Raw genomic sequence first — 72,089 nt, 5'->3', positions numbered from 1 at the left:
ACAACTGTATCAATCACACTCAGTTTCTTGAAGAAAAAGGAGTTTTATCATGAGTAGGTTGACATAATTAATTTTATCGAATGAATATTTTACTGATTGTCATAATTAAATTCCTACTACGTTTGTCACTGTTAGATTGTATCCCATTCCTCCCCTATCAGTATTAACTACAGCTTTGCCAGCCGACAATTGTAATTGTCTAGGCCTAATCGTCTCTCTCGCACCTGTGTAGATAGCAAACAGAATGTACATGTACCCGGGATAAACCGATTATCCACATATTGGTACACTCTCGTATGATAATAATGTCGTTTGTGATATATCTTTATTACCTCATACCTAGATTATTTCTACCCTTACCTTTTTTTTATCAATTTTCCTTGAAACTTTATTAACAGGAGCGACTAAGAGCATTATAATCGTTGTCAGATACTCAAAACGCCACGTGAATTGTAAGAATATTTTATTCATCTTCGAAAAAGAAAATGCGGTTTCTCATTTACTCCTGTTTCCGCTAGTGACGTATTACAGAGAAATAATTTTAGGACTACTTCAAGAAAAAGAATATGGTCAAAAATTGTCCAAATTATAGAGTATATTACTTTTATATAACTTTAAAATGTAAACTGAAAATGCTGGGCTTTTTAAAATAAAGTGCATAAAAACCAAACTTCTTCAAATTACTAACCTTGCTTTATAATAATAATAATCTGCTTCTTTGGTCCACTAGTATTTATTATGCATTGAAAGCGAGAGTCAAACAAGAAAATGTTACACATAGAGAGCATTTACATACTATTAAAAGACCAGTAAAAAGTTATGCACACTTAACTATCTAAAGCTTTTACCATTAGAATATTCCGAGAGTTTTGAAATGCAATGATTCTGGCCTGCAAGCTGGTGCATTAACAGCCAACTCGTATTAATATTAACCAATAAAAATTCAGTAGCCCGATAATATCCACTGGATTTTAGGCCGTTTTCACTGGAGGGTCGGTGTGTGTGCAGCGGTGATTGTGACGTCACAAACGATATCACAAATAACTTTGTAAACAATGGTTGCTTTGGCCGGTGTAAGACAAATAATGACTCCCATAAAATAATGCCCGAGGGCCATTTTTCGCCGTCGAATAATGACCCCCCCCCCCAATTATTATCCAACGGCGAAAAATGACCCCTGGTCATTATTCGACGTCAAAAAATGATCCTTTTGCCCGTAGAAAAAATGTTTTCACCCTAAAAATCTGCATACCCTACCTGAAGAAAAATGACCCCCGTCGAATAATGACCCCTTGTGGATTAGAGAGGATTAAAGCTGAAATTTTTATTGGGGCAAAAAAAGATAAATAAAGAGACCTGTTGGCAAAAATGCTCATCTGAGCTTAATTGGGAATAAATCGATGATATGTTGATCTCATTACATTATACAATTATAATTGCTGGGTTTTTTTTAAAGATCTATGCGATGATTCAGACTCTAGAGGAGTACAAGATTTATCGAGCCCAAAGGGTGAGGTGGGCATTGTTTTCCGATGGTGGAAAATCATCGTTCTGACAGATAAATGCAGCAGTAACTGTTTTATTATATGATTAAACGATGAAATTGATACAAACTGATTAAGCAGACATTTCATATTTAAGGTCTTCCGTCTCCAACGGAAGACCTTATTGTTTTCGTTCGGTTTCTTTTTCCCTATTATTAAGGTCTTCCGTCTCCAACGGAAGACCTTATTGTTTTCGTTCGGTTTCTTTTTCCCTATTCTTATTATTATTATTATTATTTTTCTTCCAACCGATTTTGTGCACGCGATTTCTCAGAAACGGCTTGGCCGATTTACATCAAACTTTCAGATGTGAAAGATAGTCAACTGATCTTGATAGGTTTTTTTGTTTTTTGATGACGTCACTTCCGGTCGTGAGATATGGACGATTTTCTGATTTTCAGAGGGTAGGCTTGTCCTGGGGTGTTCTCCTGAACGAATAGAGATAAAGGGATAAGATTTTCAGTGAAGATAGAGGAAAGATTGTAGATGTGCCATTTCGCATCTATATGTGTCCAGCTCAAAAGGCGCTGAAGCTCGCCTGGGCTCGAAAAATAGGCTCACAAACATCTCGCAAAATTTGACACGTTTTCTTTTATATCTTTTTACCTGTAAATGTTTTGTTAAAACATATAACAAAAGATGCACAAAATGACAAGACGTTTCATCTGATATCAAGAAAAAAGGGCTGATCCCTTAAATTAGGGGCTCAGAGGGGCCAAAAGTCTTTCATATATAACTTTTGAACGATCAAAATTTTGTTATAAATTACTGAAGCAAAAATGTTCATCTTAACGATTTGCAACTATATGTTTTAAAATTTTTATCATATATTACATAATAAGGGGCCAGAAGGGGCCAGAATGCTAAATCTTTGACGCTGTCTATCTCGAAAAGAGAGAATATTTTGATAAGCAATACTGAACAAAAGATGGTCAGAATATTGGTTTAAACTTTATGCAACCTTTCATTTTTTGCAGAACAGCCCCATTAAGGACTTGAAGGGCTGGCCCCTAAATATTTCAATTCAGCATATCTCGAAAACGAAAATAAATTTCTGAATAGGTGTTGAACAAAAAGTCTTCAAAATCATAAGACCTTTCATTTGATATCAAGAAAAAAGGGCTGATCCCTCAAATTAGGGGCTCAGTGGGGCCAAAAGTCTTTTATGTATAACTCTTGATCGATCAATATTTTGTTATGAATTACTGAAGCAAAAATGCTCATCTTAACGATTTGCAACTATATATTATAAAATTAAGATCATATGTTGCGTCATAAGGGGCCAAAAGGGGCAAGAATGCTATATATTTGACTCTTTACATCTAAACAAGAAGAGATATTTTTATAAGCAATTTTGAACAAAAGATGTTCAGAATAATGTTCTGAACAATATTCATTCTTTCAATTTTTGCAAAACGGACCCATTAAGGGCTTGAAGGGTTGGCCCCTAAATATTTCTATTCGACATATCTCGAAAACGAGAAGAAACTTTTGAATAGTTGTTGAACAAAAAATGTTTAAAATCACAAGTCTTTTCATTTGATATCAAGAAAAAGGGGCTGACCTTTCAAATTAGGGGCTTAGATGGGCCAAACGACAAAATGTAATTCTTCAATGATCAAGAATTTGTTATAAATTACTGAAGCTAAAATGCTTAACGTAACAATATGCAACAATATGGTGTAGAATTTTGATTCTATTTTGCGAAATTAGGGGCCATAAGTGGCCAGAATGTTAAATCTCTTACGCTTCATATCTCGAAATGGGGATACAATTTGAAAAGCAATATTGAACGAAAGATGTTCAAGATTATGTTATATAACTAAAAAGAATGAAATCTAAGGAGGGAAATCTTTATATCATTATGTAATCAAAATCACATCTCATCTCATCGAAAAATCGGACGGAAGACCTACTCGTTGCTCGCAACGAGATCTCATCTAGTTATTATTATTATTCTTTTTTTTCTTACCGATTTTGTGCACGCGAGTTCTCGGAAACGACTCGATCGATTTTCATGAAACTTTCAGATCTGATAGATATTGATATGAAACTTATTGGAAAATTTTTATATTTATGACGTCACTTCCGGTCGTGAGATATAGACAATTATCTTATTTTCAGAGGGTCGGCTTGTCCGGGTAATCACTCCAAAACGAATAAAGATATCGAGTTGAGGTTCTCAGTGAAGGTAGAGGAGGGATTGTAGATGTGCTTTTTTGCGTCCATATTTTTCCAGCGCAAAAGGCGCCAAAGCTCGCCTGGGCTCGAAAAGTAGGCTCACAAGTATCTCGCAAAATTTGACAAGTTTTCTATCATATCTTTATACCTGTAAATATTTTGTTAAAACATATATAACAAAAGTTGTGCAGAATGATAAGAGCTTTCATTTGATATCAAGAAAAAGGGGCTGACCCCTCAAGTTAGGGGCTCAGAGGGGCCAAAAGTCTTTTATCGTTAACTCTTTAACGATCAATATTTTGTTACACATTACTGAAGCAAAAATGTTTATCTTAACAATTTACAACAATATATGATAAGATTCTGATCATATGTTACGTAATAAGGGGTCACAAGGGGCCAGAATGCTAAATCTTTGACGCTTTATATCTCGAAAAGGGGGAATATTTTGATAAGCAATACTGAACAAAAGATGGTTAGAATAATGTTCTAAACAATATGCACCCTTTCAATTTTTGTCAAAGGGCCCCATTAAGGACTTGGAGGGGTGGCCCCTAAATATTTCCATTCAGCATATCTCCACAACGAAAAGAAATCTCTGAATAGTTGTTGAACAAAAAGTCTTCAAGTTCACAAGACTTTTCATTTGATATCAAGAAAAAGGGGCTAACCCTTCAAATTAGGGGCTTAGAGGGGCTAAAAGTCTTTCATCTTTAACTCTTTAACGAACAATTATCTGTAGCACATTACTGAAGCAAAGATGTTTATCTTAACGATTTACAACAATATATGATAAGATTCTGATCATACGTTAAGTAATAAGGGATCACAAGGGGCCAGAATGCTAAATCTTTGAGGTTTCATATCTCGAAAAGGGGGAATATTTTGATAAGCAATACTGAACAAAAGATGGTCAGAATAATGTTCTAAACAATATGCACCCTTATAATTTTTGTCAAACGGCCCCATTAAGGACTTGGAGGGGTGGCCCCTAAATATTTCCATTCGGCATATCTCCACAATGAAAGGAAATCTCTGAATATTTTTTGAACAAAATATTTCAAAATCACAAGACCTTTCAACTGATATCAAGAAAAAGGGGCTGACCCCTCAAACTAGGGGTCAAAAGCATGTCATCTATAGCTCTTTGATAATGTTATCTAAATCAAAAGAATGAAATCTAATGAGGGAAGTCTATATATTATTATCTTTTAACAAAGATCATAGTCAAAATCATGTCTCATCTTATCGAAAAATCGGACGGAAGACCTACTCGTTGCTCGCAACGAGATCTCATCTAGTTTTGTTTACATTTGCTCAAGTCCTAGCAAAACACAATGAAAGATATGAAGTTACATAAGCATAACTAGTATTAATTTTGCATTTGAAATCTACTTTGGTGCAATGTAGAAAAAATAAATGTCAGGCAGAGCATCTTGCAATGAACATTTTCAATCGAAAGAAGGAAAATTTGCGTTCATGAAAATGGAAGGGGAGGACACCCCACCCCTGATTCTATGAGCCTGAATGTTATGTTCACCTTGTCTACTCAAGTAGAGATTTTTATAACTAAACTGTATAAAAAAAAAAAGAGGGGATGGGTACGAGACCTTCAATGAACATTTTCAAACTAGAAATTGCTAAAAAAAAAAAAAGGGGGGGGGGCAACCCCCTTCTCCGTTTCTTTGTGCCTGAATATTATGTTCAATTGAGTGGAATTCGGATGCAGGTGAAATAACTTTTCAGAAATTGTTTTCAATCTATTTTTAGTTCAATGTAGGAAAAATAAATCCTTATGTTCACCCGGAAGGTAAATAAAATGGTCTGTCTTCAATGATAAATTGAAAACATTAATTTACTTCAATATACACTGTAGTGAAATATTGTCGTCTTGATTTGACAAATGTATCACTGTTTTAAAGTGGATTTAAAAAAAAAAAATTCTTGCATGTATATATCCTATTTTCAGATGACCATGTTAACAGTATACAGGGATTCTTCTTTATTATTTCTATATGTTTGAAAAGAAATGTCCATAGACCACTGTTTATAAATAACATTGAATGCACATTATACGATTGTACATATGTAAATCATATACGCTGCCAATTTTGATGCACCAGATGCGCATTTCGAAAAATTTTGTCTTTTCAGCGATGTGCAAGCCGAAACGATGGACATCCAAAATATTTAAATAAAAAAGAATTTGAAGAGCTGAAAAATATGCCAAAGACTGGAGCCAAATATATGTCGAAGGATTAGAGCTATGCATGAAGGAAATTTTCCTTAATTTTGAAATAAATTTCTAAATTTTACCACATCAATTAAATATATTCTAACAAAAATACTATAGTTAACCATAGTTTACTATAGTTAACTGTAGTGATAATTTTGACACTATGAAAGCTATCGTTAACTATAGTGATAACTTTGATACTTTGAATTACTATAGTGATAACTATGAAAACTTTGATTTACCATAGTGATAACTTTGACACTATGAAAACTTTGAAATACTATAGTGTTCACAATGAAAACTTTGATTTATTAAAGTTATCAATCAAAAATACTCTATATCATTGTATTTAAGATGGTAACTCTATACATCTTGTTAACATGTCTGATAACATTAAATTATGTTCTTTACTGATATAAAAAAAAAGGCCAATTGAAAAAAAAGCAAATAATATTTTATTTAGAAATGCTTCCAGTAGATGTCTTTGAGAACCATATATTTTTTTCAAAAAGTATAAAATTAAAAACAAAATTGAATGCGAAAAATGAATTGAGTGCTAAGTGCATGGAATTATTTTAAATAGAAGGCATCAATAGATAACTTTTGTAAATTGAGATGATCGGCAAAACAATGTTGTGAAACTAATTAACTTCTACACGTATCACAGAACATTATATAATGTGGTAAATTCCTAGAGGCTTCATGTCTAAAACCTTAATAAACTATAATGTTGACATTGAAACTTTGATTTAAAATAGTGTTAACGTTGACACTTTGATTTACCATAGTGATCACTATGAAAACTTTAATTTACTGTAGTGTTCGAACGTTCACTATGAAAACTTTGATTTACTATTGTGTTCACTATAAAAACTTTGATTTACTATAATGATAACTTTGACACTATGAAAACTTTGAAATACTATAGTATTTACTATGAAAACTTTGATTTACCATAGTGATAACTTTGACACTACAGTGATCACTATGAAAACTGATTTACTAAAGTGATTACTTTGAAACTTTGATTTACCATAGTTAATATACATGGTAAATTATATTTAACTTTAGTTAACTATAGTACTTTTTTGTTAGGGTATATCGGTGTTTTCAAGTAAGTACAGAAGTACTTAGCTACTGTAGAGACCTTTGGTGACTAACAGTCCACAAGCAGAGGCCTCGGCATATATTTCAGACATGCAGAAATTTTATGTCTATCTTATGTTTGCCACGTCTTCTACATATTTTGACTTTCTACTGACTATAAACGATAAAGACCAACTAACAACTATATTGTCTGACAAACGGGGTGACCAGCTTTTTCTATCGTCAACTTTTCTTATTTAGTTATATTCCGCTTTCATTTGATGTTTACGTCTACCAATTTCATCGATACCTTAATTATTAAATTAAGGCAGGCTACTGACAGATACATGTAAGGTGATGTTACAGGGGTTTCAAAAACCTCGTTTAAAGTCAGTATTTCGTAAAGTTAATGGTCATATCAATGACCCTTTCAGCAAAGTTAACCTACAATTGGGTGAATTGTTTGGCCTTCGTTTTTATGATAAATTCGGTAATGGAATGTCCCATTTACCTGATTTATTCATAAGGCTCACAGCAGGTGTGACGGGTCAGTTGGGGATGTTTATTCTTTCTAGGCACTTGATGCTACCTCTTCAATTTTCGTTGGATTTTTTTATGCCCTGTTAACAGAATTGTATTGTTTGTGGATATTCAAAAATCATCACTGTTCGTTATCTTGACCTTTTTTTTTCATTAGGAAATATATCCACAGAATGTCGTTCGGACGAGATATTTTGTCATTTACGATACATGCATTTTACCTCATTTTCACGAATATATATATTACATTGCATAATTTTCCGTATTCATTTCCAGAAACTTATCTCATTAATTTTTTTCTTTCACTTTTTTAAATAAAAAGTTGATCGTACTCAAAGCATGCTGATTACTTTGGAAGACATGTTTACCATTGAAAAGCCAGAACATCCCGCTTGTCTGTTATTTAGCTATGAATGTCTATAATCAGTCAAATATCCAAATATGAAACAAATGGTAGACAGTCATACAGGCAGATTACGTAAAGAGTTAAAAACAGTAGTAGCCATTTTGAGATTTTCAATATGTGCTTAAAAGCTATAAATATGATTGTAAATACAATGCTGCTTTATTGCATTTTAATTGCGACTTCGTCCAGTGTTGGTCAAAAACGCATACAGAAGGATTAAGCATTGAGGTTCAAACTGACATCAATCACCTGTTATCGATTTTGTATCACTGTTGGAAGAGGGGTCATTTTCAACAGGGTCAATTTTTTATAGGACGAACCTATTAAAATATGACCCCTGAGGCTCTTTTTCTACAAAAAATCATTTATTGTTGTTGAAAAATGACCCCCAGTCATTTTTATATATGGGTCACTATTCATTATTCGTCTTTACACCGGAACCATACTCCATACAGTGTCTATTCCCAAGGAATACTTTTCCTACGAATGATGGAGTTGTAGCGTAACGTAATACGGTGATGTGTGGAGCTTGGATCAGTGTTGAAAACTGACCCGGGGGTCATGTCAACGTTGAATAATTATTGAGACCAACGATGTTGAATTCAGACTTAGTCCGTTTAAAATTTAGCCGTATCTTTGAATTTTGATCATTAAACTTGATCAGAAATCAACAGCATAAACACAAATATAAAAATGAATTGACGTTCATAAGTATGATTTATTCATGTAAAATAAATCTCTTGCTGTGGCTTTCAATTCAACATCTAGAGATATTGATGACTTATATATGATTTTCATTTATACATTGATTTGATGTATCCAATTACACTCGAAATAACAGATATCGCGAAGTCTTGCAAATCTGATTCATATTTGGATAGTTTAATAGAGAAACACATTGATGGCAAACTACCCACTAAACTTTCTGATAACTAGAAATATGTCCATAGGACATGAATGCCGCACCGAGTGTATATCAGTAATGCAACATGAAAATTTGTATTAGTGTATGACGTTTGATGAGAATATCTTGAATAGTTTCTTTAAAATTGAAATTGAAATCTAAAAAATGGATAGAGATGACAAATCCTTACCAAATTATGCATAAGTGCATGAGCTTATATAAAAATATCTTAAAAGGTTTCTTTAAACTAAGCAAAATGCAGATTATAGAAAAGTGAGGTCAAAGTCACAGGAAAGTGCAAGGTCATTTTTTTATACTGTTGAATAGCTCTCACTAATACGTATCATCATATTAAATTTGATAAAAAATATCTTGAATAGTTTCTATAAAACTTAGCTAAACACTAATTTAAGAAAAGTAAGGTCAAGGTCAAAGGACAGGTCAAAGTCACAAATGTTGATGAACTCGAATAGCTTACATCAGTATGTATTAGCCTATGAAGTTTGATAAAAATATCATGAATGGTTTCCTAAAGATTGAGCAAAATGTAAATTAAAGAAAAGTGAGGTCAAGGTCACAGAAAAGGTCAAGGTCAAAAAATGTTGATGGAGTTGAATAGCTTCCATCAGTATGTATGGGCATATGAAGTTTGACTACCCTATCTTAAATGATTTCGTTAAAACTGAGCTAAACACTAATTTAGGAAAAGTGAGGTCAAGGTCAAAGGAAAGGTCAAGGTAAAAAATGTTGATGCAGTTGAATACCTGTCATCAATATCTATGTGCATAGGAAGTTAGATAAAAATATTTTGAATAGTTTCTTTGAAACTGAGGTTTGAACTGAGCTAGACGCAAAGCGGACGGAAGGACAGATGGACGGAAGACGGACATGACAAACTCTACATGTACCTGATACTACCTGAAACTGCTGTTTTCAGAAGTCGTCGTTTGTTCTAATTGCAATTTGTATTGTTTTATTAAACTTTTCAGCATAATAACTGATCGTTATCTTCACATGTCCTGGAAAATATGAAGTCACATGACTCGTTTGTCATATAGTTTAATTATTAGGTGGTCATCATCTTTAATGGAGAGCAAAACATCCAAATACATGTATTAAACAGATGTAACAGACTCTGTGGTGTCATTTATTTCGAAATCACTGTGATATTCATACATCAAGTAGACAAATGAATGAAAGTAACTATTGATAATTTGATAATATCGCAATGTGGAAATGAAGGCCTAAGCAAGAGATTCTTGTTTTCATATAAAAGTTTTTGAGTAAATTTTGCTTCATAGAAATGTAAAAACGCGTCTACTAATAAAGAACACAACTAGTTCCCATCAGAAGTCCAACATTTTGTTGGATGGCAAGGTCTCAAAAGACTACATAGATGTCAAATAAGAACTCCAGTATACATGTATTTTTAATATTAAACGCCGAAGTACTCGTGTGTAGAATAAGAATTTTAAACAAAGTAATTTTGTAATGATTAATCACGAGATATAAAAAAAAAATCCATTTTTCTTGACGTACAAGGGTTGTAAGATTGATTGATTGTTTATGTTGTTTAACGTCCCATTCGAGAATGTTTCACTCATATAGAGACGTCACCGTATGCCTTTTGAAGGGCTTCAAATTTAGACCTATGTTCGGCACTAAGGGCCATTCAGCAGTGAGGGTTCTTTATCGTGCCAACGCCTACATGTACCGTGACTCGGTTTTTAAGGTTTCATCCAGAAGACTTTCACTTCTAGTGCTGGGCGCTAGGCGAAGGAACATTTACTACCTATGGTTATGTCTTAGGTTTGACGCGGCGCGGCAAACGAGAATCAAACCCGGGCCTCCCGATCACAAACCGAGCGTCCTACCATTAGTCTACTGTGATCGGTACGAAGGTTGTTAGAAAAGTTTGCGAACACATTGAATTACTTAAAATTTATTGTGTTCTAAAAGAGTGTAGTATGTCTGATTAAATTCTTATCTTTTGTTTATAAGTATGCAAAAAATCTGGTCCATTCAATAAAATTTTGAAAATATACAATGATTTTTTACTGTGTGGTCATAGGATTCACGGAGCAATCACTTGACTTTTGGCGACGTGACAACCTGATTCCAAACCTACAGAGTTTTTTTTTCATAGTTCTAAATGTCTTTCAGCTCTATTGACTGTACATGTCTTTTTCGTACTTGAAAATTGAATATCGACATGTTACTATTTTTTGCTAAAATGTTTTTGTGGCTTATCGGATGTTAGTGAGACCTTAAAATTAATAGGAGTGAAACGGTTCACCGCGGTATCGATTCACCGCGGTATTTTTTCTCGGTTTGATACACGGTGCAAAATCTCTAATTTTCGGTTCGGTTCATTTTTCGGTCGGGATCGCTATTCAGTCGGGTTTGGCATAAGGTAAAACACGTTACTCAGTATAAATAAGTATAGAAAACGTAAATTTTTTATGACTGATAGCTTGTAAAATAATTTTTGACAGTCAAATAATTTTAATCAATTTCTTCTAGTCAATTTGCAAATAAAATTTGTAAACATATGTGACTAGATTTAGAAAAAGAAAGCATAAAACAACGTTGAATATGTTTCCTTCTATCAAAATGTATCGTATCGAAAATAACCGAACCGAGACAAAATTATACAATACGTATCGAACCGTGAAGGAGGTGTATCGTTTCACCCCTAAAAATTAATGTCTACGCATTTAAGCAATCAAGCATTGAAACAACGCAAAATTCATAGGCGCGACGTCTGTGCGATATATGGCGATTTGGATATCACAGGGTTGATTATCAAAAGAAATAACAGTTCCTACGCACGTTAGGCAACCTCCAACAGAATCTAAAAACAGTTTAGTCTCTTTTGGGCATTTTCCTGTCTGCACACATTAATTTTTCAATATCTCGGTGCTGTAGGACGTTCAATGACGTTGTCACTCTTGACTTTTTTACGCATTGATCATCTATAATTAGCGAGAAAAAATTTAAAAATCAAAAGCGATATCCACTCCAATTTCATTAAATATTTCGCCAAATGACTTTCCGTGATTATTGCAGCGACAGTTGAAATATCATAAAACTTTATGCTCTACAACGGTGCAATTTTTAATTTTAAAAAATGGCTATGTAAAATGCTAAGTAAAGTGTCTTGCTCCGTAAAGCATGTTTTATCTAAATAGTATAGCTGTTTATTTCTAAGGATCATCGGAAAACATCAAATCTTTGCATATTTATTGGAAAATACGTATAGTTTTTATCTGCCGAGTTTTACTAGTTTCATGCAAATAGCGTGCTCGCAGTAGAACTTTCCTAACAACCATCGTAGTTGTCTATGATATCAAAAAGCCTCCTCTTTAATTTGTCGTCAGAAATAGCTATATTACATGTTGGATAATCATAATGTTCTTATGTTACTGACTTCGAAAAAATGTGATTTTATATTTTTAATAGTTCGTACATTTTGCTGTGATAGCTATCTCGACATGAAGAGATAATCTATCTTGTATCATGACTAAACCTGTCGCGTTGACAAGTACTGCCTCTTCAGATAACTGTATATACATGTACATTTATAGACGACCTTCCACGGGTGCCTCAGTCATTTTCCAATGAAATCTACGAATCTATTTTCAAATAAATATTGCTCTTCTATTAGACAAATATAAAAATTAAATCAAATTAAATCTTTGTATTTGTCTATCGGGGGAACATATTTTATTTGACTCTGTTAAATATGAAATAAAATAACTCATTTACCCAATTCAGAAACTGAGTTAATGGCAATGATACTTTTGAAGAATAATCTCAATAAAAGATATCCACTTATTTTCACTGGAAAATGACCGAGACACCTGTAGAACGTCATCTATAAAATACATATATCGTGACTGCAATTATAAAGAGGTACATGTGGCACTTGTCAACGTTACATTTTTAGTCACGATACAAGATAAATTATCTCGTCATGTCCAGAAGGCTATCACAAAAAAATATGATAATTGATCTTGACTAGATGAGATAGAAGTTGGTGTGTCCCGACAAAACCAGCAAGTTATCTTGACGAGATAGTTATCTATATATAGGATATATATAAGATTGTTTAAAAATTTAATTTATACTTTATACGCTCATTATGTTAACCCCCCCCCCCCCCCCGAATTCATAATTTGCAAATTTACTAATAAGCAATGGCACCATTTTCTTTGAACAACCCAAATCTATCAGCAAAATAACTTGAATGTAAAAATATCCCAATACAATATCACTCGAGTTTTCCTTCAATAAGAGTTGAACAAAAGATAAATTCCCTGGTAATAATATTATTTGTAAAAACTTTGTAGAATTAATCTTATCGATTTCTTTAATTTGTAACAGGACTGTCACGGTAATTCAGTCGGTAGAGCGCTTGCTCCGTGATCGGAAGGACGTGTGTTCGAATCACGGCCGCGACTGATCTAAGATAATTAAAAGTAAGTAGCAACTGATCCTTCGCCAAGCGCTCGTCATTTTGAAGTGAAAGTTACGGGTCCTTCGGATGAGACCTCCGCGTTAAAATCCGTTAGGTGTTGGCACGATAAAGAACCCTCACTGATCCATGGCCCTGAGTGCCAAGTAAAGATCTAAATTTGAGGCCCTTTACTGGTATATGGTGACGTCTCTATATGAATGAAAATTCTTTAATGGGACGTAAAACAACATACAATCAATAAATTTGTAATAAATTATTCATCACTCATTTAAGGCTAGTTAAATCCCACACAGCAAGATATAAAGAAGTCGCTGATAGTCTAATCCACACTTTGCACAAGTTCTGTCCCTTTGCGTGGTCAACCAAAAGGTAAAAAGGGAAAGAAATGACTTCTCCTCTTTATCCTACCAAATATTTGGGCATGCTCCATTGAATCCACTGTGTGTAAATTATTTTCTTTTAGTGTATGGGTAGCCCCATCCTGGGGTATTCAATATACAAGATGCACAGATATTTATCCAGTCAAATGACAAAGTTAAAAACCGAACACTACAAAGTCTACTATGAGGATTCTTTTGGTTTTTCCCAAATATGGCAGCCAAGGGACATAACTTTTGAAAAGTGTGGATTCACGTGTCGACAAGACGTCATCATGGTAAAATTTGACACATTTTATGTGCATTGAGAGGCGGATCAATTAATTTTTTCACAGTGAAAAATGCATATTATTATTATTAAAGAGAATATTATTTGTAAATGTTAGGTAGATCATTAATACAAATCTGAAACCTTTGTTTAGTGACATCATTTAAAAACTATCGAGAGAATGCATTGAAATAATTCTACCGTGTTTTTGTACAGTGTTTGCTGTTTCACGCCGAGGTGCTTCATTTAATCGCCTTTTCGCAAGGGCATACACTTCATAGATCTTGGCCATTCTTTAAGTAAACATACATGTAATGGAAACATTCCTTAACTTGAAAAGTGCTGCTGCTTTCCTGAAATCGAGAGCATTACACAATAAATACATTAAATACTTGGTAAAGGTCACACATTTTTCGACTAGAGCTGAATAACTTGAAATTTGAACAAATAAAATGCGAATTCTATTTAAAGCAGAACACTTTCCATTAACTACAAGATACATGTATATAGAAACAATTTTATTACTAAATTTTTTATTTGAACTAGTGTATGCCCTTGCGATATTGAAATTTGCTCATGACCTACACACAGTACACTTCGTATACATTTATCACGTGACTGTCAAATAACGTGGCAAAACCAAATAATTAATACAGAGAGGGATATACAATGTATTTCAATTAATATTAAAGTCATGAGGTAATATAGTAGCTCTACAAAAATAAATTCAGTTTAAAGAGGTATGTATTTATGCTCATTCATATTCCATTGATTTCTTCGTAGTACGCCTAAACAGTGCTGCGTATTATTCTGCTGTGACAAAGTTTAGATATTGTCACTGAAAATTTAGATTCTCTTGTAACCATCTACTGAGTTAGATGACTTTATAGATACCATGGTAAAACAAACTTTATTTTCTTCTACTTTCCTAGAGCTTGTCATATGAAATTCACATACTTAAAGAAGAATGGTTTTTATTTATTATCAGTTAACCTAGCCTACAGTGCATCAAAAGGAGACTCTGCATTTGACGGACTCATGAGTACAAGTCGTAAGATAGGAATAAATGAAGAACTAACCCTCCCCGGAGTCTTCATCGTGTCAGCTGTGAACATCTTTCTTGGTACATTATTTTTATTTTTCCAAACTTATGCATGCTTTTTCGCTCAGTATGTCTGTGTACATGCTCGTGATTGTTTGAGTAGGCTTTCTTTTCCAAAGTATAATATCATCATTTTTATTTCATTTCTGTGTTACTAGGAACTGGAGCTATTAACTCATTTCTTCAATACAACACAATGCTGTTTTTGTGTGTAAATTTGTTGTAAGCCGTATTGTTGAAATAGGGACGAGAAACTGATCACATCACAATTTCATCCATCTATAATCAATTGTTTCAAATTTGTTAAAATGAAATGACTCTGTTCTAGTCATGTTGTTTTTAATTACACAGAAGTTCAAAACTACCCAAGTACGGTAAGAATAACAGTCTACGAAGGCATAACAGTATATAGTGGACCGTTGCAGATGCATTCAACATTTTACTTTAATCAAGCCGTGAGGACGCATAGATTGTTATTTATATTTTCTTCGCCTTTGATGGTCAAGGAAATCGAGGTTTTTGGTGGTATTTATCTTCTTTAATACTTTGAGTATTAATACTATTTAAAGTAAAATTGTACTGTGACACGATGGAGATATTAGCAATACAGAACAGGACCCATGTAGGCGGAACTATTAGCCCTATACACTTTGTTGTATAATCTAAAATACAAAGGGATCTAAAAATAAATTTGAATATATCAAAAGAACGTACAAATAGTACATGTACTAACTGCTGATTTTTTCTTATTATGAATTTTGGATTAATATTATTTTCATTGCAAATGTAAAATGTCAAATTTTCTCAATCACTTAGAATTTCATTCCGCACAGAATCCACATTACTTCGATCGAAACGAAAAGAAAACTAAACTGATGCTTTGTTGGATATATAATTATAAACATAAACTTAAATTTAGAAACAATTCAAGTTTATCAGGATTTTTTAAAGATGACCTTTCGTTGCCGGCGGATACTACAAATGCTGTACAACTAAAAATGAAAGGGGTTCAATTTGATGAATCGTGTCACAAATCATTTAGAGAAACGTGTTCTCCATCGCAGATACGAATTTGGTGGTGGAGACGAGACTCGTCCACATCAAATTTGTTTCTTCGATAGAAAACACGTTTTGTCAAACCTTAAAAGACATTTTGACTATAGCACTGTAAGCCAACTATTGTTAACTCAATTTCTATTAGCGATTCGTCGGTGGGAAATCTATATCTGCGACCATTACTGTAGATTCCTAAATATACGCGAAGAAGAAATTATCGCGTAATTACGCGAAAAGCACCACTCGCGAAATGAAATTACTCGCTTTTATTTTTATGGTGCTTTGATATGTATGTTAAATCTCTAGATAAATCACCCATTCGCAAATAATTGTTCTCGCGATTTGACGCCCTTGGGCCATTTTGCGATATTAAGTACTCGCGTAAAATAAGGAATCTACAGTACTTTTCACAACTGAGGAACATTCTACATAAGTTAACAATTTTATAAATTTTTCGCAGCGAATAATATTCTCTAGTAAAAAACGGTCCCGAAACTGGCAGATATTTTTTGCATGCGATTAAAAGGTGGTTTTAAGTTGGATATTGATATGCGAGACAAACTTTAAAAGCATGTTTATCTACATATGTTCCAAGTATATATTGCTCACATTTTTGTAATTATAGTAATTTATGCGATAAACACATCTGAATATTTTTAATTTTACCTTTGCAGCATTCTTTATTTGTTAATATTTTATTCGTCCGTAGTTTTCATTAAATAAACTATTTGATAAAGGTAAAAATGTGGCTTTGTGGAGAGAAACCTCACAGTCTAGTACTTATAAAAAAAGTCAAAGTTATACATCAGACAAGGCGGTTGATGGTTGGGATGGCAACCACTATTTCATCGAGAACACTTGTATGCATACACTACCTTATAGAAAGAATCCGTTCTGGAGCGTAAAGCTTGGAGACCTTTATAGGATATTGTCTATTTATATATCAAACAGAGGTGATTCTCGTAAGTACAGTTTGATTACTCACTATATTCAGTATATAGCCAATCAAAAAATAGAAGTTTCTATATTGATTCAAAACAGATTTCTTTTTTGTTTTATTTGACTACATGAAAAGTGTATCAGTATATGGTGGGTTTTTTTAAACATATCAAAGGAGTATTTAGAAGAAAAAATCCGAAGTTCAATACCTTCCATTAGTATGAGCATCTTTGATGCTAGTTAAAAGCATCAGGTAACGCTAATGGTACAATGTACGTTGAATTTGGGGATATATTCACTGGTACCTGCAATATTCGACATGTGACTAACTTTACAGAAATATATGATATTTTTTACAATAATAATTATGTAGCTGATAATTAACGATGGGTAATTATATAAAAGATCATCGTATCGTGTTTTAAAGCAATCCAACACATATAGCAACATTAACAAGAGTAGACAAGAAGTCAAAAGAGACATGATATTTCTTTAAAAAATTATATACATAATTATTTAAAGGAATCAGCAATAAGTAATTGTTGACACCTTACATTAAAATTATATCAAAATACTTTGTGATTCAAATTCATATAATCTTTTCAATCGTTTCGTTTACTTAGCATATGTAAAGGCGCGAATAAACGGATTTACTCTGCATATGAATCTTGCCTCTGGAGAAGAACGTTTGATTTACACTGACAAGCAACAAAACAGTGGAAATGATATCTGGATCGACTCTTCCTACATGCCGAGTGAATTGGTGAAAGAGGTTATTATAAGGGGTGATAATATCAGTCATGAAAGGATAATCAACCTTTGTGAAGTATACGTTTTAGGTATCTACAATTAATGTTATGTTTTAGTTTGCTTTATTTAAAAATATATGCACATCGTTTTTCGACATTGATTTCGTTACTTTTTGTGTTATTTGACTATATATAGATAAGATCATGAGGTATTTAAAAAGCATTGACTTTTTCTAATTTAGTTATTGTAAACTTTGAGTACATTTTTTTAAAAATATTTCTTACTGACACAATAAACCTAAAGAAATCTATGTTTATAATGAAAATAGGTTGCAATCCCATTAATCAACAAATTAACATATTGATATCTACAATAATTGTCAGTTTAAAACTGTCATTTTTTTTAGATGAAAAGTAATAATTTCTATTTAGTCACTACCTCTGTTGAAAGAGAACAAATATAAAGACTTCTAAAAATGCAATACAAACTTACCTTCTTTTATTTAGCATGTATTCCCTCAAAGAATGGTGAGGCAGATTGTAATCATTTGTTTCCCAAGAATTGCCATCCGTCATTTGACAGAGCAAATGACAACCTTAGCTGTCCAATTTGTCTCTCAGGTTGGACTGGCAATTATTGTGATATAGGTAATACTGATGAAATATTATTTTTGAATTATCCCATTTCATGAAAGGTATAATGCAGGAGCATTTTTCTTTTAACTTTCCAAATTAATGTATATTGTGCTTCAGACAAAAGTTGTTCTTAGGTAGCATGTTTGTGCCTTAAGTAAATGTCGTATCTAAATGTCAAGGTCATAGTAACAACTGGTTCATGACATCTCAAAAAAGCTTCTTGGTGCGTGGTTATAATACCTTGGCCCAAAGTCTTAAAAATCAAACTTATTGTACTGTATATTCAGTCGACAGTTGTATCAAAGAGGTTCATTTTTGTAAAATGCTATGCGCTCATCCCATTTCAATCACATACTTACGTGAACTTTTATTTAAATATTTATCATCTAAAGTTGTTTGCTCCACTCCCAAGTGCAACCGATTATGAAAATAATTCTTAATAAGATCAAAGAAAATTTAAATTCTTCAAAATATAATGTGTATTGAAAATATACAATAGTTCTCAAATTTGCAGCAATTTATACAGACATTCTCTATGAGTTTAAATTACTGTTCTTTTATATTTTTATGACTCCCAGAATTTAAATGTACTAAGAAGAAGGTACGGTTTTAGCTGTAGTATTGTACCCTAAAAATTTAATGTTTTCAAAAAGTTTGGAAACTGGCTTAAATAAATAAGTTGTCTTGAGTAAATGACTGTGATAAATCAGGAAAGAATATGGCATGAAGGAATTCTGGAAATATGACATCATTAATTTGATGCATTTCTCTATTTTAAACAGAAAAAGCCTCAAATGACCCATTTCAAGGGTTATTTTCCTTAGAAAATAGTGTCCACAGTGGTCGTCTACTTTAATTTTCGGATATGTGGTGTAAATTTCTTTGCTCAAAATCTTTGTGGCCGATGCCTGTGGACAATATTATCTGAAAGAAAATTCCATTGAAAATTGGTGTCTTCTGTGACTTTTTAAGAAATACGGGAAAATGCACAAGTTTATGAGTTACAATTAGCATTAAGAAGGTCATGTGAGAAAAATGATTTGCATGATCTTTCTGCATGGAATTTCAATTTAATTTCAGGAAGCTTGCGCTCCAATTTTTTTTTTACATCACTTTCATTTTAAAGAAAAACACAGGACAATATTTGTATTGAAATCGTACCTTGTTCTGTAAAAGAAGTTATGGTCAAAAATAGCGAAGAATAATGCCAAACCAAGGCCTATATTAGACTTTCGTTCTGTTAAAAGTTTGATTTATTATCTTCTGACCGACTTCCAGAGAGAAGCTAAAAAACGCTAAACTTTAAAATAAAAGTAATATACTGATGTTCAAAAGTCGTCCAGTCATTTTTTTTTAATCTTTGGTTTATATTGTATTTTTGTGATTCAATCAAACAACATTTTAGTACAAAAGAAAGAGATATAGCAAGGAAAATTTTAACATCAGATTATATACATAATATACAAACATAACGGGCATGACCAACATATGCAATAAAAGATGATTGACAATAATGTTTCATTGATGCATTAGAATTTCTGCCAACATCAGCTGAGGATAGGAATGATCCCACAGTATATTACGAACGATTCTGGAACTAATTTGAGTTTTTTGCTATCCTGGTCCTTGCAATTCCAGCCTCTAACATTGCGCTGATGATACTAGTCCGTGCAACTTATTTAAGAATCAAATTAAGTTTTTGTTAGAGTTACAAAGCATTCATTACAAAGTTTTGCTTGTCTTCAAGCAATAAACTAAAAACTAAAAAAAAATGTATGACAAAAACTAAGGTGTCCAAATACTTCAGCAAATGCACTTGCATCATTTGTCAAAATAGTGCAATAGCTTATACAGGTGACATTTAATCTAAAAAAATTAATGTACAGTTACTTTTTTAATGAAAAAAATCTATATGTAATTATCATATATTTAAGAAATAACATATCAATATCTCTTTTGAAAAGAGACAGAACAAAGATATTGCAAATACCAAAAGGAAAGGACGATAAGCAGTAAAGGAAATTGTACTAGACAGGAGCGCTGCTTTGGAGAATTTCGGGAAACTGATGGACAATGTACATCTCCAAAGAACCAGTGTGAACCAGGATGGATGGGACCGGGCTGTCAATATGGTAAATAAAGGGTATCTAGTGTCTTCTTCATCAGAAAATAAAGAAAAATGTCGGTTTTCTTTTCTGTTCAGGCCTTCCTCATCAATAATTAAACAAAGCTATCATTTTTTTATTCTGTTCAGATAAAGCAAAGAGGGGATTAAGTTTTGACAAGGTCCTTCTAATAGATGCTTCAAGAACGTTTTCCAGATCAAACAGCTGCCAGTAACATACTTTATTTGATTTTACGTAATCACTTTATATACAAAAGGAAAAGGGAACCAACGTTCATACATGTCCAAGATCGAATTAGATGTCGACATCGACGATATCGACAATATTATGTCGATATCGCCTCGATATTGATTCTAATCAGTACTATTAATTGGAAATACTTGATACAATATATGAGACTTGGTGATATGTCGATGTCGTCGAATGCCTTACAGCCAATAAACAACAAGTGGAATCAAACTACAATAATTATTCTTTAATAAATATGTAACCTCATTCTTTATATACCGTTTAAGATGGGTCATATTAACTCGATATCCGAAGAATCAAAGAACTTTTAGACATCCACTAAACGAGGTAAAATTCGCACATTAAATCCAGTTTTCAAGTCTTTCCGAACCCGGAAAAAGCATACTATATATTTAGCCTTTATGGAAAGGAAACCATTCTTCTCAGATTTGAAAAATTACAGTTGCTTTTTTCCTATAAAGCCCAAGCCGAGAGCATACGACATTTTTGGAAACCCCCTGAAAGTTGGCACGCTGAAAGTGATTAGTCAAAAATGTTCTAGAAAAATATAGTTGACAATCGCGTCCCCTGTCAAATCTTGGATGCAGTATTCGGCGAATTAAGTGGATGACTTCATCTACTCTCATACCAGGGTACAGGGTTTGTGAAACACATCTTAAACATTTCGTAAATGCTCTTGATAATATTTTTATATAAGAATAATTATTGCTGAATGTTTTCAGTAGTTATTCTAAAGGCTGAAAGGTTTTTTTTCGAAAATACGGAGTGTTTTTTAGTTTGACCCCATGTAAATTCGGTGTGACATTGATTCCTTTTCTTTTTATATATACACTGTATGTAGTGATCATGTAAAATCGGGAAAAGTATGTTACTGGATCCTGTGATTACATAGTGTCATTATGCACCTCCATTTTATGTTCTGATCGGACATATATATAGGGTTTTCGATAGCAAAAAGATATTACTCATTATACTGATATATCATTTTGTGAGCTCATTGCTCACAGTATCTAGTTTTAAATACAGTTATCTAATATTAATCTTCTTTATGAATTTTCGTATAACAGTCTTCGAAAATTCTGCTAATCTCTAAAACACGGGACTTCTTGTTTTCGTATTACATGTATAATAAGATATTTTTCTGCCGTATTATTTAATTCAAGCAATTACAAGTTCTATTAATTTGGCCAATTTCCCTCAGAGTTGATTCATCAAAGTTCCTATAGTCAGCGATTTTCTAGAACGTCTGTTTGGAATTAAGTGTAAAAGGTAAAGATAACGAACGATGAACACTCTCATCAATCTCCTAGACAAAAACCTTTCGCTAAAGGGGCAAAAACATAAACTCCTCTAATCAGAGGTGGGATCAGGTACCTAGGAGGAGTAAACATTCCCTGTTGACTGTTCACACATGCCGTGAGCACAATGTATTGATCAAGTAAACGGGGTTCTCTGCAGTCAAATCCAATGCAAAAGCAATAATCTAACAAATGGTTTGTAATATATCAGGGGTACCTGTAAAATGCGAAACGAAATAGAAACGAAACGAAATAATACGAGACGAAACCTACCAAAACGAAACGAAATCAAAACGAAACCTACCGAAACGAAACAAAAACTACTGAAACAAAAAATAAAATAAAATGGAGCAAAATGAAATATATATAACAATTATGATTTAAAATATATTATATAGTGTATATTTTAGAAGTAACGAGTCTCTTTTGATACGCAATGAAAGATAAAAAAAAGATTTTGCGCGTTTCTAAACGTGTGCATTTGTAAGTATGGATTACACTTTTAAATAGATAATCTTTTATAGTTGTATAATTCTTAGATACTGTGGTTTCATCATTATTCGTGGAACACCAATTTTCGTGGATTTCGTTGTTGAGTCGATCCACGAAATCAAATGTTCATCGAAGTTTGGTGCCTCCATTTTGATTTATGATAAACCTTTAAAAAGCCTATTACGACTTTCGTTAATATATGTGAATACCCCCCCCCCTTCCTTTCCCCAACAGGTTGGCTTTATAAACGTATTTTATCATTTCAAAGAATTTTTTTTTTTTTTTAAATACTGTTAGATAATTAACTGACAATATTTAGCAAAATATATTTAAATATTCTGCACATAGATAAACAAACAGAATGTACGTAAAACCGCGGTTCATATACTAATCAGTGATATAACACAAAGGATGATAAATAATCAGGTTTGAATGTGTAAATTTGTTATTCTCAAACAATCTAACGGTCCAACACCAATTATCACCTACACAATGAAAACACAAATTACCGGAAAATAAAAATTTCGGTATAAATAATTAATTACTCTCTGTTCATAACTGGCTTAAAAATACAAATTATAAACACAATTTTATGCTAATTTGACTTTGAAACAATTTTTTTTGTTAAACATGAGAAAGAGGGTACATGTATGTATGTTCGGAAGTCCTGTCGTTTCAAAGCCCTTCAAGGCTTGTTTGTCATCCATTTTGCATGTTAAAGCGTTGCATCGTATCCGGCAAGCGTGGATTTGTTTGTTCAGAGATCTACATGTACAAACAAGGGGGTCTGGATGTCACTGTCGAGTCCAAAAACAACACGCTGTGCATGTGAAAAAAGTCTCTAACATCATTTTGTAAATTTAAGTACTTAATTATTTTTGTTACTTTTTTAATACCCTGGTGCCAACTAAATTAACGTCCGTATGTGCGCCTAAAAGATAAAATCCAAATTGTCTTAATATTTTAAGATACTTGCACACCTTTTAACCGAAACGTTGATTAAAATAAAGTCTATTTTAATTAATTGTTTTTAATAAGCTGTTTCAATATCCGATATTTAATTTGCCAGTTGAGATCATAGTCTTACAATGGAGACGGTGTTTGGAATTTCTCACCCTTTATTTTTATACCATGTACACTGCGTTATAAACGCTTGAAGGTTCCGACTTTAAAAATACAGATGAGTGAAATATAAAGAATAAATTAAAGAGTTGTCACCTGTAAGTAATTGTTTTAAAATATTAACATACTCTTAACATTGTAAATGGCTTGAAGATTCCCGCTGAAGCATACAGAGTGAAAAAAAATTAAAAGGTGATTTTTTTATATGATCATTATCCACGAATTTACGTATCCTCGAAACAGTGATTTTTACTAAATCCACGAAAATTGATGCCCACGAATATTAATGAAACCACAGTAATGTTTTTTATAGTTTATAATTAGTTTTGGTAGGCATTAAGTAAGTAAAACAATTTAACTTCTTAGATAGCGTATATTCCTAGCTTTAGACAAAAGTTACATTGATAAGATCTGTGTATTGGTCAGCCGGAGTCTTAGTAAGCAGGCTAAATGGGAAGATGGGACCTCCTGGCGAGCTAAGTCATTTGATTACAGCATCAGCATTTAAAACCGTTACAGAGACCATTAGACTTTGCAGTTCTTCTAAGATCCCGAAGATGTCAGAGGCACAATTAAGAGCTGACCGTGAATTGGTATATTTTCATAATTGGTTAATTTGTTAGTTTAAACTGGTGATTTTATGGTTAATAATTGGATTAGTTTCTTTGGTAAATTTGGGTGAAATCTGGATTATTTGTGGTGTGCTTATAGAATTCTTGAAACTTAAACCTTTATTAAATAGGAATTAGCTCATTCCTACTGGTGATGTTTTTACACCGAGTTACAGGTGTTTACGACCTTTGGATTATAGAAAGCTGTTGGTGGCGTTGATTCACCATAGCTTTACAGCAGCAGGAGTATTGGTGATAAGGAATTGTTGGTGGCGTCGATTCACCACAATTTATTCACCGGAGTTATTCACCCAAAGCTTCACCAGTAGTTTTCTTTAAATAATTAGGGCAACAAATAGTTTCATGGGTGTTTGAATTTATTGTTTTATTTCATTGTTTGATCAACAATCCCACATTATTTTTGTATTTTAATAAGCTTCATAGTGTCTTAGTATTCTGGATTTATTTTCTTGTGAATTCTTCAATTAAGGAGGTTACGCTACATATTACGCTATTGGCTCGTTAAATATCTGAACCCAAACTTTGTTGACGTTTCGAGCCGCGTCACAATATTGCTCATTTTAGTGCAAAACAAACACATTAGACTGAGCCTGTATATATAACCCAAGTTATCACTTCTTGTTCTTGTTAATACAAATCCATTTGTATATATACTTGTATACACAAAATCAGATTATAAGACCTGGCGATTCTTGGTCTGCTTTTGTCCAAACCATATCAGATCACACACTTTTATAAACAGTAAATTAAAAGCTGAGGATAAGCAATTTATGAAGAAATAATACGGTAATTGCAACATCAAATTTAAATTAAATTCAAAGCATATATTTATCGAAATTAAAATTCAATTCTTATCAAATCATTTGAACAATAAAATACCAATAGAAAGGCTCAGTGATAAGACTTTCAGAGCTATTGCATAATTTCACATCTCTCTCTTTCTCTTTCTTTTAATTATTATAATTTCAATGTGAATGAATAAGAGCTATCGACCCCCTAGCCTTCTTTTATTCAAAACCCTTTTACAAAAAAATAAGTAACGAAGCGATAACGTTCTCATCAAATTTTAATATTTTTCCTGCTAAAAAAAACTCCAACTTTACTTTTATCTCTTCCAGTTATAATAAATACCGACTCTTTAGAAATAAATAACAAAGCTTTTTTTAAAATCTGGGAATTTTTGCCCTAAACAGACATTTTGCAAATGAAAATAAGCATGTTGCTATCTTTTCTTTTTTCTCCACAATACACGTACTCCGGCTCGCAATATTTTGTAACAACGAGCTTGTTTTGGGGTACCTGTAAAATTTTATTTTTTTTTTATATAATAAACCAACAAAAACATAGGCATTGAAACCGGCAGGGGAGGGAGTTCCTTCTCGGAACTACCTCTCAAAAAAGCTTGACCCGACAATAATCAAAAGTATAATAATAATAAGGCTTTGTTTATTTGATCACATATGTATAATTAACAGTAATACACTTTTTTTTCATTTAACTCAATGTGTATGGTTTATTTATTTATTTTTATTTTTTATTTTCTTTTTTTTTTTTTTTTTTTTTTTTTTTTTTTTTTTTGGTTTTGTTTTGTTTTTGCAAGTTATGTTTAAAGAGATTCGCAATACAACAGTACAATAACTTTATTTCGATCCGTGAATAAACAAGCCTTTACTTTTAACACATCAATTTTGAGAAATTTGTTGTATTTCGATGATTAAGGGGTAAAATAAGAGTAAGACATAAAAATTAGAAAATACTACGCACATTTTGAAATTAGTATTTTGAAATTATGCTTGAGTTTCTGATTGACAACATCTATGTGGTTTTTGGAAACCAGGTCTTCCAACAATCTATTGGAATTCCTATGGGTACCAATTGCGCCCCGTTATTAGCAGACCTTTTTTTGTATTCATATGAAGCAGAATTTGTCCAAAATCTTGTACGTGAAAAGAAGAAAACACTTGCTGTGGCGTTAACTCGACATTTAGATATATCGACGACGTATTGTCAATTAACAATGGCTATTTTCATTCTTATGTCGATACGATATATCCTGGTGAACTTGAGATAAAAGATACCACAGAGTCTGACACATCTGTTTCATATTTGGATATTTTACTTGAAAAAGACGTTAATGGTAATCTAACAACCAAGCTTTATGATAAACGTGATGACTTTAACTTTTCAATCGTCAACTTCCCTTACTTATGCAGCAATATACCTTCATCACCTGCATTCGGGGTATATATCTCTCAGTTGATTCGATACGCAAGAGCATGCTCTACGTATGTACAATTTCTAAAACGAGGTAAATTATTGACAAATAAGTTGATGAAACAAGAATATCAGCTGTCTCGTTTAAAGTCATCATTTCGTAAGTTCTATGGTCGATACAATGACCTTGTCAGCAAATACAATTTATCATTGAGTCAAATGCTGACTGACGTTTTTCACACTAATTGTTAGGCCATTATTTACACACTGAATTGTCGACGGATTTCTCCGTTATTTCCCGATCATGACAAGGAGCACACGGCGGGTGTGACCGGTCGGCAGGGGATGCTCACCCCTCCATGGCACCTGATCCCACCTCTGATGTTTGGAGGTCCGTGTTTGCTCTGCTCCTATTTTGTATTGTATAATGGACTTTTGAGCTTGAATACTGTTCGTTATCTCCATATATTTCATACTAGTAGTATGCTCGCGCATATTTGTAGCTGGCAGTTGATTTACAATATATCTATCTATCTATCTATCTATCTATCTATCTATCTATCTATCTATCTATATATATATATATATATATATATGCATGTATAAGTAAATACATCACTTGAGAAGGAAGTATTTATCGGTGTTTAAATTTTATATTAACAAGTGCTTGAACTATATAAATTCTATATGAAGTAAAAATAGTCCATATGCAGTTACAGATAATATATAATGATATACCTTGATTTGAAAAACATTCTGATAGTTTTGTTTCGTTTCGTTTCGGTAGATTTCGTTTCGTTTCTATTTCGTTTCGCACTTTACAGGTACCACAATGTCAGACAAATAACTACATAGCGATAGGATGTTTTTACAAACAAGGTCTTTTCAACGACGTTATAAATTGCAAAAAAGAATTATGGAGATAACGAAGAGTATTCAATATCCTAGTTCATTTTAACAATACAAATCGGTAGCAGAGCAAACACGGACCTCCAAAAACAACAGAGGAGGGATTAGGTGTCATGGAGGAGTAAGCATCCTCTACGACCGGTCACACCCGTGGATATCCTTGTTTTATCAACTTGTTGGTTAATAGCCTGCATTGTTTTAAAAGATCATACGTAAATGCTCTTATGTATCGCATAAACTCGGAGAGATAAACCCCATATGCAGGTGATAAGTTTATATTGCTCGATAAGTAAGGGAAATTGACGATCGATAGAAAAGTTTTGTTATTTGGTTACCATAACGACTTTTTCAAGTAAAATATTCAAAAATGAAACAGATGTGTCATACTCTGTAGTGTCTTTTATTTCAAGTTTACTGGGATATATCGAATGGACAAATGAATGGAAGTAACTATTGTTAATTGATAAATACGTCGTCGATATATCTAAATGTCGAGTTGAAGGCCTCAGCAAACGTTTCTTCTTCTCATGTAGAAGTTTTTGAATAAACTCTTCTTCATATGAATACAAAAATAGGTCTGATAATAACTCCTTAAAAAGGGAATTATGGGTATAAGTTGGATTACCACTTACAGAATTAAATCCCAGTTCATCTAAAATACAACATAAATAATGAGCCTTACAAAGTAAGAAAAATATTATTTTGCAAGCCTCTTTTTCCAGTAGGTGAATTGCTTTTTTTTTTTTAATTTCAAAATCTCCATATAATATACCTAACGCTCACGAATATGTAAAGTCTTTACACGTATATGCTTTTTTCTGCACTGAAAAGTATTGAGCGTTTGGTGACAACAACTCGCAAACTTTCCAAATGCATGTACAGGAAAATTATGATCTTTTTCAGCCTTTTCGAAACAGTTATGGCACGATGACTTTCTGAAGTTGTTATAACCAAATCAAACGGTCCAAGAAAATTTATGCATATGCATATATGGTCATTCTAGTAATGTAATTCAACAAAACATTTTAGTACTACTACATCATATTTTTTTTCTTAACAGTTAATTTGGCATACAAACCGCTTAACTCCAGAGCAAGCCGTGATGGAAACTTGAATACGTCTGAACATATTTTAGAAATACAGATTGATTTTAATGGAAGTTTCATAATATCGGCTTTAAATATCTATGGTAATGTACTAGTTCTTTTTACATGGCTTAGAAAGAGAATATCTTTGAAATAACGAAATCAAGTAGTTTGAAACATGGCATATGTATTCTTAGATTTTTTTTTACTTTTTGTAGTTTTTTTTTTCTTTCCAGCTAAACAATCAATCAATGTGGCCATCAAAACTACAAATAACGAAACATGTTTCATCGGTAAAATAACAGAAGCTTCCCCTCTTGTGTTCTGTAATTATATTTTGAGAACAGGAAGTTTAATCATTTCCTTCTCAGAAAACCAAAGTATTTTTGAAATAGAAGTTTTTGGAGGTTTGTATTTATTTTCTATTTATCAATTTTTTGAACACGTTACACAAGCAAAAGTTTGTCTCAACCTTCTGGCATATATCATAAATTTAATGAATAAATCAGAATTCTTTTAAATACTTTTCAAATACTTTTTTTTCAAGCTTAAAGTATTCTTATCGATATGCAAATCAGAATTACTCCTCAAGTGTAACTATTACATTGCGAGCAACTTGAGCGACGCACTATTTTGCTTAAGCTAGCTATTGTCTTTATTTTCTTTGTTTAAAATTCGAGATGATAAAAGTTCTTTTTTTTATTTTGAGATACGCATTGTTATGTATGTATAAGACCAATTTTTTTTTATCCTATTTTAATCAATAATATTAACATATATACATGTACTTCTATTCATACAGAGAATCTACACAATTTTTACTAAAGGTTTTGATTACAGCTGTTACCAATTAAATTCATTTCTTTTTAATTTTTATGTCAAACATATTATTTCTGACTAGTTAATCAATTTTTCTTGGTCTGTTTTTCCGTCTTTTGTACATACATCCCAAATATACATTTGTGAACAAATTAAATGCAAAATTTCGAAATTATTTTTTTTTTTTATTGCTATTAAAATATTAAGGCACTGAAAGCACTGATTAGAGTTTATCTTAATTGCTTTTAAAATAAAATTCAATTTTTGTTTAATCTGCCTGAAACTTGAACCTTGTTCACAACTTTTAAATTATCTACAACATGACAGCTTCTTAACCCTGTATTTGAGTTGTAAATAACTAAAAGGATGTCGTGATTCAAGGTTATTTCCACAGACAGAATCAAAGTGGAAAGGCTTGTTAAAAATTTTGTTAATAACTTTTGAATGAAGACACGCGAAATGTTCAAGGATATAAAGATAGTATTTGACCAGGTAGTTAGTCCCTATTTTAAAGCAGGGATGTTTAAAGAAGACATAAATCATGTGATTATGAATTCAGTTTAGTATACAATGGTGAATGAATGAATACAATTTTTTCTCAGCAAAAACATAGTGTAAATTAATGTATTATATATCAAGTTAACTTAGTGACCCTAAGCTAAATATTTCTCTTGCTTTTCGAAAAGAAAATCAGAGCAATGTTTTTTGAACTATGATAAAATGGTCTGAAATAATTTGCTTGTTCACTTTTAGTCATAAAATTTTCTGAAGCCATTTTTTTCATCCCGAAGATTCTTTCTTTAAATTGAACATCTTAGATTTATTATATAGCACCATTTCTAAATTGTGGTATTATTCTCTCCTTGAATCAATGTTTGTCTTTACTTTTGATATATTATTACATTTCATTTGCTTTAATCTGTTTTCATTTACTTATTTGTTTTTTTTTCTCCAAGGACGCAATGTTGCACTATGGAAAAAGACGTCACAGACATCAGATTACAATAATATTTATACATCTGACAAAGCTGTGGATGGCTGGGATAGCGGAGGCGATATGTCGAATAACTCATGCACACACACATATGAACGAGATGATCCTAATGGTCCTTCTTGGGAGGTTGATCTTGGAATCCCATATTCAATTATGTCAGTCCGCATAGCAAATAGAAAAAATCTTGGTTAGTCATTTCAAAATTGTATGTTCGCATTTTGATAATTTATTTTCTAGTTATTCTAAAAAGGATAAAGGAGAAAATGCTATTTATTATTACACTTCATGTAAGTTTCTCTCTATTTAATCAATACCCTTTTTTGGCATAGTGTTCAAGGGATTTATATACATGTAGCATAAGCATACTATGCAGAAATAGTGCCTAGCTTCTTTTTCTAAAGAACATCCGACAGTAACAGTATCTACGCCAGAGATCAAACTCACGACCCCGAGATTGCCAGTCCGACGCTCTTCCGATTACACCACAGAAACTGTCACCTGATAAACTGTACTTTAAATTATATTTCAAAAAACCCATTTATTTGCCACTTTTAAATTTAAAAAATAAACAAAAATATTTTTCCAAATCAGTGTCATATACACCCCCCCCCCTACTCTACTAAAATTCTGTCAAACTATCTGTATATTAAGCCTAACTGCACGAAAAATCCTCAGAAATATTACGTAGCATAACTTGACGTCATAATAGTGGTGTACTAACATTTTAGAGAACAAAAAAAAATCATTGTAAGGGGTTATGAAACGGTGGTTATGGAAAAAAATATTGACTACAAAATAGGCGTAGTACATGCAAAGCACAACACTACTGTATATTTTGTTTATAGTGATCTTAGTGCTGTGTGTCTGGTGCATTTCCGACCTAACTCATTCTACCTCTTTGGAAATGGTCATGTCACATTTATCTATAAAGATAACTAGACTTTGACCCGTGCGTGCACGGGTTGACATTGTTATGAATGCATCCATGTGCATATCGGACATTTACCAAGGGTATCCCAAGTAGGAAAGTATGAACTTGAAAGTACTTCTTGCTGCAATAATGAAGCCTTTTCATGGGGGTGGGGGTGGGGGGTTACAACTCTTTTTGGATCATACAATATCATTTCCATTTTTTAATTGAAATCATACAACGTAATCAGAAACATTTTAAAATAAATGTTTTTGATGTAATATTATTCAAAGCATTTTTTTTTTCAAAATATTTAGTAAAGTCTGAGTTTACCAAACTTTAAAGTTTAATGACCTTGACCGATTTTATTTTGGGACAGCCAATGAGAATTTGGGAGCGGATCTTGAACTGAATATGGGAATTTTTCTTACTACATACGTAAATAATGCAGCAAAAATAAAATACATACCTCATAAACATTTATATATCTGTTTAGTGATAACAAAAGTTAATCTTCTGCAGTATTAAACGTTTTCAATCAAAAGTCATTTCATCACATGAGAACTGTCATGGCTGCTGAAGAAGACAACTTGTTTTCACGCTGGTGTATTTTTTTCTTTTGGCGATTTAATTAAACGTTAGTTTGTTTGCTACGATTAAATGTAATTCATTTCATCAATGAATAAATATTCTTTATGATCTTAATTTTGTCCTACCTCATAGTTTTGAGATTTACTATGCATGGATTATATTTTACAAAACATAGGCGTCGGAACCGGGGGGGGGGGGCTAGGGGGGCTTAGCCCCCCCTTTTTTTTTTGCAAAGATAGACATAGTATAGGTATTGAAAATTGGGGCTTACCTTTTTTCGTTGGTTCAGCCCCTCCACTTTCATTTAGCCACCCCACTTTCAATTTGCTTCCGACGCCTATGCAAATGATCGATATTTTAGCAGCATAGATAGAATGAACTGTACGGGCCGCAAGGGCTGACTTCAGACTACCTATTAAGCGTAGTTACCCCGACAATCTTTACATATTTAGAAGAACAGGCTGTCCCTTCTATATAACGTCAGGGTCAGAGGTCATGTATTTACATAACAGAGCTATAAGCCTACAATAATGCTATTAATTTCACTACACTCTCGTAAGAAATATAATGTGAACTTTTTTGCATGGAATCAAATATTTCTTTGCCCTTAGTTTATGTTTCATATTTACCGCGTTATAAATCTCAGCAGTGAAGGTAATCAGGTAATCATGGTAATAGTAAACATGGCGAACAAATTCAAGTTGCAATCATTTAGACACATTTCAAATTGAAAATATTGGTTATATTGACGTTATTTGATTATTTCGATTTATTTCAAAGTTAAGAAATGAAAACAATGTTATTGTAATTTTTGGCGGAAAAAGAATGCCTACTTCACCATTCACTAAAATGTGATTCTAGCTGGAGTTGTACAGTACCCGCATCGTTATTCTTTACAGGATACACGATACGATAGGATACACGCACGATACGATAGGATAAACGCAAGATACGATAGGATACACGCACGATAGGACAGGATACACGCACGATAGGATAAACGCAAAACACGATAAACGCAAAACACGATAAACGCAAAATACGATAAACGCAAAACACGATAGACCTGATAAACGATCTTCACGATAGGATAAACGCAAAACCTGATAGGATTGTTTCAAAATGCGAAACGTTTTTTGACAAGACGAAAAGTTTTCTTTTTGATATACTATAGTATGATAATTTTAATTACTTACAAAGCCGCAAATCGAAATGATAAAACATTTTAAATTTATCATGATAAAACATTTGAAGTAATTATGCTTTGTAAAAGATATGGTGTTTTTGTCAATAAAATTGATCGTCATCAAGATCAAACTGTAATTATTTTAAGAATAATTCTACTCTATGATGGAAATTAGGCGATTTTTTTGTGTAATTATACAAATGTCGAAATTCCTTCGAATCGTTAAATTTGAATTTTGAGTCCGTAGACAAGCGAAGTTTTACACCCAAGTGCAATAAATTCACGAAACGCTACAATTATATTCATTATTTTAACAAATAAAACCTTATGAAATTCATAACAAACATTGATTATTTTTACGGAAAAACGTGTAAAAAAAAAATGAAATATTTGGATTCAATATCTTTTGCTAGAAGTCTGCGAAGTATATCCAAAATCGCCTTTAATAGTTTGTATTTAATAATTCAAATCTTACAAAAAAAAAAAAATACTAGTCATAATTTAGGGGGGGGGGGGGTTGAAAAATTATTGTTATAATTATTTTAAGGTTAATGCTTTCTCCTCCAAGTTTTTACGAATTTGATTTATATTTTATATAAATTAATTATTTTTTTTTTTACGTTTTTAAATTGCTGAAATTGCAAGTTGAATTGAGACAGACCGTGCACTGGACTGTGAGTAATTAATCTCTCCTATATATAAATATATATGTCACACATATCCCGTGCACATAGAAATTATTTACATATTCCAAGTACATTCCAAGTACATACATTGTATATGTATACATGAGGAAGGAGACCTGCGAAAAAAATCGAATTTAATAAAATTAATAAACGTCACTAGATCTGTCATCATCTATTATCCGAAAAAATATCGCATTTCCATTCTTTTGTATTTATTTTGGTATTTTTATAGGCCTGTAAGATTAAGCTAGAAGGGAGCATGCAGTCGTATAAATGAAAAAAATGTTACAGTGTACCAGCATGTGTAGTATACAGTAGTAATATAATGCTTATATAATATTGCCCATCGACAATAATAATGTCTTTAGTCATTTTTGTTTGCTTTTCAAAACATTTCTTTTTAGACACCACCCCCCTCCCCCCGGTCGCCCCCCAAAGAATTGATATTGCTTTCTTAGCGTGCTTGTGTTATAAGTATTTACAATAACAGAATTTGTATCTACTATAGATACGTGTAAACTAAGCTTACAATGTATATGAATATATTTATTGGGTACTTAAACTTTGTATTAAATAACATTGAATGGTTACGTACACTTGTGTACAACATATTAGAACACACACAAAAATAAATAATAAAACAATTTCCACAATTTGACAAGTGAATTTTCGGATTGAATAATTGTCAATTATTGCTATTAGACTTTGTAATAATTGTTACAAAACTTATCTTATATAGGACGACATCGGCAAACTTAGACAAAACTTTGTAAATTATGAAAGTCTTAACCCCATTTGAGGCACAGTCAGCGGGGAAGGGGGAGTCCATAACCCCCCCCCCCCCAAAAAAAATCCGATTCAAAAAGCAAAAAAAAATAAATAAATAAATAAATAAAATAAAAAAAATAAAAAAATGAAAATAAAAATAAAATAAAATAAAAATATATATTGACTTCTTCAATATAGTCACGTATTATATGTAATCGATAAACACGGATAAAATTAAATACAAGGTATTTACCAGTCTTGTGTATCACCGCAGAACCGGGCGATTTTTTTTTCATGTGTCTTTGAGACGCCTTTACATTTAACAACGACAGACAACACAGAAAACCCCAAGATCCAGAAGTACCGCAAGCGCATTTTTTTTATTTGATCACACCAGTCATGTTTATGACTGTAAACGTATAAAAATTACATAAAAATATACAAAGAACTAAATCAACGGAGTTTGGAGGACAAACCTCGCCTATATTTTATTTGATTCAATTATTTAATCGATTTCTTAATCTGTAACAGAAGTGTACATTTACCAATTTTCTTAGTATAAAATCTTTAATTGTTAAGTGTTGTTCATAAAAATTATGAACAATATACAGAAAATAAGTAGATGCATTTCATTGAAACCCAGTAGGGTTCAAGGTAAATACTTGACACCAGGTGAGAGCTAGAGTTCAGGTATGTCTACGTTGAATACACACGGGCCGGTCATGTAGGGGAAAGGGGGAAGGGGGGGGGGGGGTCTTGACTTGACAAGAAGACAGTGTACTGATTAGGCAGGTAGGTGTCAGTTCTCTCGTCACCGGAGCGCTTCCACCTGTCACTAAGTTACGGTATATATTACTTCATCTCCGCGCCGAAGTAGGTAAGATGTATAATAAAAATTTGTGTGGTTTTGTTTATTTATTTATTTATTTTTTACATCTTCTAAATGCAGTAGTTAAATATGAATGACAAACATCTATATTATAATATATACTTATCAGAGAAAAATAATAATACAAAGGAACAACAAAACTTGCGCGCATAGAATTTATGTTTCCGTTACTGATAAAAAGGAAAGCCTCACTAAAGATACTGATATTTTTTTATTCATAATTTATTTTTTGCACACATACCTAATGTTGTATGTTTCTATAATTATCAAAACAAAGTTAATAAAGGTGTCGCTTTTGTGACTCTGACTGTGTAAAGGGATTATAATATTTCTATCTTTGACAAAAATATTTCTTACATATCGACAAATTTGAAAAAAAAAAAAAAAAAAAGAATGACTCGAATAGAAGATCGATTATTTCATGTACAAAAATAGAATTTGACTTCCGATTTATGTTCTCTGCTTGGTGACGGTACTTGACATTTATTTATTTATTTATTTATTTATTTATTTATTTTCTTTAAAAAATATACCAGAGTAAGAGTATTAATTTCTCTTTTTGTTTAACAGTTAGATTAATCCTAAATAAATTAACAAAACGAAAGATGAACTCGAGATATCTCGGGTGTTTCTTTTCAAGGTAAAGATAAAAAGCGAGGGTTTCCGAATGCACACGATAAACGCAAAACACGATACACGATAGAACCTGATAAACGATCTTCACGATAAACGCAAAACCTGATAAACGGAAAACACGATAGAAAACGCAAAACCTGATAAACGGAAAACACGATACGATAGGATACGATAGGATACACGCACGATACGACAGGATACACGCACGATACGATAGGATAAACGCACGATAGGACACGATAGAATTGTAAAGAATAACGATGCGGGTACTGTAACACCCCCCCCCTTCCCCTCAAAAAAGCATAAAAGAAAGGAAGGATCAAATAAAATAGGGTAGTTACATTAATATTGCTCCTACGATCATGAGGTTTTTGCCTCCGTTGAGATGGCCAGAGACGTAAATAACATATAATATCACATTTGCATGGATGAACTCAGAAACGATTATACAAATACGTGTAAATTTTCATTGGAAATTTGCTATATATTCTGTTCATATATATTTATGATTTCTTATTAGAGAAATTATAAAATAACAAATATATATATATCTACTTAGTACTTTTGTCTTCTCTGATTTGAACACCGTGATTTAGCGTGAATGTAATGCGCACGCGCAAGATTGTAAAATCCAAAAAATCCAGATGATTTCCGGAATTTTTTGAGGAATTTTCGTTGATTATTAATTAGCGAAGCTTAATTGAGAAAAAATAAAAACAAATTGGTAATCTTCAAGTACCAATGATGTTTAAAATATATAAAACAATAGACAGTACTCTTCCGATTTATGGGTATTAAAGGCCAAAAATTCGAGTCTATTATTTTAATATAGTAGTATAGATGTGCACGTATTTTGTAGCTCTTTTAAGTTCATGAAAATATTCGCTGGAAAAAATGATTCAACACTATTTTAGTTATCCCGAATTGATATACATGTACAATTTTATCTAATCTCCATTGAAAATATTTTAAGATCAATCATACAGAAGATTTAATCAATTGAAGCATATTCATCCACTATAACCTACACCATAAAGATCAGGGTTCTCCATAAGCTGTTTTACTGTGTCGGCCCCGACAGGGTAAAAATTTCCCCGACACAGTTATGATTCAAATTTTATACGTGTGACCAGAAACGTGTCTCTGGTGCGACACAGTAAAAATTTTGCGACATAGTAAGATCTGTGATAATCAGAAAATCAGAACATAAATTTCTTTCTAACTGAAATTTTAATCAAACAAATCTACCCTATTTCAATTTTTAAGGCAGAGCATTCACTTAATTACTGTATGTGTACTTAAAAGAGGAGGGCTTCATATTTTAGCGGCTTTGGCGCAGACAACAATGCGCTAATTCATGAAATCATTTATGAATACAAAATACGGCACGGACATGTATATTGCTAAGTCATGATTTCGCCAACAACTCCATACCCAGTGATTGTGCTAAATTTTGAATACGCTAAGTACACGTACATATCTATTTAATTAAGGCACTTTGTCTTGCTTCAACTTGCATAATCAATTATCTTCTAGGGCCTCGCTGGACTTTACGCATGAAGGAACAAAGACAAATAATTTGTTATCACACTTCCATGTAACCGTATAACTGCTACATGTAGTTACATCTTTAAATATTATTAAAAATTACAAATTTCTTATAAATATTTGTCTTTATACTTCATGATCAGAACCACGTCTCTAGAATTATGTTGGCATTATGAGTCAAACATCGTTACGGTACCGTAATCATTTCATTGATGTAAATGTATCGTTGAAGAATTAAAGACACCCCTTAAAAGTATTTTACTATTCTAAAGTTTCTTTTTTTAAATTCGTAAATTCGATAAACTGACAAAAATCATAGCAAATTGACTTTTAAAGTGGGGAAGTAGATCGATTTTATCGATCAGAATTTCCTCTGCTCTTCAGAGCATGTGTAAAATATAATTAAATATTCATTGTACATACAACAAGAGCCACATCGCTCACCTGAGCACTTTGGCTAGGAAAAAGCAGAAATCAGTTCAGTATTGAAAAGTTTAAATATAACGGGAGGGGTATGAACAAACTTGAATCTACACTTCCTAAGGATGCTTTTGAAGGCTTTGCTGTTCTTCAGATGAAAATTTTTATTGAATGGATATATCCGTTATATTCCTTTGTATAACTATGATCCCCTGTTATGGCCCCTCTATTCTCCTGGGGTCATGATTTCAACAAATTTAAATCTACATTACCTGAGGATGCTTTCATATTATTATGACCAATCATGGCTTTGCTGTTTTTGAGAAGAAGAATTTTAAAGATTTTTATTCCTGTGTATTCCTATGTAAATATTTGATCAACCTTTGTGGCACCACCCTACCCCAGAAGGTCATGATTTGAACAAAATTGAATTTACAGTACCTGAGGATGCTTCCTTATAAATATATCTAATCATGGCTTTGCTGTTCTTGAGAAGAAGATTTTTAAAGATTTTTTCTGTGTATTCCTATGTAAATATTTGATCAACCCTTGTGGCACCACCCTACCCCCGAAGGTCATGATTTGAACAAAATTGAATCTACAGTACCTGAGGATGCTTCCTTATAAATATATCTAATCATTGCTTAGCTGTTCTTGAGAAGAAGATTCTTAAAGATTTTTCCTATGTTTTTCTATGTAAAACTTTGATCCCCCTTTGTAGCCCCACCCTTCCCCAGGGGGTCATGATTTAAAAAAAATGAATCTTAACTACCTTACAATGATTCCACATATGTTTCATGTTTTCTAGCACAGTGGTTCTTGAGAAGAAGATTTTTAAATGATGCCATTAATCTTTCACGAAATCATAATTATCCCCCCTTGGAAGTAGGCGTGGCCATTCATTTGAACAAAATGAATCCCCCTTTACCCAAGAGTACTTTGTGGCAAGTTTGGTTGAAATTGACCCAGTTATTTCATATTAACTATGTTGCAGAAAAGAGGTTGAATGGATTTCAGTTATTTGGAATAAGCTTAACAAACCTTAAGCAGTTGATGTATACAGAACCAGTAAATGCTACTCCAAGAAATCCAGTTTGGGTGGATTCGTCAATTATGAGAACATCTTTGTACCACACAATAATCATTGATGGAAAAAACCTAGTTCTGTACAAAGGCGGCTACAAGATTCTCACTCTCTGTGAAGTAGAAGTGTTTGGTAAATATGTGTTCATTCCTATTCTAAATATTTCCTTAATCAACAATTCTAAAAGGGTAAGAAACACAAAATTAATATGTTAACAGTTGTAAACATAGTTTTTACGTGGTTTTTCTGATAGCATTCAGGAAGAGTTCATGTTTTTGTTGTTTTTTATTCTTGTGTATATCTATCGGTCTGCTTCCGCGTCTTTAATGATTAAATCCGACACCTCTTGTCCGAGATTGAGATTTGTATTTACTAGAAGGAAAATTGAAATATAATAATGCATTAAAATGAATAACACCGTAATCTGCAAACCGTGAAAAAATTCATCTTAATTATAACATTAACATTCTAACGTTAAGGACACATAAACACATTTTAAATTGTTTTTAAAGGCTTTTCACTTCATTTTTGCAATATATCTGCTTTTCATCTTAATTTATAACAAGTATAAGGTGAGATAAAAATAATTCAATGAATTGACTTCTAATTTTTTCGAAGGTTTTGACAGTTTTTACCAATATGGCATTTTAGCAAACTGTTGTTGGTAAAGAATTCAAATAAAGAAAAGAGGACCACTTAACCTCTTCACTTTCAAATAAGTCGAGGGTTGTAAATTATAAAATTGATCAAATCAATTTCTCCTAAGGATATGTTAAGGATAGAGAGTCTTGTCAGCATTACAAAAATTAAAAAAGTACGAGCTCAAGATGCAAAGGATATTCTGTTTGTGAGTGACTCATACTTAATGAGCACATTTTACACCCTTTTACATGTGCTATTTTATTATTTGCCATAGGACATGCATGAAACAATGTCGAATGACTTAAAATCGAACTATTCGTGTATTTTTATTGAGATATCAGTACATAATCTGTTAGGATAGTATACGTTTTTCTCTAAATCTTTAAAATCCATATATATTTTAAATCAACTTTGAGTTTAAAATTAAGTTTTAATCTTTATGTATTTCTTGAAAACAGTTAAAAAGAAATACGCAGATAACACTGTTTCTATTTTTAAATGTATAGTTTATTTTCCTTGAAACACAGTTACGAGCGATTAAAGTTTACGATACCAAATTTTCACTACCTTCTGTGGAAAATAAATGAAAAGTATAGTGATCTTGGGGTGGCCAGGACCAAAATATACAGATGACATTCATTTTTCTTTTATTTTCATATTTTACATACATTATATACCACCGTCTGACAGTCTTTGGCCATTATATATGTCTTTACCACCTTAAACATGTCTCGAAAACCAGATCTAGACAGCCTGTGAAAAAAGTCTTGTGGACAAGCACTTTTTTAACCTTTATCCTAACAACTCATCTAAGAAAGACAGCATTTTAAAAATAACAGCATTATAAGACTCTAGAATTATCCGATAATATAACAGACTTTGATAACAATATTTAAAGAGATTTTTTAAAACTCTTTTTTGAGAAGGGAGGGGGGGGGGGGCTTTCTGAGGGGTAGTGAGCAGCGTTTGTGTAAATGAATAAAGTTTAATGATTATATAAAGGATATTTAGCTCTCCTGGTTAAAAACAATTTTTTGCAGAGAAAAAAAATACAAAGTATGTTTTTTTTTAATCATTAACATTTAAACTCACATTTCAGCTTGCAGATTAACTGAAAATGCCGGAGAAGACTGCATTGGTTTTTGTCCAAAACATTGCCAGCAAACAGAAAAGTGTTTGAATGAAAATTTTACATGTCCTAAGTGTACTCCTGGATGGAAGGGTCCTCATTGCACTCAAGGTGATTTTTATTCATTTTAATTTTCAGTTATTCATTATTCATGCACTGCATTCTTATTTAACTTTTTTAAGTAATTCTCTCCCAATATTTTATTTTCATATTTCAGTTGTTTCTTGTGGAAGACCAAATGTAGCCAAAAGAAATATGTCTCTTTCTCCTGATTATTCTTCTTATAAATTTAATACAACAGTAACTTTTACGTGCCTCAAAGGATTTATCATACGAGGATCTACACAAGCTGTTTGTGGACCAAAAGGGATTTTCATTAATCATGATGATTCTAGATCTCCGTCATGTGAAGGTAACATGTAAAGCATTGCGCGGTAAATGGAAGTGAAATATGCAATAAATAATTATTATTACACTAATTGCTTTTACTGTATGTACTTGTTTGCATTTAGTAGATATTTTTTTATCGAAAAAAATTCATTACAAAAATTATCTTTTGTATGATTTTGTTCGTTTCTTTTTACAGACATTACTGATAAGTTATTCATAGAAATGTTCCTTGTTTAAATGTAAAAGAAACATGGTGATTTATGTATGAATGTTAAAATCAAATAAAAGATTCTTTACAGCTGTGACTTGTTCCAATCCTGTCAATCTATCGAATATAATAAAGATTCCTTCAAAAGCGAATTATAACTACCATGAGAGGGTAAACTTTTCTTGTGTGAGAGGATACTTTCTTCAAAAACCGACAACAGCTGTGTGCGAAACAACGGGTTTCCGGTATACAAATGAATATCCACATTGTACAGGTAAACCTTGCAATGCAAATCTTTAAAGTCTTTTTATCACATTTTATCGAGATTACTCACAATTTATCTTACCTTTATTATTTATAGAAATACGGTGTAACAGCTCAGCTTTAACTTTAACAAGCAGCAATTTGGTCCTAGATCCGCCTGAACAAATATACGCATATAATGTGACCATAACCTTTTCATGCAAAGAGGGGTACAACCTAAGGGGCTCTAAGTCAGGAACGTGTTTACAAAACAACGTCATTGATTTTATGCCTGGCCATGAAAAGCCACGCTGTGAAGGTAAAACTGTTCTGCATTATGCACATACTATGGTACAGCAAAGAAATCTTACTGAAGATATTTGATAAATCAAAAATCAATGAAATTAAAGTAATAACTTATTTACAGATTATATTCCTATTATATTTAACTATAATCTCATACAAACACATCGTGTTGTATTTAACAATGTATTCAAGAATATAACAAAACTTAATGCACATATAAAACTAAAAGAAAATTAATGTGTAATGTTTATAAAATAATGCATTTTTTAATCAATTCCTTGAGCACTTTTTTGCAAATATTGAAAGTTAAATTCGAAGTCTATAAAGCTACGCAGCCAGATGCAGTTGTTTGTATAAGATAAAGTTACATGTTTAAATTTAGTGGATGGGTGCATATTGATTAAGAAACTACATGTAGAAAGATTATCTTGCATTGGATTAATACCTTCGCTATCTGTAATCATAATTTCTTCAATATTAACTCCATGTTAGAATTTAGAAATATAGCATGAAGTTTAGGGTGATGGTCGCATAAGTACTGAGAAGGACATTGCTTGTACAAAGCTGTTCTTCATGAATATCCTCATTATCTATAATAAGACTGCTTCTTGATTACCCAGATTCTGACTTGAACTTTCATATTTTAGCAACATTGTAGGGCTCATTATTACGGCTACATTTTAGAAGAACTCGGTTTTAATTCTACATCTGAAAATCCAATTTTTGGTTCAAATTCTGTTAAAGATGAAGTACTTCAAAACCACATTTCAGTCTTTACATTTCAGTCAAGGATAGTGAGTTTGATCTACCCTACCTATTCTGGATTCATTAACTTCCTTAGAAAGATACAGCACATTCTCTACCACTCCCCTATCTTTACTTCTCACAAAAATAACTTCTGATTGATTGATTATATTTTGTTTTACGTCCCATTCGAGAATTTTTCACTCATATAGAGACGTCACCATATACCGGTGAAGGGCTTCAAATTTGGACCTATACTGGGCACTCAAGGCCATTGAGCAGTGGAGGTTCTTTATCGTGCCAACTCCCACCGCGACACGGGACTTCGCTTTTTAAGGTCTGATCTGAAACCCCGGCCTCCCGATCACGAAGCGAAGAAACTTTAGACGCACTGTGCTACAGTAGATTCAAGATTGGTGTTAATAAAAGTGGAATCTCAAAAATTCCAAAGAACCTATAGAAAATATCAAATCACAAATCTTTTCAAAAGTCAATATATACATTCAGTGTAATTTCCTATATGAAATCCATAGAAATCTACAACATTCAGACCACTAAAACACAAATGGAACCTTGTCACTACGCGGTAGAATACACAATAGGAACTACATACAGTTTAAATACACTGGATATATCAAAATATATATTTTTTTGGCTCAATTTGATCAAAAACATTTACCCTATTAATATGTTATAGAAATATACCAATTGAACGTTTAAAATAAATTTAAGGACCCTCTATACACTAGAGGAAACTATTTTTTGGATATTGAGAAAATTATAATTATGTAAAGGTGTAAGCATTGAGCTTATCTATCACATTCTCAGCATGGGGTGCCTTGCATTTACCCCCAGGAAAATGTTCAAAGACAATGAAGTACTGATGAACATAAATCACTGTTGTTTACTTAAGTGGGCAAAATACCTGCAAATGAAGTGTTCTATTTATTCATCTCGGCCATTAAAGTGTTATGAATGCTTGATTTGATCGCAAATTAAGTAATAAAGTGTACATTTCAATTTATTTTATTCTTGATCAAAGGGCAGATCAGTCTATCTGCATAAAAGTACCACAAACTCAGAACTCTCTAGTGTGCAGTGTATAGAGGGCTCTTAATATATGGAAATAACGAACAGTATTTAGGCTCAAAAGTCCATTCAAACAAGACAAATCAGGAGCAGAGCAAACACTGACCTCCAAAACATCAGAGGTGGGATCAGGTGCCATGGAGGAATGAGCATCCCTGCCGACCGATCACATCCGCCGTGTGTTCCTTGTCATGATCAGGAAATATCGATAATTCAGTGTGTAAATAGTGGCCAAAAAATGAATATGAAAAACGTTAGTCAGCATTTGACTTAGTGATAGATTGTATTTGCTGACAAGGTCATTGTATCGACCATAGAACTTACGAAAGGATGACTTTAAACGAGACTGTTGATATTCTGTTTCATTAACTTGTTTGTCAGTAACTTACCTCGTTATAGAAATTGTCAATAATTACAGCATGCTCTGTCGTATCGAATCAACTCAGAGATTTAAACCCCATATGCAGGTGATGAAGGTATATTGCTGCATAAGTAAGGAAAGCTGACAATTGAAAAGTAAAAGTCATCACGTTTATCATAAAGCTTTGTTGTTAGATTACCATTAACCTCTTTTTCTAGTAAAATATCCAATTATGAAACAGTTGTGTCAGACTCCGTGGTATCTTTAATTTTAAACTCACTGGGATATATCGTGTCGACATATGAATAGAAATAACTATTGTTTATTGATAAAACGTCGTTGGTATATCAAAATGTCGAGTTGAAGACCATAGCAAGAGTTTTCTTTTTCTCATGCATAAGATTTTGAATAAATTCTGCTTCATATGAATACAAAAATAGGTCTGCTAACAAAACGAGGCACAATTGATACCCATGGGATTTCCAACAGATTGTTGGAAGACCTGGTCTTCAAAAACCACATGGATTTAGTCAATTAGAAACTGAAGCATCTTTTTAATATCAACTTCAGTGTACTTGTGTGTACAATCAAAATGTTTTTTTTAACTAAATAATTTTGCAAATGACCAATGACAAGGTAAGTAAATTTATGAGTTCCATTTTTAGCTCACCTGATCGGAGGCTCAAGTGAACTTTTCTGATCAAAGAGTGTCCGGCGTCCGTCTGTCGTCCGTCGTCTGTAAACTTTTCACATTTTCGACTTCTTCTCAAAAACCATTGGGACAATTGCAACCAAACTTGCCACAAAGCATCCTTGGGTGAAGGGAATTCAAGTTTGTTCACAGGAAGTGCTGCGCCCTCTTTCAAGGGGAGATAATTAAGAATTCGTGCAAATTTGGTGGCATCTTTTAAAAAATCTTCTCAAGAATCACTGGGCAAGAAAAGATGAAACTTATGTGAAAGCTTTATTGCATACTCTAAATTCAAATTTGTTCATATCATAACCCCCTGGGGGTAGGGCGGGTCCACAAGAGGGGGTCAAAGTTTTACATAGGAATATTTAAGAAATGTCTTTAAAAATCTTCTTCTAGAGAACAGCAAAGCCATAATTAGTCATATTATTACAGAAGTATCCTCAGGTAGTGTAGATTCAAGCTTCTTTCAATCCTGACCCCTAAGGGTAGGGCAGGGCCACAACAGGGGGGGGGGGGTCAAAGTTTACCATAGGAATATACAGAAAATATCTTTAAAAAAATCTTCTTCACAAGAACAGCTAAGCCATTATAAGACATATTAATACAGAAGCATCCCCAGGTAGTATAGATTTAAGTGTGTTCAAATCATGACCCCTGGGGTAGGGCGGGGCCACAAAGTGGGTTAAGGTTTACATAGGAATATATAGATGTAATGGTTAAGGGGCATTTGAGTAAAACACATTGAAGACTTCAAATAGTGGAATGATCTGACAACCCTTGGAGTGGACTAAGCTAAGGGTATATAAGGCAAAGCTTTGGGAAAGTCAGGCATTCAGAAGGTAGCTGTAGAAGTTGGATGATGAATCAGCAATAAAGAAGTTAAGGTATTCCATCCTAATAGCAAAAGATTCAATGAAATTGAATGCATAAAAGATATCAGGTGTTGAATACTCAGTATATTTAGACAATTCCCATTTATTACTATTAGCATTTAAGGATGGGATGTGTCCTAATTTATGACCTTGAATTTTGGTAAGAGTTATCTCCCTCTGTTTTTAATTAATAAAAAAATCAATTTTAAGAAATTCTGGTAAAAAATCGTTTTCAATTATCATTCTATTTCTAATGTGTTTAAGTGCATTTTTCCACTACAGTATTTATAGAATTCTTATTATTTGAATTTTTATTTTTTAAAACATTGCTCCATAGACTTCAATGAAATCTTTGTTAAGTACTTACTGCTTAGTTAATTACATTTTTTTGGTAAATCCTTTTCTACTGTAAAATGCTTTAAATTAATATCAGAGTATTATGTATGTGATGGACATTTAAAGATAGAGGATGGAAAAACTTAAGGGTAAGAGCAAAATAAAAGTATAAAATTCATAAACACCAGTGGCAAGTGTCCTAGGGAATTGATGTTAAGTTTTTGGTGTAGTAAATCTGAAGAAGATTGAGAAAACTGGTTCTTATCTAGCAATGGGAACCTAGGGAGAAACACGGTGCAAGTAGTACCTTACCCAGTCCCCATCTCTAGATAAGAGAAATTTTAAGTACTGTGTGATATACCCTCATGTAGAGCTGTCTTAGTAATCATTCCATTCATTAACTCAGACAGAGTAAAAGGAAAACCTATATATCTCTTATAAGAATCTGATCATACCATTACTTAGGAAATATCTTTGAAATCTTCTTCTCAAGAACAACTAAGCCATTATTAGTCATATTTATACAGAAGCATCCTTAGGTATTGTAGATTCAAGTTTGTTCTAATAATGACCCCTCAGGGGTTTGGGGCACAACAGAGGATCAGAGTTTTGCAAATGAATATATGGAAATCATTTTGAAAAAAATCTTTTGCTCAAGAAGAGCAAAGCCATGATTAGTCATATTATGATAGAAGCATCCTCAGGTAGTGTAGATTCAAATTTGTTCAAATTTACGGCGGGTAGGGTGGGGCCACAATAAGCAATCAGAGTTTTACATAGGAATACATAGGGAAAAAAATCTTTAAAATTCTTCTGTTTAAAAACAGCAAAGCCATGATTAGTAATATTGATATAGAAGCATCCTGAGGTAGTTTAAATTTAAGTTTGCCCACCAACCCCCTTTAAAACTTTTTAATACTGAACTGCTTTCTGCTTCTTCCTAGCCAGTGTGCTCAGGTGAGCGATGTGGCCCATGGGCCTCTTGTCATTGAAAAAGTAGCTGTCAATGATGTCAAAAAGCTTGGACTTTACTTTATCATGGGGAATGGTTGTATATAAAGTTGAAAAGTCGTAAGTTTTCATGTTATTGATTTTGGAAAAATTTTGTCATTTCAAACTTTCCTAAAGTTCCTTGAAATTTTTAAGTATCCACATCTGATTTACACCACTTCTAGAATATATTGTTGCACGTACTCCTGAAGTTTCTCCTTCATTGCTGTTAATATTTTAGTGAGGAGTAAAGAAAGAGGCTTGGTAGAACATTTACTGGAACCCGCTATGTATCTTTGTTTGTAAGGGTGTTAATGAATTTTCGGAATCCAATATAAAGTAATTCAAATTGACATATGATTTTGAAAATTCTTTTTTTTTTTGGGGGGGGGGGGGGGGGGGGCTATTCCTTTGAAGAAAAAAATTATTCTAAAACCTCCACATGAGAAGAAGAAAACACTTACTGCTGCCTTCAACTCGTCAATCAGTTAAATCGACTAGTTAAATCAGTTTTATCAATTAACAATTGTTACTTACATTCATATGTCGACTCGATATATCCCAGTGAACTCAAAATAAATGACACCACGGAGTCACAATTGTTACATATTTTAATGTTTTACTGACTATAGACGATAAGGGACAACTACACTGTGTGACACACGAAATGACTTCAGCTTCAATCGTCCACTTTTCTTTATTTATGTAGTAAAATTCCGTTATCAGTTTGACACCTACATATGGTTTTTATGTCTCCAAACTTGGTCGATACTCAATAGCATGCTGAGTACGATCAATTTTTAAACCGAGGCAGGCTAATGACAATAACTTGATGTTAAAGGGATTTTAACAACCTGGTTCAAAGTCAATACGTCGTTAATTCTATGGTCGTTTCGAAGAAATTAATAGATAATACAACCTGCCAATGGGTCGTTGTCTTGACTGACATATTTCATTCCAATTCTTGGGCCTATGTTTTTATATCAAATTTGACTAAGGATTATTCTATTTACCTGATCAATACATAGGGCTTAGATGGCAAGTGTGACCGGTCCACAGAGGGTGCTTACGCCTCCTAACGCATCTGATCCTGCCTCTGGAATTTCCGGAGGTCCGTGTTTTATGAACTGTTCACAGATTTGTTTTGTTTGTAGTTTGTTTTTCTTCTTTTCTTTTCTTTTAGATCGATCACTGTTCGTTATCTTCAATTATTTCATTTTTCAGCCGTGAAATGTAAGAAGTCGTCTCTTTCGCTGGCAAACTCAGTCTTTACGCCAAATAATCCGATATACAACTATTTGGACATTATAGAGATTTCATGTAGGGAAGGCTATAATCGACACGGCTCATTTCAACTTTACTGTGGACAAGGAAACTCGCTTTTATACAATGGTACCCCAACCTACTGTGAAGGCAAGCATTTTGAACGGTGGATTAAACACCAATTTAAATATCCTCTCTATATCTGATTTTCTAAGAGTTTAAAAGCCTCTTCTGAACATCATTGTGTATAATACGTTAATTGAAAATTAAATAGATTTGGAGGACCTTAGCACTTGAAACATTCTTATATAGGTTATGATTTCCGATCTAATTTCAGAAGGTCCATCTGTTACTGAAACTATTTCAACTATTTTTATATCACAACAAAGTTTTATTGTCAGATATTGAAATTGATTAATCGAATGATATAACCTATACATTAATCATCTATCTATCTATCGATCGATCGATCGACTCACAATGATGGGAGGAGGTATTTCCATTCGATTCATACTGTAGTAATATATGTTTTATTTTCTTTACAGCTATACAGTGTAATGAAACGGCTATTGTAATTTCTCACATAATCATAGACGAGAGGAAATCATACAACTACAACGAAACAAAAACATTTGACTGTTCAGAGGGCTTCATCAGATATGGATCAGCAACAGGAACATGTAAAGACACAAACAAATTTCTCTTTTCCTCCGAGTATGGCGTCCCATCATGTAAAGGTTGGATTTACATAATAAAAACTTGTGAAAAATAACTGCACAGGGGTATACATTTATTGATAAAACGGACCTAGGTCTTTATATTTTATCATTATTATGTTGTATATAGGGTATTTTTTACGTCAATACCTTATACTTACAAGAAGAAAAAAGGAAATCTTGATATAGCAAGCCAAGATATTGATACCACACAAGACGTTCAAAGACGTTCAAATACATATTTACCGAGTGTTTACACTTCGCACATTTTACCGGGTGTGACCAGTCGACCGGGATGCTTACTCCTCTTAGGAACCTTATCTTAGGTGTTTTTAGGAGACTTTGTTTTTTTTTTTTTTTTTGCCCTATTCACGATTTGTTTCATTTACTTGATTTGTGAGATTGATCAATGTTCGTTATATCCTTATTGTCTGGTTGTAACAAAAAATCGCTTATTTCATTGAATATGTAATAATTGAAATGTTTATTCGTTACATACAAAAATATGTATATATGAAAATAAGATAGAAAATGAAAGCTCGAAAGCTTAATTTTAATGGAGTCCTTTATTGTTCGGATGTTGGCACAAAGGGATCAATTCCGTGGGAGGAATCTGGAGAAAACCACGAGTCCAAGCGAGCGACCTTACCCTCTCACAAACAAGCACTGCCGATCACTGGGATCGAACTCGATACCCTGATGCCCATAAGTAGAACAAATATTTTGAAGTTATTACTGTGTATATTTCTCCAAAAATTTCAATTTAGAAATGTTTGACGAATTTAGTGAGGAGAAGGGAGTGTATTTATTTTTCCCCTTTCTCTTAAAACATAATGAGCACCCTTGCCATTTGTGTATTTGCTATCTTTTCACAGCCATAACGTGCAACGAATCAGCTATTAGAATTGAAAATCTCTTGAGGAATGCAACGGCTATCTACAGTTACAATCAATCAAAAGAATTTAAGTGCAAAGAAGGTTACGTTAACACTGGATCAAACGAGGGGACGTGCAAAAATCAAGATGGTTTTGAATATTCATCAAAACTTGGTGAACCATTTTGCAAAGGTATGTAGCTTGCTCTATTATTAGATCACCTGAGTCACTAAGGTGACCTATTGCAATCCGTTTTCGTCCGTCGTCATGCGTCGTCCGTACGCGTCTTTCGTCGGTTGCTAACTTTTGAACATTTTCAGCTTCATCTCTGGAACCGTTGAACCAATTTCAACAAATTTTAATAAAGAGTATCTTTGGGCAAAAGGGGGTAAAAATTGTGAATGTGATGGTCCCTGCGCCCGAGGGGTGGGGCCAAATTTATCAAAATTAATGCAAATTTGAAAAATCTTCTTCTCTATTCCTTGACATCAAGCAGTCAAACTGTTTTCATGATTATAACATATATTGTACAATCAGTCCTTTACCAAAATTGTGAAATTCATAACTCAGGGTAAGGGGTTGTGCAGTTAGGATGGGACTCTATTGATCATATAGTGAAACTGCATAAATTCTTTAAAAAGCTTCTTCTTTCTCCCTGTAAATAAAACAAAGAAACTAAGTGCATGGTTATGATGAGCAGGGGTGCCTCTTCCAAAATTGTGTATATCATGGTCCCTCTAGTATTAGGGTGGGGCTCTATTGATTATATAGTGAAAATGCATTATTTCTTTAAAATCTTCTTTTCTACTCCTGAGTATTAAGCAAACAAACTTTATGCATGGTTATGATGAGCAAGGTTACCTCTTCCAAGATTATGAATAACATGGCCCTGGCTAAAGGGTTCTAGTGTTTGGGGGGGGGGGGCTATTGATTATATAGTGAAAATGCATTAATTCTTAAAATCTTATTTTTTGCTCCTGTGAATTTGGAAGACATACTAGGTGCATGATAATTATGAGTAGGGGTGCCTCTTCCAAAATTTTGAATTTCATGGCCCCTGGTTCGGAGTTCTGGTGTTGTGGGGGGGGGGGGGGTATTGATTATATACGCAAGTGAGTTAAGGCTAGGTATAGGCATTTCTATGCAAATAAACTAATTAAGATGCCTAAGGACTATGCCTCTTATGCAGAGAAAGTAAAAACTTTTTTGTATAATGCATACTTTGTATCCGCGACATGAAATAGCCATTACACATTAGGAAGTCATATTATGATGTCATTTCTCTTTATTATACAAGATTTAAAGGGCATCAACAAAAAAAAGCTTATGCGCAAGGGCATTCTCTATTTTATCTAACTGAAACAAAGCATATTTAGAAGCAAATTATTACAAGGATTGCTGATGCTGCTGCTGCTGCACAAATATCAACAGCTCATTTGTTTAAATATCATTTGTAAAGTTTTAAGTTGAAACAGGGTAAAAATGTACAGTCCGGTATAAATTTCCTCAGATCCTGATCAAATGAGAAAATGCCTAGGATTTGTCCAGCAGTTTTTAAGTCTATAGAATATTATTCTTAACATTTTACAATTTTTATGTAAAATTAAATAGGATAATCCCTTGGACCGAAGCTGTTTTATTGATGTGTTATATTACCACCAGTAAGAAAGATCAATTACGTCATAATATGACGTCATAATGGGTACTGAATATAACATGTCATGGGTACTATAGTCTGTCCCACCAAGCTACTGTCACCACTTTTTGCAACATATCTCAAAATATATGAATACCTTGGCCTTCAACCTAGGTCCGATCGATAAATCATTTTTTTTCCAATTTTCCTCCATTTATCCGAACCCTCGAGTTCAACCGGTGTATTGACACGGCGGCAAATTCAAAGTCTACGGGGATTTAACATTGCCAAAATGGCCGTCACTTCGGAAGGGGATCCATCATTATTCGTGGATTTCCGTACTTTACCGTCATTGACGTAATGACGTAACACACTTTCGGAAATTCTCTGTACTTACGGACGTCCGGAAAAGCATACCGCCCGAGAGTTACCAAGCACCTAGGCTAATACACATGTGTATTTTAAAATTAGTGATAAAATACGGAGTTTTAAGCATACATTGCATATCAATTGACAGAAGAAGTTTAAAAGAGCTAAACACTGCGACCCATTTGAATTCATATACTCAAGGAATCGTAAGTTTGAATTTTAAAAACATTCGAGGCTGCAAAATTCCAACCAAGCAAGAGTGCCATGACTGCTTTGCCAAAACATGTAAGCGAATACGTTCTATAGAGTGTAAATGTAAACAAAATCTACAACTTTACCTTGCACTGAGTAAATCCCAAACACAATATATATATAGTTCAATGTAAACACGATTAAACATCTTGTCACTTCTATACATGTCCCGAAAATGCACTTCCTGGATTTATATACTTATAACACTTATCACACCATATATCCACCTTTGTTAATACTTTTTGAATCTTTGTGCAAAACAAGACTTGTAGTCTGCATCAAACTACGTCACCAGTGGATTTTGACCTTGCCCTTCGAAAACTTCCTGTATCGGCATTAGGTAAATCCGGGCCCTGAGATTTTAAACATTTTATATCAAGTCTTTCCATTAATAAACGCCAGAATACCAAAGATCAAGGACACACTCAAACATGTACTCATGGAATACATTTTATTTTTTTTTATTATGTCTGTAGATTTTGCATGAATATGAACTTTAAAAATATAACCAGGGATCTCTACTAACTATTAGAGTATATAGGTCCCTGATATATAACACACACTTTTTTAAAAAAAAAATGTATATTTGCAGGAAATATAAATTCTTGTCGAATCCCTCTCATATCATTTTTTCCACCAGTGGATTTTGACCTTGCCCTTCGAAAACTTCCTGTATCGGCATTAGGTAAATCCGGGCCCTGAGATTTTAAACATTTTATATCAAGTCTTTCCATTAATAAACGCCAGAATACCAAAGATCAAGGACACACTCAAACATGTACTCATGGAATACATTTTATTTTTTTTTATTATGTCTGTAGATTTTGCATGAATATGAACTTTAAAAATATAACCAGGGATCTCTACTAACTATTAGAGTATATAGGTCCCTGATATATAACACACACTTTTTAAAAAAAAAAAAATGTATATTTGCAGGAAATATAAATTCTTGTCGAATCCCTCTCATATCATTTTTTCCAAACATCAAGAAAAAAAATAATTAAAAACTATAGACAAAATTAAATAAGCATAAATAATACAAAGCATTTTACAGCTGTTTTATTTGGAAACAAGAATTTAATTGTAGAATACAGAATAGCTAGCTGATGAAGACATCAGACAGACCAGCACAAGCAAAGATGATTAAACCACCCAAGGTACCTGCAGATACATGTATATGGCCTTCTATATTTTTTGAAAATTGAAAATTTGTGGAATCATTTTATTGGGGGGGGGGGGGGGGCATTAATCAGCTGTTAGTGGGCAGGCATTAATTCAACTGGTTTGTGCAGAGTCTGACATAATTCATAAGGTTAACTTTAAAATACATAGTTAAACATGTTAAAGATTCAATGAATTGACAAGTTGAAAAAATAAGTATTTGTGGGAATATAAATTAGTGGATATGTTTGACCCACCTATCCTCCCCCAAGAACAATGATGATTCCACAGTAAATGCTGCCAATTATTTTTTTTTAAAATACCAAATAATTGAGTTATGTGTCTGAAACCGACAAAGTAAATACTTGTTGAAGTTATGCTAATTTACATCTTCTTCTGTGCAAAGTAAATTCACACTGTAATAATTAAGGGTATAACATACAAATTCAGAAGAAGAAATGAAAGTCAACTGCTCTGTGGTGGTGTTGTTTATGGTTTGAAAGTCCCTTCAGCCTTGGTACAATAGAAAAGTCTTGACTCATATTCAACACAATGAAGCCAAGAATGAAGCTATGAATGAGTTGGAGAGTGGGTATCTTGTTTTTTTTTTATTTACACTCTTAACAGTTCTGTTGAAAATGGTTTCTGCCTTATCCAGTGTCCAGATCACTAAGTAGACTACCAGTTAATATTTGTTTCAGCCATCACTTTTGGTCTGAAATAGATAATAAAACACATCTTAAATGTTATTAAAATTCTTGAGAATGAAAATTTATGGTTAAGTAATTGAAGTGAAATTAGAGAATGAATTTCAATTCTACATGTACCAAGATACATGTAGTATGAATTATATACATATGGAAACTACAATTTTTATTTTCAGATTCCAGCCTGAAGTATGCAATTCAGACAGAGTAAAGACATTTTAATATTTTATATATACATGTGCATGTATAACTTACTAGTCCAGAAGATTCCTGAGACTCTTTGATTCACCCAATTACATGAATGCCTTCGAGTCTGGTCATCATAACAATGTACTCCAATTTTTTTAACCTTCAAAACAAAAAAATTATGTAAATAAATATAAAGGCATAATCAAGTATACTTTACTTCTTTATTACAATGTGCTCATGCACTGTATACAATATGCATGATCTCAGTTTTCTGGCCTTTTATTTAGTACATGTATGCTAGAATACTGTACATAACTTTAATTTTACAAATGAATGTTTTGCTAAATTTTTCTTTTGGACATAAAGAATTGAGGCATTACAAGGTGAAGATAATCCCCCACTCTGAGAAAAGACATTTCTTAATTCTTAAGTTCATGATGTTATATTTCACAAAAATTGTATTGTCAATATCATCTTTTACACATTTGCTTCTTTTATTTAATTGAATAACTTATTGATTAGTATTTTTTATTTTCAATTACGAAGGTATGTGGAAAGAAAAAAAAAAGAGCCGAAGGCTCAAGTGAGCTTTTCTGATCAAAGGGTGTCCGGCGTCTGCCATCTATAAACTTTTTCGACTTCTTCTCAAGAACCGCTGGGCCAATTTAAAACAAACTTGCAAATGTGACAAAGCATCCTTGGGTGAAGGGGATTTAAGTTTGTTCACAGGAAGTGCCATGCCTTCTTTCAAGGAGAGATAATGAAGAGTTCATGAAAATTTAGTGGCATCTTTAAAAATCTTCTCAAGAACCACTAGCTAGGCAAGAAAAGATGAAAATTATGTAAAAGCTTCATTACAAATTACATTACATGTACAATCAAGTTTATTCATATCATAACCCCGGAGGGGGGGGGGGCACAAGAGGGGGGTGAAGTTTTATGTAGGAATATATGGGAAATGTCTTTAAAAATCTTCTTCTCGAGAACAGCTTTGCCACTATTAGTCATATTAATTCAGAAGCAACCTTGGGTAATGTAGAATCAAGTTATCCTCAGGTAGTGTAGATTCAAGTTTGTTCAAATTAGGGGGTGGGGACACAACAGAGGGTCAAAATTTCGCATAAGAATATATAGGAATCATCTTGAAAAAAAATCTTCTGTTCAAGAACAGCAAAGCCAAGATTAGTCATATTATTATAGAAGCATCCTCAGGTAGTGTAGATTCAAATTTGTTCAATTTTAGGATGGGTAGGGTGGGGCCAGCCGCCACAATGAGCGATGAGCATTTTACATAGGAATACATGGGGGGGGGGGGGGGATCTTTAAAATTCTTCTGTTAAAGAACAGCAAAGCCATGATTAGTAATATTGATATGGAAGCATCCTGAGGTAGTGAAAATTTAAGTTTCCCATTGACATTACTAACAACTTTTTTTTTTAGAAATGTAACTCTTCCTTGAACTTTGAAAATTGTAATATATCTCACAGCAGGGGATTGTCCTGTATGCTCTCTTTCTTTATTGTTTGAACAAAATGGGTTAACTATGGGGTAGATGTAAGTCAATGAATTTCAAATTATGAACTTTAAAGAAATACCAACCCCCCCCCCCCCCAAAAAAAAAATAATAAAGATTTCTTTTTACAATACTGGTGAAAGAAAAAAAAGAAATCTCAAGGGTTGTATACCAGGGAAACTTGCAGCATTACCATATTATGAATTCCAACTTAACAAAAAATTGTTAGTGAAAAAGAGAGGGGACTGAGGAACAATCAAAAAAAAAATCACACTGCCTTTCACATGAAGGGATGAAATGTAACTGCAAAGTTAGTACTGGAAGTGTGAATATTTCAAAATGGGAGTATTTGGGGCATGCCCCCTCCTCTGGAAATTTTAGGATTAACGTAATAATTTGCATTCTGAGAGCTAATCTAAGTTCATTTATTTTATAATAAAATGCAGCATGCTTACTTTATCCTCAACTTAATGTATATTTAATTGAGAATTTTCTGTAACTAAAAGGGGGAAATTTGACATTTTATTCATCAGGTGAAAGGATTGTTTACAGTTATAATGAATTCTGTGGACCAACTGTTGCGTTTTAGATATGTTCCCTGTGACTGAAAGAGAAAGTAGACCTATCATATAAAATATTAAAAATCTTAAGCTTCTTACAAAAAAAAAGTCATTACCATTATAGATCTACTGAAAGTTTTCGTTTTCCCCCACTAGGCCTACTGTGCAGATATGCATTGGGCGCTTTCGCCGAATAATGCTTGATTTTGACAAATCATTAGCACTTGAAAACACTTCTTTTGTGGGTGTACTTTCAGAAGTAAAAAAAAAAACAACTTACGTTTTCATGGGAGGAAGCTGTAATTTACACATCATGTCAACATCTCGTTTCTAGAGCATGAGCAGTGCGTTATCCACAACTTGTACTGCATTGAATTCGGATTATTTTCTCTCAGTTTATGAGAAAACTCGTCAAAATATATTTGAATGCAAAACAATACTTATATTTTTTACCAAAACACACTGAATTGCTTTTGTTGAATTTTTAGGATTTTTTGTAATTTTAATTTGGAAAGAACGACTACTCCCTCGATAAACTGGTTTCCTGCCCCGTGATCTTGACGCTAATGGACGAGTTTACCATGTTAAATCCCCGTAGACTTTGAATTTGCCGCCGTGTCAATACACCGGTTGAACTCGAGGGTTCGGATAAATGCAGGAAGTTTGGAAAAAAAATGATCTATCTCTCGAACCTAGGTTGAAGGCCAAGGTATTTATATATTTTGAGATATGTTGCAAAAAGTGGTGACAGTAGCTTGGTGGGACAGACTATAAGTATGTAGAAGAAAATAAATCAAAACTCTCTATAAATAATAATTGTACCTCAAAATTATGAATTTTGTGACCCCTTGGTCAAGGATTCTGGTATTGAGAGGGGAGGGAGCTCTATAAGTGTCAATGCACACATTCTTTCAAAAATTTTCTCTTCTGCTCCTGGATATGTAGCAGATAACTTACTGCATAATTTTGATGTGCAAGGATGCATCCTCCAGTATTTTGAACTTTGTGTCCCCAGAGTCAGGGGTCAAGTTGACCACTTGGTCAATTATTCTGATGCTGGGTAGGGCTAGATTAATTTGTATTCTACTGAGAGAAGTTATTCCTCTTTGCTATTCACATATGATAATTAATCACTATGAATAATGTAATAAGGTCAAATTTAATAAGATATTTATACAAGGATTTTTTATGATATATCATACAAAAAGTTCTTTCATAGTTCTTAATGGTCAAGTAGACTTGTTAAGTATACATGTAGATAAATAAAAATGAGACAAAAGTTCCTTCTCTTTGTATATTTCTTTAGGCCAAATAAAAAAAATATGTATGGTTCCGATTACCCGACCGTCCCTATTTTATACCCCTGTCCCTAAACTTTTTTTGGCAATTTTCATATTTTTTCCGGAATTTCCCCAATTTCCATCAATGACTCCGGTTTAAGTTTTAATTTCAGCAATGACGGCCTCCTTGCACAACATAGTGCAAGTGTATAATAGTGTTAAATCCAAAGAAAGCTAGCATGTAGTTGTCCCCCTACCAATATTGACTAGTATATTATCACATCACATCTAAATGTCATTTGCAAAGCAGTGATAGGTATTATTTAGAAAAATTAAGAAAATCATTTTGTTAAAAAAAAAAGAAAAAAAAAAGATCCCTACCTACCTACCCTAATTTTTTTGGAGGTGTAACCGGAATCACACATATTTTTTTGTTTGGCCTTATAGACCAAGAAAAGCCAATTTGAGACGGAATGAGATGGGTTTATCAATTGTGCTCAAGCATTATTGTTTTCTTTAGTTTACAAAATAATATTGACATATAGGGACAGGTACAGATAAGTAAGTAGATGTAGTTTAAGATTTATTAAGGAGTCCTATACTAATTATTTTGTTGATCCCTAATCATTATATTTTTCTTTCTTTTGAGCAACATAACTTAATCTATCAGTTTGTTGTATTTCATACTTCAATGGATTATACTCAGGTGACTGTTAAGGCCCTTGGGCCCGTTGTTCAAGACATATTGCAACTTGAATTAAATTATTTATATAGAAATGAAGCTGAAAACTATTTGTAAAATACTGGCCGTAAGAATCTTTATTGAAATTATATTACCGATTTGTTCTAAACTCACCTAGAGAGAAAAACGTATTTAGTTCCATGGGAGAGGGAGAGGGCTGAATTTTAAAATGAAAGGATCTTCTAAATTTCCCTCTCTGACTTACACTGATTTCAGATACTAATACTAATTGTATTGTGAATAAGAGCATAGTTGTTTCCCTTTCCTGGTGGTTGTGAAGTTCTAGAACAAAATTATTTGTTCATAAGGCTAATAAAAAAATTAAATTAATTTTTTTTCTTTCTTGCTGGCATTTACTGGAAGATTCCCGATAAAACTAGAATTAGATATCAGTAAAAAGCCCCCTTGAAAGACTGACATGTTTTCATTTGGACAATATATTTCGTTGTGGATATATCTCGATAAATTATGAGAGTCTATGCTGGAACTGTTTCTTTTCTTTTAAAAGGTTTTACAATTTGTTTTCCTCTTGGCAGAAAAAGATCATTTTCAATCAATTATCGGAGCATTGTCTGGAGGGATACTCGGTGGAATTGGTACATTAGTATTTATTATTATTGCACTGGTACTCCTCAGGTATGCTGTTTCAGGTTACATTATTGTTTCATTTTAAGTGTATTTCATCTGTTTAACTATTTTCTTTTTAATTCGTGAGATAATATTTTCTTGATAACAAATGCTACTTTTTCCAAGAACCCCCATTCTGCTCATCATAACCATGTACTTAATTCATCAGCTTAATATTCATGAGCAGAGGAGAAAATTTTCGAAGAATTAATGCATTTTCAATGTAAAGGTTACATGTTAATGTTGATCTTAAAATTTATTTCACATAAATTATAATAAACACACTTTCTTAACACTAAGTCTAAAAATATTTTTAAAAAATATGTACTAATTTATTACTTCTGTAATGTTGTTTATACTGTATATATCATAATTACAGAAGGAAATCTTCAAATGTAAAAGCAATTGCTGCACCCTGTCCCCCAGACAATGAGCAAATGCTAAGCAACTTAGATAATCAATATGCAGAGGTCAAGAAGCCATCGAGAAAGAAAAAAGGAACTACAGCCTCAAAACTTAAAACAGGTAAGTCAGTTGTAATACACATACATAAATCATCATTCTATGTACTATTTATTCTTCTTGAAATAAACATTCATTGCATCTTGACCTTTTTGCTTCTAAAGAATTAATGTATTAGGTCTCAATCAAATGATAAGTACAGTCAAGAAGATTAATAACTAGAGTGTTACAAGTGTTCCATGGAAGGCAGATGTCGCCTGCTTTATAGCATCATTAAAGATGTAAATAAGGTCAGATACGTATTTATTTGATATTAGCTTTATAGTTCTTGTATCAACCTGCAAAGAAAAAATAAATCATTGATAGTTAAACTGCGAAATAATTTGATAATCGAAAATAAATGATTTTTCAACCTTCAAAGCTAAAATGAATAATGAAATTGAAATTATTAATTATTAATCACATGTTTCAAACAATCCTCCAAAAGAGATGTCTGTCTTTACTTCTATTGTCCGTCTAAACAACGATTCGTTTTGGAGTACCGATACTAATGTGTTTTCATAGTATTTAATTTTTTAGCTTGTGTGGTAATTGTACATGATGCAGTTTCAAAGTACAGTGTCATGGTCTCATTCACATGTGATATAATAATCTAAATATCAAAACACTGCCTCTCAAAATACAAAAAACGCAAGTTAAATTGAACCGTCTGGAGTATTTTTTGCAAAGTAGTTGAAATGTCAAGTGGACTGTACATAACGCTATTATTTTTTTACGTATGACAAACAGTGCACATGCTTAATAGCATAGCCTTACCTCTTAAGGGGGCCGACTGGGGTTTTCATTGCGCAATACTTCGCGCAGCATAGTAAAATAAAGCGTATTTACCCTTTTAAATCAACTATTTTTACATAATTTATAAAAATTAACAAATTTAGGAAATCTCAGGTTAAAATATCTAATTAAGTTTTTAAATTACTGATTTTTTAAACGATTTTTCAAATGACTGGTAGATAGACGTCGTAATAGTGTGTTTTTGACGTTATGAATAACCGAAGTTCTTGAAGCGGGGTCATTAATTATGCCATAAAATAAAAAGTATAAAATACATGCTCTTGAAATTTTTAACATAGGAAATTGAGAATCTAACAATCATTTTTATCATTTTTTATGTCAATCTGTGGTATCTGTCATGTTTTGTTATACTCCATAAAAACAGGAAAATATCATGAATTTTGACATTTTGAGATGCCCCCTCTGGAAACCAGACGGTAGAATTTTGTGTTTCTTGCACAAAATGTACAATATAGTATTACCCATCAAATAACATAATTTGAGCAAAAAGTCTATAGTAGCATTTGTATAATCTGCTCAGAAGTGCGAAAAAATGATATTTTCCTATATAATCCTATAGTAAATGTACATGTACATGTATTCTGAAATGGTCCCTAAAAATAACCAGACGGTAGATTTTCACTAAACTTGGTATGTATACTGAAGTCAATGTAAGGTACATATGAGTTTCTCTATAGTAGTTTTCACACAATAAAACCCCAGTCGGCTCCCTTAAATGTCAAAATATGCTCTATATCGGAACTATGAACTATTTTAAAAAGAAGATTAAAGGTTAAGTTCAAGGGTCACGAGGTGGTAGCCTTTGAATTTTACACAATCCATATTGCCAAGCAATATATATGAAAAATAATAAATCCGTACCTCTTATAGTCCTCGAGGAATACGGTTTGACAGTCGGACTGACAGACAGACGCCGGCTAAAGTGATCCCTTCGTGTTGCTCTGCTCTGCAGGCGACACAAAAATGCCTTTTAAGAAACAGTTTCTATATAGCTAAAACTAATTAATGATTTTTTCAATCAATATTTTATGCAATATTAAATGAAATCATTTGAATTTCATTGTAGAGAGTAACGATGGATCACAAACCTATTGTAACGTGAACGCCATAAATGAGGATAACTGGAATATGCCAGATCAGAACGTTTACTATGATTTTTCACCAGCGTCAAATCCATCGGAAACTGCGATCAAATTATTCCTGTTCAAGGACTATGTGGAGAACAAGAAAAGAGAAATCAATTTTTTCAGCGATCAGTTTAAGGTTACGTATACATGTACATGTATAATGATAAGCCATCTAATCCTATAATGATCACTTTCATTCCTTTGAAGAATACTGGTATATCAAGTAAAGGCAATAATTACTCCATTGAAGCAAGAATTACCTGTGCTCAATGTTCACAACATAGTTCTGTGGTTGATGATTTATCTTCAAATGAATTTTCTTATATCATGCTTCTTATTATTATTGAAAGATGTGTCTGTGAAACACTGATGCTCCCATATGGCAACTTAGCAAAGGTTAAACTTACTCAAATGCAAATCAAATATGTTGGTACCTAAAGTAAGGTCTTGTCTCGAGGAATATACCTGTGAAATATGAAAGCCCTAGCAGCAACCATTGAATAGATATGGAAAAGTTTAAAGTTTTTCAAAAGTAAGTCAAACATCAAGGTCAAAGTCAAATGGTCAAAATTAATTGTGCCTTCTCACAAGAAATATACAGGTGAAATATGAAAGCTGAAGCACCAATCATTCAAAAGTTATGATAAAGGTTGAAGTTTTTTCAAAAGTAGGTCAAATCCAAGATCAAGGTCAATGGATTACAATTGTTGGTATCCAAAGGAAGGTCTTGTCACAAGGATTACATATGTGAAGTATGAAAGTCTTAGCATCAGCGATTCAAAAGTTAGAACCAAGGTTAAAGTTTTTCAAAAGTAGGTCAAATTCCAAGGTCAAAGGGTCAAAGTTGTTGGAATTCAAAGGAAGATCTAGTCACCAGGATTACATATATGAAGTATGAAAGCCCTAGCACCAATGGCCAAGGTTTATTTTTCAAAAGTAGGTCAAACTCCAAGGTCAAGGTCAAAGGGTCTTAGTTGTTAGAATCCAAAGGAAAGTCTTGTCACGAGGATTACATCTGTGAAGTATGAAAGCCCTAGCACCAGCCGTTCAAAAGTTGTAGCCCATGTTAAAATTTTTCAAAAGTAGGTCAATCTCCAAGGTCAAGGGGTCAAAGTTGTTGGTATCCAAAGGAAGTTCTTGTCACAAGGATTACATATGCTAAGTATGAAAGCCTTAGCAATAACCGTTCAAAAGTTATGGCCAATGTTAAAGTTTTTCAAAAGAAGATCAAACTCCAAGGTCAAGGTCAAAAGGTAAAAGTTGTTGGTATCCAAAGGAATGCCTTGTCACAAGAATTATACCTGTGAAGTATGAAAGCCCTAGCACCAATTGTTCAAAAGTTATGACCAATGATAATGTTGGAAAAAAATTTGCAAAACTGGGTCATTTTTTTCTTTTCATGAGAGAGAGAGAGAGAGAGAGAGAGAGAGAATTTATTTAACCCTATCAAATTCCAAAAGCTATAAAATCTTCTATTATTTTTTTAAAGCCTAAAATCGGTATTTTTCTTTTCAGAAATTTCATAGAGGTCTTCAGTTTTCGGCTACGGCTGCTGTAGCGTCTGGCAATAAGTCAAAAAACAAATACAAAAATATCTATCCATGTAAGAGTTCATTCAGAATTGTATCTTTATTATATATACGTTGATACTTCATTTCATGACATATGTCTTTTACAAATGTTCATAAAAACATTTCAGTAAACAAACTTCAGCATCGTTTTTTGCTGCAACTAACTCGCTTTCAATTATTTTTGTGACAATGCTTACATGTACAATTATATACATTTTTTAATCAATTGTTTATATTGATTTAATACTATAGACGATGAAACACGTGTTAAACTGAACACGGAAAATGAACATGCAAAACCAGATTTCATCAATGCATCTTTTATACACGTATGTATAGTATTACAAATATATTTCAAAATGATATCAAAGTATTGTCTAAAAACTTACTTGTGTGTAATTCTTTGGCGAAACTTCTTCGAAGTTATTTGTTGTAATTAATAATGAAATTTGAACATTCATTATAGGGATATGGAAAAGTAAAGGCATATATTGCTGCACAAGGTATACATTGCAATTAATTAATGATTAATTAAATAATGCTATAATGCATTAGATTTAAATCCATATAGCTTTAATAAGAAAATATACACTGTATTAAAAAAAACAAATCGAGCAATATGTATAATTTGTTTTTAATGCAACTTTTTCAATGTGTAAAAATAATATATTACTTTATGGAATTCTAATTTTAATACCAAAATATATATAATTGAATTCAATTTCCTACATTATTTTTCTACCCAAGGACCTTTGGTGGATACCATTGATGACTTTTGGTCAATGATTTGGAATGAAAATTGTGAGAAAATTGTGATGCTAACAAACTTAACGGAGAATAACAAGGTAATAATAAGATATGGGGGAAAATGTACGGGATATTTGAAAAAAAAAGTTTTCGTGTAATTGCTGCTTATGCATAGCTATTTTTGTGGGATATTCGTTGTGTGTGAGAGGGTGTGTGTGTGTGTGTGTGTGTGTACTTACAAGTTTCCATGGTTATTGTTTTCTTTGTTTTGATAAACTAGTTTCCTTGAAAGTTAACTTGGGGAAAAACTATGATTTTCTTATGAAAAATGCAAAGACCAGGAGAGCTTATGTGAAGGTAAGGTGTCTGCCTGTCCGTCTGTGAGTGAATTTTTCAAAATCCTTCTACAGTTTTGTTCTGATTCAATATAATTTGGCACACAAGTTGACTATACTAGCTATAGGATACATTATTTTGTGTATTTCTTATGTCGATCAATGGTGTTGCCATGGTTACTAAAAATAAAAAATTCTGTGAAAGACTTTCAAAACGCTACTCCTCCTACATTTTTGGTCTGATATCAATACAATTTGGCCCAGAAGTAGACTACACTACAGTACATAGATAATATAAAATTTGGAACCCAAGTAGACTACAATAAGATACACAATTCTGTGTGTCGCTTTTTGATTTTGGTAAACGGTGTTGCCATGCTTTCTAAAGAAAAGGGAAAATTCTGTGAAATACATTCAAAACACTTTTCATCCTACAGTTTTAGTCTGATTTCAATTTAACTTGGCACGCAAGTAGACTACACTGAGGTTGATATAATTCTCTCTATCTTTATCTGTTTTGATTTTAATGAATGGTGTTGCCATGGATATAAAAATAGAAATGTCTGTACAATTCTTTTAAAAGGCTACTTCTACAGTTTTAGTCTGATTGCAATGAATCTTGCCAAAAAAAAAGATATTAAACAAAGGATCATCATTCTATTTATTGGCTATTGCTGTTGCAAAGTTTCAAGTTCAAGTGCTACTTTTGTCTTTGTTATTAGTACAAATCAGTAAAGCTTCAGTCACACCAGGGACTATTGGTTTAGATTTAATCAGCATTGATTAAAATTACGATACATTGATTGATCTGGAAAATATACTTCTGCTTGAATTGAGCCATAGTAATTTTTTTCCCATTGAGGTAATTCTAAGCGCGGATTTAAGACTATTTGTCAGAAAAAAGTCATATAAAGTTAAAAAGGGATCTAGAAAAAAATCATGAATTGAGAAGATACTTGTACTTAAGTATAGAGTGTATCCTTTACATGATGGAGGGGCCACAAAAGTCAAATGCAGTTGTGTATAACTTCTAGAACTGAAATCGTAGAACTACAGTCATATCCGAAGCTTCTGATTGTTGAATAATTTCATTTTGCACACGTATTTTAGGTAAAATGCATCCAGTACTGGCCTGAGAAAGACTTAATGAAGAAAGGACATCTTATCGTAGAATTTGTAGATATGGAAGAGTTTTCAGACTTCACAATTCGAACATTTTGCATTAAAAAGGTATTTTGTATTTCAATCCCTCTTTAGTTGATTTCTTGGCACAATATTGTATTTACAGTGATGATAGATTGAACTGATTTTACCTGTGTTTTACCAGGAAAATGAACAGAGAATCATTCGACATTTTCACTTTACGGCATGGCCAGATAAAGGAGTACCAATTTATGCCTCTTCTCTAGTTCATTTTCACTCAAAAGTGAGAAACACCACAGCCCAGGGCAAGGGACCTTTGGTTGTACATTGCAGGTTTGTCTTTATTAGCCCATTAATTTCATACTGAAATGTCTACGATTTTTTCCGTTTACCCGATAATGACAAGAAATGTGCGGCGGATGTGACCTGTCGACGAGGAATGCATACGCCTCCATGGTACCTGATCACACCTCTAATGTTTATAGAGGTCCTTGTTTGCCCTGCTCCCAATCCATATTGTTCCAATGGACTCTTGAGCTTAATTACTGTTCGTTATCTTCATATTTCATCTTTTCATTGTTTAAAGATTTTTTAAAGAAAGAATTTTGCTTTACAAGCGTATTTTACACTTGAGTTACCCAACTTTAACATCTTTGTTGGCCATTTAGTGCTGGGATTGGTAGAACAGGCACTTTTATTGCGTTAGACTTCCTGATTCAGGAGGCCAAAGAATCTGGCTTTATAGATGTGTTTAGGTGTGTGGAAACATTAAGACGACAACGGGTAAACATGGTCCAAACTTTGGTACGTATGTTGGAATAGTTTGAAAATATTTTCTCATTTCTTTCTACTTTGTTTCGCTCTTTATACTCGTAGTGATAAATCCTTGTATCTTAGTTAGACATTTGTTGAGAACTAATTTATTTCTTTCACAATTTCCTTTGAATTGATTCAAAAGTTTATTTTTTTTTATTTTTCTGTAAAAAGGAGCAGTATATATTTCTTCACGATGCCTTAGTGGAAGCATTAATGTGTACATCCTCTGATCCTTCCACAACCGAATTTACTCAGATTTATGCAGATCTGATGAAAGTAGACCCAGAGAGTGGCAAAAGAAATCTTGACAAATATTTTGAGGTAAAACATTAATATTTTTATTTAAGAAAACTTCTTTACTTCATAGATGAAATTCATAGGTATCAATATGTGTTACTTAATTAAATTTTGTAGAACCTTTGTACTGGCTGTGCTGAAATCCCTCAAGCCGCCTACGACTTCGCTAAAAAACAAGAAAACAGAAGAAAAAACAGATACAGCAATATTTTACCAAGTATTTTTAAATAAAGTTTTTATCATAAGTTCAAGTAAGCTTCTTTGAAAAGAGATTGTCTAGAGTCAGTCTCTACGTACTTTTTTAATTTCATTTTTGTGATATGGCAGTCTTGACCAAGAGAAGTATGGATATAGATCATGCAATAGCTGCTTTAACAACTTACAGAAATAAGGCCTAGGTTGTCGTCATTTTTTTTTTCTCCTAATATATAAGAAAATATTAAGTGTCTTCTCAGGAACAGCTGTAATATATAACATTAAAAAAGTTTTGCATCTGTCGAACACTACATCTAGTATTTGCATTGTTCATTAATTGGTGTCTAATCTACGTTTATGGTAACAAGTCTCGGAATATACTTTATGTAATGAATACTGTTTCAGTACACACCGCAATGCCGAAGATTTGGGATGAAAAATACAAGACGATCTACATCAACGCCGTTTTCCTGCCGGTAATGCATGCATTTTCTTCTCTCAAATACATTTCTGTACAAAATGTTAGTGTACTTTGCCGAATTATAAACGAAATTAAACATCAATAAGAAACAGGACACTCAGAGCAAGTACCTCTTTACGCTTGAAAAAATATTGGATACGCAAATATTTTATTATTATTTTGAAACAATGTACCTGTTTACTTACGATTTGTTTTATAATTTAACCTAATCATTTTTCTCACAGAATTATTTAATCACATGATAGTGAGCTTTATTTATCTATTTGAAAAGACGCTTGAAAGACAGACGACTACAAATATGAAGTGAAAATTTAAGCATTGATTTGTTTGTAGTCAGTAAAAAGACTTAAATGTTTTGTTTGTTCGAGAGCAAATCCTGATTTAAGTATTGTATCATTTAACATGTCAAATGTCATGTCAAATATCATGTCAAATGTATTGCAGAGAATAGAAATTAAGCACATTTTGTATATACATAGTCTGTATGTGACGTAGACCTTTCTAAAATTAATATAGTACTAGAGTGTAATCTACGAATATTTTGAATATATATTTCAGGCCTACAAAAACAGGCAATCATTTATAGTCACACAGATGCCTCTCAGAGAAACTGTTGTTGACTTTTGGAGGCTGGTTTACCAATATCGTGTTTCTACCATCGTCCTCCTCAGTGAAGTAGAAGAAAATTCGTCCGATTTGAAACAGGTTTTCTATTTACAGTAGTTTGCTTTTTTAAAATTACATTTTCTAGTAATGAAACGTATTAAAAATAAAATTTTCAAAATGACATTAATTTAAGATAAGGCATTGAATTTCAAAAGCTGCAATATCCTCCATTTGTCTTAAAGTTGAACACACATAAAGTCTATCCTGTGCGATCAAAGTTTTATTAATAGTCTATGTTATACACCCAGGTTTCCAAAATTTTATTTCAAGTAAACAGTAAGAATATATTAATACAGAAAGTACACCTATATTTGTTTTAAAGTTTCAAATCGATGTTTTACTAAAAATCATTTAGATGTCAACATAAACACATTATTAAATAATACGTATTTTAGATCCTAATAACAGCTTTCGATTTTTCTCATTTAACATTTTGCAGTTTCTCATATTCATATAGCAGTCAATTTAATGGCATATTGTAGAACATTGGAAAATATTGGCCAGAAGGCACTGATAGTATTCAGTATGGACCTGTTACCGTAACCAAGGAAATCTCAAGTTCAACAGATGGAGATGAGAATTACAGTGTTATTAAGCTTGTCTGCAGTTTAGAGAAAGGGGTAAAATACTTTACAGTTTTTACATGTACATTATTTTTCAATTATAAAAATTCCTTTTTGTCTTCAATCACAGTTAATTTAATTAGAGAAAAAAACTTGGATCAACTATTTAAAAATCATCCATTAATAAAATAGATTTCTGCTAAAGGTAATTGTCATTGTAAACGTTAAAAACGCACATTTTATTTTTCTCAGCAAGCTTACTATACATCAACCATTTTTTATCAGGAAGAAAGGCAGATCAAAATATTCAAATGCAATTTCTGGAGAGATTCCGAGACAATTCCTTCGTCAATCTCACCAATTTTGAAGTTAATAAATGACGTAGAAATGCATCATAATAAGAACAACACAGGCCCTATCATTGTTCAGTGCAGGTAAGATAAAAAGACGTTTTTGGACAAAAAATCCTACAGTATTTTATATCTGACATAAGCCTTAAGCATTTTACAGATTTAATATGAAGAAATATCTTTCTTAGAGGCTGAATAATAAAATTTCACATGAGATATTGAAAAGAATTGCAAATACATTTAACATATGTATTTGAAAATCTGAGAAGTCCTCTTAAACTTGGAAAAGAGTGCGGTTAATTTTGTCAAATATTCGGTATTTTCAAAGCAAGTAGTAGCTAGTGATTAAATGGTTTATTCTATAGAAATGGGGCTGAGAAAAGCGGCTTGTTTTGTGTCTTGCAAGTCGTGTTGGAAAGAATGAAAATAGAACAAGATGTAGCCATCCATCAAGTTATTCAGCACATGCGAAGCGTGAGACCCAGCATAATTTCAAATGTGGTAATGTATGAATAATAGTTCGTCGCTTTATGAGATTGAAAATATATCATTTAGACTGAGATGTTTGAGATATTTCGTTTACTTCTTTTAATAGCGGATGTTACATCAGATACTGATAAATTACATAGAATATTTTAATGAATATGTGATATGTTTATTTCCTAACTATTGAGCTTTTGAAATTATTTATATAAAAACTACTTTGGTAATCCAAGGCCAAGACGTTCTGTTTGTTACCCAAAAATTATTTTTGTATTTTCAGGAGCAGTTCAAGTTTTGCTATGATGTTGTTATGGAATTCATGAAGCAATATGACGCCTATTCCAATTTCCAATGAGACAACTTTCCTTATCTTTTCTAAGAAGTAAAATATCACATTGTTAAAGTGCTGCTTTGTTAAAATTTAGGTTATCTGTATTAAATTCCATTTTTATTATCTAGCTTGTAATTAAGATTTTGTATCTATTTAATGTATATTAGAAGTTATATCTCTTTGAATGTAGTCAATAACTTAGCAATGTATTATGTCTAAACAACTTTAAGTCCAGTGTTCTTTTTATTTATTTATTTATTTATTTATCTATCTATCTATCTATCTATTTATTTATTTATTTATTTATTTATTTATTTATTTATTATTATTATTATTATTATTATAAAATTTATTTATAACTATTTTTCCCATTTTTGAAAGACATTTTCTTTCTTCCAGAAATACTTTGAATTATATTAACAGAAACACTGTAGCGAAATTTGTTTATTAATGAAAAGCAATAGTCTTTTATTTCTATTTTCGAGATACAAATTTTCAGGGATGCACAAGAGTATAAGAGTTTGCAAAATTAAATCATGCACAATTGACCATAGTTATGCAATGATTTGCAGGATATTTTGGTGATTTCCAGTCTTTTAGGATAAAATGAATATAGCATGAACTAAGACTTTCTGTTATATTTTTGACATATATGTATCTTGTAATCGTCCTAAACGAAATATATCTTTAAAAATGGATAGACTATGCATATTATCTGAAACGGATGGTATATTCTCTATTTTCCTTTAGTATTTCTTTCTTTTTTATATGTTCCAGTGATGCCACAATAGAAGTTTTAGTATTCAAAGCTGGAGTTAAGGTCAAGACTTAGTAAATGGAAGGTGCTTTCAAATTTCTCAAATCTGAGAAACAAGGTCTTTTAATGATCCTGTACAAATATAGCTGATGAAATTAGATGCATCGGGACATAATTTTTATGTAAACTCAACGAAAATAGATACTTTAAACTGTCATTTTCAATGAACAATGAAGGAAGTTAGGAATAAATATGGGAAATTTTTCCATCGCAGTACAGTCAAGGTGCCAAATGGAAATATCTGCGATTTTTTTAGATAGAAAATACATTCTATACAAGAATGGGTGATTATTTTTAGGACTTTACTATTATAGGACAAATGTTATGTGATTAAAAACTACATGTTGAGATCGATTAGATTTCTTATTTAGACTTATCATGCAATATGGCAGTTAAGTGATTTTAGCAAATATACCTGTAGTATTGAGGTCATCTATAAATTCAAAATTTGAATGGGCATAATCAAGCTAAAATTCTAAGTTTCATTTATAATTATTTTCAACACTCTTTGTAGTTTGTGAAAAGTGCTGCGAACCTATATACGAGGGGTGATCAACAAGATCTCGAACTAATTGAATTACTTCCTTAAAAGAAATAAAATGAGGTTTCAGTGCTCGTCATTTTTTCCTCTTCGATTATAATGCACATCTGCCATTCTTCTGACTATGCGCGAATCACGTGATCAAGGCGGTCACGTGACATGCTCTGTAGCGTTCTGTTCACAGAAGCTAAAAGATTTTTCCGAGTCTTATATTTCTTACAATGCAAGTTATTTTTTATAATAAGAACAGTCCATCTGTCAGAAATGGCCAAATCTTGGCAATAGGATGGGTAGATAAGGACATCCCTTCCCAGAATTAGCATGGTGATCATCAAAAGTCCTCTGTCTCGGGAGCGTCGTTTATCCAATGTGGATAAAGTATGGACGACCTCTTTTTATCATATCTCATATATGTTTAAGTCTAAAGTAAACGATATTTTAGGGATTCAATAATTACATTATTGTCAAGATATTCAACTATTTTTCTAATTGTAACATGGCGTTCTTTCATAACAAATTGCTCAACTAAGGACACATCTTTTCCCCGGCTTGCTTTTGCTGGGCAACGGAACAAACATCATTTTTAACCATCTCCCTGCCTTCACTAAAACAATCAATCCAATTAATGATTGAACTTCTGGTAAGTCTTTTGTCTTCATAAACCTTGTACAAATTATCATCTTCTACTGCAAAGAAATTTCCTAGATATACGTTAAACTTTATAGCAGTTCGTTGCTGGAGTACGACTGAGTCAACCATTTTTTGTCACAAGTCACCTACATACTGACGTCATTTTCACATTGTGACGTCACAAACACGGAGCAAAACATTATATAATACATGCTATTTATAGAATATGTGTATGACTATATGTGTGCCAAATTTCATTCTAATCTGAATTGTGGTTTTGTAAATATAGAGATAGTTCGCGAACTTTTTGATCACCCCTCGTAGATTCTACTATCTAATTGCTAAAATTACATTTGTTAGACCGTATGTTGAATACGGTATTTTGCTGGTAAAGTACATTATATATAGATATAATTAATTCATTTGCGAGATTTCATCAGGTTCGCAGAACTTTTCGAATATCTTCATACCTCTTGAGTTTATGTGTAAAAGCTTGTCATAATTCATTGAGGGTATGCCCTTGCAATATTAGCATCTATTTGTGTATACAAAATAGATGCCTTTAACTTACGAGAAAAGTATATTTGCAGGGATCTATATATTAGTATATAGGTACCTTG

General features: G+C 32.6%; 1 protein-coding gene and 2 long non-coding RNA genes across 3 annotated transcripts; 2 read left to right on the top strand and 1 right to left on the bottom strand.

Annotated features, from left to right (window-relative positions):
- The first annotated feature begins 17,762 nt into the window (after nucleotides 1-17,762).
- Nucleotides 17,763-18,515, top strand: LOC133190226 (uncharacterized). Its single transcript, XR_009721580.1, has 2 exons — nucleotides 17,763-17,958; nucleotides 18,376-18,515. It is a non-coding gene; the product is annotated as an uncharacterized LOC133190226 (long non-coding RNA).
- A 10,363-nt stretch (nucleotides 18,516-28,878) lies between these two features.
- LOC133190631 (receptor-type tyrosine-protein phosphatase kappa-like) lies at nucleotides 28,879-69,710 on the top strand (the record flags this gene model as incomplete). The annotated part of the gene is made up of 26 exons (XM_061326322.1): nucleotides 28,879-29,038; nucleotides 30,407-30,631; nucleotides 39,073-39,294; nucleotides 40,904-41,044; nucleotides 41,151-41,345; nucleotides 41,623-41,805; nucleotides 48,975-49,166; nucleotides 49,913-50,212; nucleotides 58,969-59,068; nucleotides 59,439-59,584; nucleotides 61,443-61,639; nucleotides 63,019-63,106; nucleotides 63,327-63,403; nucleotides 63,541-63,577; nucleotides 63,822-63,919; nucleotides 65,267-65,386; nucleotides 65,484-65,632; nucleotides 65,968-66,103; nucleotides 66,287-66,436; nucleotides 66,530-66,629; nucleotides 67,013-67,083; nucleotides 67,647-67,793; nucleotides 68,237-68,374; nucleotides 68,603-68,751; nucleotides 69,033-69,168; nucleotides 69,431-69,710. Coding segments are annotated over 26 exons (3,732 nt in total), but the record flags the coding sequence as incomplete, so codon positions are not given.
- LOC133190224 (uncharacterized) lies at nucleotides 53,511-56,752 on the bottom strand. Its single transcript, XR_009721579.1, has 3 exons — nucleotides 56,691-56,752; nucleotides 54,404-54,497; nucleotides 53,511-54,156 (listed from the first exon to the last, which is right to left on the bottom strand). It is a non-coding gene; the product is annotated as an uncharacterized LOC133190224 (long non-coding RNA).
- Nucleotides 69,711-72,089: the final 2,379 nt, after the last annotated feature.

This window comes from Saccostrea echinata, unplaced genomic scaffold (genome assembly GCF_033153115.1).
Source record: "Saccostrea echinata isolate AGI-Se365-2 ecotype Australia unplaced genomic scaffold, CSIRO_AGI_Sech_v1 ptg000022l, whole genome shotgun sequence".
Taxonomy (NCBI): domain Eukaryota; kingdom Metazoa; phylum Mollusca; class Bivalvia; order Ostreida; family Ostreidae; genus Saccostrea; species Saccostrea echinata.
The sequence above is the reverse complement of the archived record's forward strand: the minus strand, read 5'-3'. Positions and strand labels throughout refer to the sequence as shown.